The sequence below is a fragment of the Pongo pygmaeus genome, chromosome 16, assembly GCF_028885625.2.
Source record: "Pongo pygmaeus isolate AG05252 chromosome 16, NHGRI_mPonPyg2-v2.0_pri, whole genome shotgun sequence".
In the NCBI taxonomy this organism is placed as follows: domain Eukaryota; kingdom Metazoa; phylum Chordata; class Mammalia; order Primates; family Hominidae; genus Pongo; species Pongo pygmaeus.
The window spans coordinates 36,337,977-36,407,908 of record NC_072389.2 but is presented as its reverse complement, the minus strand read 5'-3'; the positions used below and the strand labels follow the sequence as shown (position 1 = coordinate 36,407,908).

Here is a 69,932-nt window from a genome sequence, read left to right as displayed (position 1 = left end):
AAGCCTTTCCTTAAATATCTATTCTATGTTGCTTATCATTTGTAGTCTTTTTTTTTTTTTTTTGAGACCCAGTTTTGTTCTTGTTGCCTAGGCTGGAGTACAATGATGTGATCTCGGCTCACCACAACCTCTGCCTCCCAGGTTCAAGCAGTTCTCCTGCCTCAGCCTCCCAAGTAGCTGAGATTACAGGCATGTGCTACCATGCCCAGCTAATTTGTGTATTTTTAGTAGAGATGGGATTTCTCCATGTTGGTCAGTCTGGTCTGGAACTCCCAACCTCAGGTGATCCACCCACCTCAGCCTCCCAAAGTGCTGGGATTACAGACATGAGCCACCGTGCCTGACCTGTAGTCTTTTTTTCATTCTTTATTTGTTCATTCATATTTGAGAGAGGTACTAAAAGACTGGGAGGTGGGGTGTGGTGACTCACACCTATAATCTCAGTGCTTTGGGAGACCGAAGTGGGAGGATCTCTTGAGCCCAGGAGCTCAATACTAGTTTGGGCAACATAGTGAGACCCCATCTTTACCAAAAAAAAAATAGCTAAGTGTGGTGACACCCATCTGCAGTCTCAGCTACTTGGGAGGCTGAGGCAGGAGGATTGCTTGAGCCCAGGAGATTGAGGCTGCAGTGAGCTGTGATCATGCCACTGCATTCCTGCATTCCAGCCTGGGTGAAAGAGCAAGACCCTGTCTCAAAAAAATAAATAAATAAAAATAAAAGTAAAAATAAATAAAAATTGATTGGGAGTTCTTTGTGGCAAAGACTTGTCAACTGATAGCTTTTAGGAGGAATGTATGCTGATTCCTAATTGTTATCCTCCATCCCTCTATCTTATCTCCTGGTGCAATCATAAATGATGGCTGGAACTACTCCATTCCTCTGGATGTAAAATCTACATTCTCTTGCCTGAGGTAGATATGTTTGCTTGGGGTCTGTTTAAGGAGATGGGGCCAGCAGTGTGTTTCAGGGCCTGGAAAACGTGTTCTCTGTCTGGGCTTTTGGTTAATCTCTGTTTTCAGTCTTGCCTATCAGTCCCACTCTCGGGGGTACCTCGTGTCTGAGTCTAGATCATTTCCAGGTTGCTGTGGGACAAATTAGCCTCGTTGTTCTCAGTATCCTCCTGACCTCCACCTTTGTTTGCTTTGCTCCATTAATTAACCATTTTCCATTTACTGTCATTGTCTAATGAAGATGAATTCTCTTCTGTTGGTAACCCCATTCCTTTTTTGTAATTGTGTGCTCATACAATGTTTATTCTTCACTGTATTTCTATTGGAGCCTCAGGACAAAGAGTAAATGGTGAAAATATGTGTTCAGTGTTAAGTTTTCCTTCTGTAAGACATCTGCAACTTGTGTTTTTCACTGAATAGATCATGGACCTAATGCATATAGAGCTACTTTGTTTGTCATGATTGTGCCTTCAATTATATGTAGAAATATAATTTGTGAATTGCCTGATGAAGTTTTCCTAATTTTGAATTATCTTTGCATTCCTATAGTAAACACTGTTAGAATGGCTATGGTAATATTTTATTTTTGCATTTTTACTTCTGTATTAAATAAGATTATAGTTTTGTTTGCTTCCTTTAAGGCTGTTATTTCATTTCAGTATCAAGGGTATGCAGGGCTGAGTTGGGAAGCTTTACATCTTTTTTCTAAGATCTAGGATGTAGATCTGGTTTACACAGTAATTTTCAATGGCAGGAGTATTTTGCCTCCTATGGGACGTTTGGAAATATCTGGAGACGTTTTTGTGGTCACAACTGGTCATGGTCGGGAGGTCTTATTGGCATTCTGTGGGTAGAGGGAATGTTACTAAATGTCCGACAACACACCAGGAGAACCCTCCAAAAAGAATTATCTGGCCCAATATATCAATATTGCTGAGGCTGACAAATTCTGGTTTAAATAAGTATCCAATATGGAGGATGAGTCTTTGTCTTTTTCCTTCTTCTGCGTATTGGTCCCCAGATTTTCCACTACTTCAGTTAGTTTTCATAACTGTAGATTCTTAAAAAAAAAAAAAATGAACACTTTGGCCGGGTGCGATGGCTCATGCCTGTAATCCCAGCACTTTGGGAGGCCGAGGCTGGTGGATCACGAGGGCAGGAGATCGAGACCATCCTGGCTAACATGGTGATGCCCCATCTCTACTAAGCCAAAATACAAAAAATTAGCCAGGCATGGTGGCGGGCACCTGTAGCCCCAGCTACTCGGGAGGTTGAGGCAGGAGAATGGCGTGAACCCGGGAGGTGGAGCTTGTCGTGCCACTGCACTCCAGCGTGGGTGACAGAGCGAGACTCTGTCTGAGAAAAAAAAAAAATGAACATGTCATCCATACTTCTAAGGTGTTGTAAAGATGTGCAATGTTTTCACTTTTTGCATCATATTCACATGTGGCTATATGCCTTTTTCTCTTCAAAGTTTTCTTTATCTTGATTACTTATCAGAGGCTTGCCTGTTTTAATCTCAGTCTTTTGAAAGAATTCTCCTTTAGTTTTATTTTTTAAATCTAGTGGTTTTTCTTTTTTACTTTTTCCTTATGTCTTAATTATTTCCCCCTTTTTGTTTGTTTTGCTTTTCCTAGTTTAGTGGATCAATGTAATTTAAATTGCTTTTTAAACAAACATGTAAGGGTATACGTTTTCGTTGGGTGCTGTTTGACTTCATTGCACAAGTTTTAAAATCTACTTTTTAATAGTTTGTACTTTCTAAATTATTTCATTGCATCTTTTGCTCACATTGCTCTTACTATTAATTTTTTATTTTAATTAATTAATGAATTTATTTATTTATTTATTGAGATAGAGTCTTGCTCTGTAGCCCAGGCTGGAGTGCAGTGGCATGATCTTGGCTCACTGCAAGCTCCACCTCGGGGGTTCATGTCATTCTCCTGCCTTAGCCTCCCAAGTAGCTGAGACTACAGGTGTCTGCCACCATGTCCGGACATTTTTGTATTTTTAGTACAGATGGGGTTTCACTGCGTTAGCCAGGATGGTCTCGATCTCCTGACCTCATGATCCACCCACCTTGGGCTCTCAAAGTCCCAGAATTACAGGCATGAGCCACTGCGCCCAGCCCAAAAGCTTTGTGTTTTTACAGATATTAGACATGTTTAAGAAAAAAAATCTTAACAAAAACGTAGGAGAATAAGAGAAACATTTTTCCAAAAAAGAGAAATCATTGTGATTATTTTATCTTATTAGAATGTTGGATAATATAGTCTGCCTCATTAATCATCAAGCATGCTATGGGTTTTCCATTTTTATAGGATCTGTATCTCAGTTAAGGTAATACTGGTAATTTTTGTACTGTAATCAAAGATGAAAACTGTAGGCCAAAATCATAGACCTTGCATAGAAGCTGGATAATGAAGACAGCTATGGAGAAAAACATAGATACACACACACGGACACACATATATATAAAGTATACACACATATATTTTTTAAAGTTTGAAAGCTTTTAAAGCAAAAGCCGGCCCCTCTTCTCTTCCAGAGTGGGAGGCTTCTCCCCTCTCTTAGAGTGGGTGGGGACAGCGGTTGCATGGGCAGCTTTCCTTGTGAGCCACAGTTCCCTCTGGACACACTGCTGTCTGGCCACACCCCCTTTCCCTTTCATCTTTCTCATTGACCAATGGGCTTGGAGCATTAAGGCCACACCCCTATTCCACATTCTACTGGGGCCCTGGTTACGCCTCCTCTGGCTCAGTCACACAGCTGCCTGGTAGGTGACTGGAGGTGTTGATTAGTGCTCACTGGGATTTCGCTGACGTGGCCCCAACCCTGCCTCCCTACCCACCCTGCGATGGCAGAAGAAACTCAACAGAACAAATTGGCGGCAGCCAAGAAAAAGGTAAAAACGCACTAGGTCATAGCCCCTCAAACCAGCCACAGATCCCCTCTGATGACAAGACCCCTGCCAGAGTCCATACAACTCCTGAAGCACACTGGACTGGGCCCCCCAACCCCGGTGCCTCTGGGCTACCCCCACCAAAGTTTTGTCAGTCAGCCCCACCCCTTCAGCAAACAGCCCAGTCCTTGCCCTCACCAATCACCCCAGGGTGAATTGGGTGGGTGACTCTTGGGGCTTCCCACTCCATTACTGGGCCTTCATCTCCTGCTGCCCCAAGCTTGATCTCCCTGGGCTCTTTGGACTCTCATCTCCAAGGATCCAGGCCCCACCCCCTTTGGTCTGGTGACTGCTGGGACTCCCTGCTGCAGACTCTGCCCTCCCCTCCTGTTGCCTCAAGGTCGACCTCCCTGGGTTCTTTGTGCTGGCATCTCCAAGGAGCTGGGTCCCAACCCTGTACTTCCCTCCCCCATCATGGAGCGGCGACTTGGACATGGTGCTGACATGGTCCCTCCCCCCACCAGGAGGAGTGGAATGTAGTGATGTCACAGTCCACCTGTAACTGTCATTACTGCAAGACTGGCCTTTGATCTTATGACCCAGTCCCCTAAGCATTCTCACCCCATTTCTGGTTCCTCTGGTCACAGCACAAATTTCCAGCTGGAAGGGGAATGGAGACTGGGACCTAGGAGCAAGCGGTTTCAGGCTGCCTCACTCCCTTACAGATGTTGATGGTGGGAAAATCCTACACTTCCCCCGTGAACTCAAAACGTTGACAGTATCTCTGGGTGGCAATGAGAGAATGAGTTTGGTTTGGTTTTCTCCCAGGCTTCTACTTTCTAGAGAGATTTTAACATTTTTTTCTGAGTTCTCCACCTCATATTCTCATTCTCCATGGTTCTGGGACCAGACTGCCCTTCAGTCAGTGGTCTCTGAAGTGAGATTCGCTCATCTTCTGTGGAATAGATCTTGGGAAACTGAACTTGACACCTTGAATCTTCCTCATATTATCTCAACCTTGGGTACTTTGAGTGCCACAGGATAAATGTGGGACATCTTTCTGAAGCATCAGTTTCCCTTGATTCTCTTGAGATCAAGAGAAAAAACATGAATGTACTTAGGGATGACAGTCACTTAGGTTTCTAAGAGCATACCAGACTTCTCTCTGAAATGAGGCTTGGGTTGTCCTCTTTCTGATAAATTCTGATTTAAGAGAAAGGCTGCCTTCTGCCATGAGGACACATTGATATAAAAGTTTGAGGGGTACTGGTGCACTTCTTCACACTAACAGATGTGTGAGGATGTATGACTCTAAACCACATGGCATACAGTTCCTGCCTACTTAACGTTTACTTTTCTACCTCCGCCTCTGGGTTTGGTCCCTGGCAGCTGCTGATTCTTGGCAAAACCTCAGAGCTTGGAGTCAGAAGACTGAGTTTCAAAGTTCCAGTATTGCCTTTTTCTTTTTTTTTTCTAGCCATGATATCAATCCCTCTCAGTCACTAAGTGAGTGTGACAACACCTTGTACTGTTGTTGGCGTCATTAAATCAGATGGTGTGTAAGTGTATTTTGTAAAAACTGTAAAGGAGGATGTGGCTGTAGGGGCTGACAGTTCTCATGAGTATTACTGCTCTTCTTTCCAACAGTTAAAAGAATATTGGCAGAAAAACAGCCCTAGAGTTCCAGCAGGAGTGAACAGGAACAGGAAAACAAATGGCAGTATCCCTGAGACAGCCACTTCTGGTGGTTGCCAGTCACCTGGGGATGTGAGTCTTGGCTGGCCAGGCTTCTGGGGACAGGGGGGCCAAGGGGCAATAGAGGGTAATTGTTAAGATTGTAGATGGACTGCTGGGTACTGGTTAAGAATTCTGGCTTTAGCTGGGTGTGGTGGCCCATGCCTGTAATCCTAGAAATTTGGGAGGCCAAGGCAGGCAGATCATGAGGTCAGGAGATCCAGACCATCCTGGTTAACACGGTGAAACCCTGTCTCTACTAAAAATACAAAAAAATTAGCCAAGCATGGTGGCATGTGCCTGTAGTCCCAGCTACTCAGAAGGCTGAGGCAAGAGAATGGTGTGAACCTGGGAGGTGGAGCTTCCAGTAGCCAAGATTGTGCCACTGCACTCCAGCCTGGTGACAGAGCAAGACTCTGTCTCAAAAAAAAGAAAAAAAGGAATTCTGGGTTTGAATCCTGCCTCTCCATCTGCTCTGCTAGGGCTATGATTTAGGGCAAGATGCTTGACCTAATTGGGCCTCTCTTTTCACATCTGTATAACAGAGGTGATACTGTTTGACTTCCACTTGTGAAGTTTAAATGAGATTTGTTATTGTTGTTTTTATGTTAATCCCTAGTACATGGCCTGCTGTAAACACTCAGGACACCCAGGAAATGGTCATTGCTGTTTGAGTTTCCTCATCCCCAGTCTCAAGGGGAAGCCAGGACAATGAGAACAGTCACTTGCCATCAGGAATCACTGAAAGGGCCCCAGGATGGGATGGTGGGGAGATAAGAACCATGAGAGAAGTTAGCATAAAGGAGTTATGGGACAAAGGATCCAAGACAGGCAGAAAAGAAAATGTTGCCAGTTGATGGGGAAGAAAGGAAGTCAGAGGACTCAGACACTGTGGGGGACAGAACATCTCCATATGCGCTCTCATCTCTTGTAGTCAGCAAGAGATTTCCACAGGGAAGGCCCTACATCATCTGCTACCCTGAAGGATCTGGAGGTAAGAGGCTCTGGGCACAGGTGCTGTGACCCTTCAGGTCAACCCTCCAACCTCCTCCTCCAGGTGGGACTGGGTGCCCCTCTGCCAGCTGAGACAGCCCACACACACCCCAGCCCTAATGATTATTCTCTCTACCTCTCCCCCAACTCCTCCTCCACCTCTTCCTCTCTGCATGTGCCTCAGAGCCCATGCCAAGAACTAGCAGTAGTCCTGGATTCAAGGTCCGTAAAAATCAGTCAACTGAAGAACACCATCAAATCTTTGGTAAGAGTCCAGTGGGGTCCCCTGATTCCACACTGCCAATCCTGGGCTCCAGTTTCCCCTTGGGGCCCTGAAGAAAGGGGCTGGGGGCCCCTGGTGCCCAGGACAAGTAGGGAGCTGGGGCGCCCAGGCCTCACCTGGAGGGACCCCAGAGCATGCAGCATGGCTCTTCTTTTGCTGCCCTCTTTGCCAACTCTCTCCTCTCCAGACACCCATGCTCGAGTCCTTGCTACACAAGCCCTGGGGTTGTTGCCTCTCGGGGAATTGGTAGCCTGACTGGTTATCAGGGGCCCTGTATTTCTGCCATGACTCAGTCCCTAATTTGCTCTTTGATTCTCAACAAGCCACCTCTCCTTTTTAGGCTCGTGTTTCCAGAGGAGGTAGTGAGTATCAAAGGTCTCTGTTAGCTCTTGAGTCTGAGATTTAAAGGCCCACTAGAAAGGAAACCTCAGGGCCAAGGGCTCCTGTCTGTCCTTTTCCATCCTATATCTGCTGTGAAGAACCATACCTGGCCTGTACGTGCTCAGTACATGTTTATTGAATGAACCCACTTTTCTAAATCACAAGCTGCCAGAAGGAGGGGCCTTTCTGAAACTCCGTCTCTAGAGGTTTATGTTGCTGTCCTCTCAAGAGATTCCAGATTCAGACTTTGAGTTCTGTGGCTGTGGGCAAAAGCCAACAAAGACCCAAATCCTCTGTCCTTGGGAGCTTGAGGAGAGTTTACCAGTTCGTGTTCCCATTATGTCTGAGAACTTTGCCTTGAAAATCCATTCCTGGCCCCTGCCTACCGCTTCCTGGTCTGGGGAATAGAGTTGAGGGGGCCACCCTCCATCACCTTAATTTGACTTTCCCCACAGAAACAACAGAAGAAACAAGTGGAACATCAGCTGGAAGAAGTAACGTGATTTCTTTGTTTGCTCACGAGATGACTGCAGGGTTTGGGGGGCACTCAGACATAGAGGCCCCAGTCTCGTCTCACCTACTCCCAGCCTGGGGAAGAAGGCTCACTCCTCAGATTCCACCCCATCCCCACAGGGCCCCTGATAACCTGGTCCCATGGGTGGGCCTGTCCTGGGGCATTGGTGGCATTCTGGGTGCATGTCTCTTGCTGTGCCATCTCTGCCTCTCCCTGGTGAGAGCTCTGTCTTCCTCTTCCTACAGGAAAAGAAAGCAAACAACAAGAAACAGAAAGCTGAAAGGGAGCTAGAGGTGAGTGGAGGGTGTGAAGTTTCCTCCTGTCCTCCGGAGAATGTTTCTTTCCTTCTCTTTCAGCACTTGCTTGGCTTTTCTCCCAAAGGTTCAAATCCGGACATTGAACATAGAGAAAGGGAAGCTAAATACACACCTGTACCACATGAAACGTTCTCTCAGATACTTTGAAGGTGAGAATCTGGGCACCCTGTCATCCTTCAACCTGGCACTTTGACAGGTCTTCAGGGGGAGTCCTTTGGGACCCATCTCAACTCTCTCATTACAGAAGAGTCAAAGGATCTGGCTATCCACCTGCAACATTCATTGCAGCGTAAAAGAGAGTTAGAGCAGGCTCTCTCTGCTGTCACCGCCACACAGAAGAAGAAGGCAAACCAGGTGAGTCCAACCACCTGCCCCATCCCCTGGGAGCCTGGCTTCACAGATGGAGGAGTGAGCCTAAAGGTCCCTTCTGCAGGATGGAGTGTCCTGCCCAGAAGGCAGCATGGCCATTTCTTGCTGCTTTTTTAAAAGGTTTTTAGTGGCAGCTTGGGGCTGAGTCAGCTGCTGTGGGTGAGTTGAGGGGCACTGTGTGGAGTGAGCACTGGACGCAGAGCTTGGAGGCCAAGTGCCTGCCCTGCCCTTACCTGGCTGTGGTCTTGGGCAAGTCCTAGGTGGGGTATTGGGTACTTGTACTGTGAAGGTACAGAAGAGTACTTCTAGTATGTTACCATTTCTATAGAAAGAGGAAATGTGTGCATGTGTGTGTTTGTGTACATACTATGATAATATACATAAAACATGTCTGCAAGCATTCATAAAAAATTCAGGAGAGAGCAACAAGTTGGCTGGGAGATACTTCCCTTCTGTACCTTCTGAGTTTTGGACTATGCGAATGTATCATCCTTTCAAAAAGTGAACAAAAGATTAATTTTCCCCTTCCTATCTGTGCCCCCATCCCCAGCAAGAAAAATGGGCTTAGAGAATTGGATAGACCTGGGTGTTTATATCCCAGCTCTGCCTAAGTGAACTCAGGCAAGCACTTAACCTCAAATACTCCATGTTTTTTCATCTATACAAAAGAGGTAATCATAGTAACTGTCTCCTATGGTGGTTGTGAGGATTAAACGGGATTGTTAGCATTGTACCTGGTGAAGCATTCCACAAAGGTTCAAACAGTGGTAATAATAACAGTAATAACAATAGCAATATTATCTGATCTCTCTGGGCCACTGTTAGCCAGCTATAAATTCAATCTCATTCCCTGTCCCTTCCAACTTTACTGAGTTCTTTTAAAAACCAGACCACGGGCTTGGAAATGCCTTGATCTTTACTGAGCAAGTTGTATATTGGGCCTAGCCCTAGCCCTTTTAAGGGGCACTGTGTGGAATGGCCCGGGCTCACCAGATTGAAACTGGTCACTCTTCACCATCCAGTTTTCCAGCAACAGTAAAGCACGTATGGAGTGGAAGTTAGAGCACTCCATCCAGGAGCAGGCACTGCTGAAAGCGCAGGTGACACAGGTGAGGTTTTCTGAGGGATGGATGTGGAAGGAAGATGACCCCAGGTGGCCAGGAGCAGGAGAGGACCAGTGACAGCCCTTCCTAACTTCTGTGCCCATTCTTGCAGTTGAAGGAGTCATTTAAACAAGCCCAATTAGAAAGAGACGAGTGTGTGCAACATCTAAAAGGAGAGAGGGCCCGGTGGCAGCAGAGGATGAGAAAAATGTCGCAGGAGGTGAGATCTGACCCTTCAGCACCCCCACCTTAGATAGGTCACTGGATCTTTCTGGGCATCTTTAAAATGGCAATAGTACAGCCAGAGGTGGTCATGGGTCTGGGCTTTGTGGAGGTGGGGTCAGAGAGGGAGATGGCAGCCTGTCCAGCCACCAGCCCCTCTCTCCAGGGCCCTTTCCCCTTGTGCTTTTGGCAGGTTTGCACATTAAAGAATGAAAAGAAGAATGATATGCGTCGGATAGAGAAGCTGGAGAGGAGCTTGTCCAAACTGAAAAACCAGATGGGTAAGATGGGGCTGGCATGACCTGGGAGCAGGATTGGCATCAGAGGGCTGTGAGGGTGGCTTAGAATGCCCCAGGGAGGTAGGTGGATGCAAGGGCTTTGAGGCAGAGGGAAAGAGGTCTGTGCCAGGAGATGGCAAGTCTTGTCATCTCAATAAGTCTCAGTGTCTCAGTGTCCCCATCAGCAAGGAGGGCCCACTGTCAGTCACCCGCAGTGCTCTTTTTTTGAAACTGGTTTGGAAGACTGGCTACCATCCCGGTGCGTGGAATCATAAGCAGTGAGGCCAAGTTTGGGGAGTCTGAGAGGAGCTGTGCACCAAGAGGAGGGTTTTTGTTTTGTTTTGTTTTTTTGAGAATCCAGAGGCCCTTATTATCTGCTTCCTTTCTCAGCTGAACCCCTGCCCCCAGAGCCCCCAGAGCCCCCAGCAATGTCCTCCAAGGTGGAGCTGCAGCACCTGAGGAAGGAACTAGAGAGAGTGGCAGGAGAGCTCCAGGCCCAAGTCAAAAACAATCAGCGCATAAGCCTCCTGAACCGGGGACAAGAAGAGAGGATTCAGGTGCAGGAAGAGAGGCTTCGGAAGCAGGAGGAGAGGCTTGAGGAGCAGCAGGAGAGGCTTCAGCAGCTGGCCAAGCCACAGAGCATCTTTGAGGAGCTGGTGCGTTGCCCCACCGGGGGAGCCTGCCCTCCTCCCTAGCCCTCCGGGCCTTTGTTTCCCCACCTCTAAAATGGGGCAGTGTAGCCCTCATGTGAAATGTTACTTCTAAGGGCACCTGTGAGCCAGGTGGCTGTGGGAAAGAGGGGATGATTTTTCTAACCTGCCTCCACCCTTCCTGGTGCCATGGGAGGCAGACACCAAGTTCTGGGGTTTCCAGCTGCAGTGGGTGGCTGCTGATTGCTTCTCTATGTCCAGAACAATGAGCACAAGAGCGCACTGCAGTTGAAGCAGCAAGTAAAGGAGCTACAGGAGAAGCTTGGTGAGGTGAAGGAGACAGAAACCTCCACCCCATCCAAGAAGGGCTGTGAGGTGGGCAGCAGCCTCTGGGGAGGGGAGGTGCCAAGCCAGGGGCAGCTCCAGCCTGGGGGCAGGTGACCCCAGCACTCTCCAGAGCAGTACTGTGACTGTTTCTTGCTTCCTGCCCTCTGACTTTTAGAGGTGGGTAGCCCTGGGCTCGTCTCAGGTCTGGACATCATCATCCCAGCTAGAGGCATGGAGCCCCCAATCACAGGGGAAGAGACGGTGGTATAACAGGCTCCTTATGCCAGGTGCAGTGGCTCATGCCTATAATCCCAGCACTTTGGGAGACTGAGGCAGGAGAATCACTTGAGGTCGGGAGTTTGAGATCAGCCTGGCCAACATGGTAAAACCTCATGTCTACTAAAATTACAAAAAAATAAAATAAATATTAGCAGGGCATTGTGGCACATGCCTGTAATTCCACCTACTCAGGAGGCTGAGGCATGAGAATCGCTTGAGCTCAGGGGGTGGAGGTTGCAGTGAGCTGAGATTGCACCACTGCACTCCAGCCTGGGCCACAGAGTGACACTCTTGTCTCAAAACAAAACAAAAAGACTCCTTAGATTAAAACTGGATTCCAGCCTGGTTCCACTGGTCACCATTCAAGTACTTTTCATCTCAAAGTCTGTTTCTTTAACTTCAAAGGGAAGTTAGCATTTTCCTTACAGAGGTGCTGAGGATTAAATGAGAAGAGGGTATGAGATTTGAGGCTGGGGAAGGAGGCATGGGGTTCTAGGAAAGGGAGGCAGTCACTTAGGCCTGGAGCAAGGGGCCAGGGGCCTGGGCAGGTGACAGAGCCCCACAGTGCCCTCGCTACCCCACTAATGGGCCCAGAATCTGGAAACCAGCCACCACGTGCTCTCACGCCCAGGATCTTCCTGCAGGTGGAGCTGAAGAGCCAAGAGGCTCAGAGTCTGCAGCAGCAGCCAGACCATTACCTGGGTCACCTGCAGCAGTATGTGGCCACCTATCAGCAGCAGGTGGCCGCCTATCAGCAGCTGACCTCTGAGAAGGAGGCGCTGCCCAGGCAGTGACTGCAGCAGACCCAGCTCATGAACCAGCTGCAGCAGCAGGAAGCTTGGGGCAAAGCGGTGGCCGAGATGGCCTGCCAAAAGTTGCAGGAGACCCAGGGGAGGGAGCTGTGGAGGACAGGGCCGTGAAGGGGATGACCTGGCAAACTCCATCCCTTCTCACTCTTTCCTGTCCCCTTAGGAGCACCTGGAAGCTACCAGCCAGCAGAACCAGCAGCTAACAACCCAGCTGAGCCTCATGGCTCTCCCTGGGGAAGGTATGGGAGACCGCTCAGAGGAAGAGGAGAGAGCCCCAGGAGGAAGGGGGGACTGTTAGCAGCATAGGATTGAGGAGTTGGAAGAGACCTTTAGAACAGCTGGTCATTATGCCGACCGGGTGCCTGCACTAAGTTCGGCATCAGTGTGTTGACCTCCTGTGAGCAGGGGGCCACCAAGTTGCCTAAGGATGGCTGAACTGGCCCAGGTCAGAAAGAGAGCAGGTCAGAACTCCCACATCGACCAGTAGTGGGAGTGTGCCTGGGTGGAATAGCAAGATTTTGATTCTTAAAAGTACAAATAAAGAAGAGCAGCTCATTCCTCTCTGGGGAGGGGCTGGCTCAGGGTTACACAGTGAGGGTGGAGGCAGAGGTGGGCCCACAGTACCTCCCTTGTTGGGTTGTCTGAAGACCCCTCTGGCCACCCCCCACAGGAGATGGAGGAGGACATCTGGACAGTGAGGAGGAGGAGGCACCTCGGCCCATGCCAAGCATCTCAGAGGACCTGGAGGGCAGGGAGGCCATGGTGAGCCTGACTCCCCCTGCACCCATTTTGCCACCTTCCTCTGTGGTCACTCCAAGACCCCTTTATGCTCTTAGTTTCCCTGCATTCTGGTTTCTCTGGACCCTCACCCCTTCTGGGAGCCAGTGGTCAGACACCATTTCACCCGTAACAAATGTGTACTCTCTGAGGCCCCAAGGGAAGGGGCTGCACTCCACCTCTCTGCCCCATTTGCTGTGTGTATGCCCCTACAAGAATGCTCATGTCTTGCCCTCAGGTGGCGATTTTCAAGTCCGCTGGAGCCAGTGTCCAGGAGGAGCAAGCACGGTTACAAGAGCAGGTGAAAAAGCAGAGGGTGTGCTGCCAGTGCCTGGCTCACCCGGTGGCCCCTGCCCTGAAGGAGCCAGAGGCAGTGGTCCCAGCCCCAGGGACTGGGGGCAAGTCTGTGAGTGGGGAGACCCACTGGGCCCTGCAGGAAGTCATGGAGAAGCTGGCCCATGCCAGGACTCACCTCCACCTTCTCCATGACTTGAAAATGCCACCTGAGGGCAGGTCGCTGCCGAGATGTGACCGCAATATTTTGGCTCCAGAGCGGCTTTATGGACCACCTGGAGGAGAAGGCAGACCTGAGTGAGCTGGTGAACAAACAAGAACTTCGCTTCATCCACTACTGGCGAGAGAGATGCCATCAGTGAGTGGGAGGCCAGGGCACCACAGGGGGAGCTGCAGGGCCGTCAGAGGGACCCCAGCATCTGAGCCCTGTCTTCTTGCAGGAAAATCCATCACGTTTCAACAGAGCCAGGGGGCAGTGCCAAAGATGCGGCACTGGGAGGAGGACATCATCAGGCTGGCCCAGGACAGGGAGGAGATGAAGGTAGGGTGTGCAACATCTCTGTGGGGGTGGGGGCGGGGGTGGGTGTGAGGGTGGGTGCAGGCAGCGGCATGACAGCTGAGCACCCCTCCCTCCAGGTGAAGCTGCTGGAGCTGCAGCAGATGGTATTGCGGCTTATAGCAACTACAACAATGGTCACAGAAAATTCCTGGCTGCTGCCCAGAACCCTGCTGATGAGCCCAGTCCAGGAGCCCCAGCCCCCCAGGAACTTGGGGCTGCAGACAAGCAGGGTGGTGAGTAGAGCCCTCAGGCGGGGTGGGCAGGCAGGAAGAGGGGTTCTCCCACTGTGCTCAGATCCCCGCCTCCCTCTCTCCAAAGATCTTTGTGAAGTGAGCCTCACCTCCTCTGCTCAAGGAGAGGCCAGGGAGGGTCCTCTCTATGACAACCCTACCACACAGCCAATCGTGCAGGACCACCAGGAGCACCCAGGCTTGGGCAGCAACTGCTGTGTGCCATTCTTTTGCTGGGCTTGGCTGCTGAGAAGAAGGAGATAAACATCACTGTCATCAAAGAGCTGCTCAAGAAATTTTTAAATAAGAAACCGAGTTATGGGGTTAATCTCCTACACAATTCATTTACTTCATTTGAATGTTAGAGTCACTCATGATTATTTGTGTTTCTAATTTATAGTTTAAGTTTATTTGTAAAAAGTTAAAAGAGAGTGGGTCTCTGTGGCTCTCACTGATGTTCACTCTGGCATCCTTTAGCATTTTTCTTTTTTAATTTCATAATTGTAGGTCATTAGCATGCATATCGAGTTTGCCCTTATGTGGTGGGAGTTCAAACACACAAAGACCCACTCTTTGCAGAAAATTGTTCTCGTTGGTTTGGAATAGGCTGCCATGCTTCTTTAATGTTATTGCAGCATGTATATTCACTACAGAATTCAGACAAAATTTGCCTATGTTCTACTGTTGTTTGATCTAATCTTAATCACAGTGAGCTCTTCATTAGCTCAATATGTAGTTTGCCCCCAAGTGTGCACTGTTTATTACTTTGTAATATGCCACTATGAGTACTGACATTTAGAGTTGTTTAAAGGCCGAGAACTGGAAACAGCCTTTCCTCCATTTTCTGTGTGTTGGTGATGGGAGTAATAACCTTTTGGGGGAGCTTTTTAAATCTCACAGAAGAGGAAAGTGGCCTCCTCTGGCAGGTATGTGCAGGACAGAGTGTGTTTCATCTGTTCCAGTGCCAAGAATTAGCGCTGTATTATGGTGGTTCCCTTAGGATTTGTATGTGCTCTGGGCTCATGAAGATATTGCATCAGGAGCTGCAGCAGTTGTACTCTTTTTTGATGACCTAAAAAGGGCTTATTTCTGAGGAATGAAAGGTTCCCATCGTTGACTGTGGATGTGGAAAACCTTTCCTAGCTTAGAGCATTTGTGTCTACAATACATTTTAAAGTCAGAGTTCATGTTCCCTGTTTTAATCACATGACTACATGCCTCAGTTCACAAAAGGGCACTGGTGGGCGTTCTTCTTAATGTATTTAGTGACGATCATAAGAAATCCTTTATGAGTTCAAATGTCCCTGGAACAGGCATACAGGCTCTAGTCAAGAATGAATTAGAGTGAAGGAAAGCTGTGTGGTGCCTGGCATTCCTCTCTGTTCATGGAGCTTCTTTGAGGCTTGAAGATTGATTTTACCATCTAGACGTCTCTGGCTAATACCTATTCTTCAACCACCTTGGTTACTCTGACATAGGAATTTACTTCTTTTCCTTAAGTGGAAAACACTTTAAAAAATAATAGAAACATTATTATAAACTAATATATGTGACAGTACTTAGTTGAAACAAAAAGGAGTTTTAGTAGACAGTATTATACTATCTTTGAAAATCAAGGAGAAGTTTATGCAACTTAAAATGTTTCCAAACTGCAGTGCAATCTACTGTTTGTGAATGTCAATGTATTATCAGGAAATGTGTCTATACAATCACACAGTTATATTTGCTCACAGACTTCTTTACAAAGAGTGAAATATGTTTTTGTACCTCTCTGTTTCAGTCAGGGACATATTTTGTGCAATATTTATGTGATTGTGCCTATGCGTGATGAATGAATGCATTTCAGTCATATATTGCCTAAATCATAACTTGATGATGCTTGGGAAAGACTCAACAGTTAAAACTTCATGAAGTTCTAATGTCTGTGTTCCAGAACACATCACATTATTCGGATGCAGGGAGATACGTATGTGTGCTCCCTGGGGTGGGGATTTCTACTTACCAGACCATCTCCATTTTTAGCATTTGGCATCCTCATGATAATTCTATAAATATGACATTAACAGGAGAGCAACAATACAATTTTACCGATGGAATAACAGATTTGCTGGCATTCATTGAAAGAGGGCAAATATTCGATCCTTGTGACTTCAACTGACTCTTCCAAATTTTATGAATGTATCAATGTATTAGATAAACCCAGTTTCAGAATGATAAAGAAAAAATGTTAGACTAAATAATGCGGCTAATTAACAGTGGTACGATTTCTAGCCCGAGGGTTTAAAATGCACTTAAAGTCCTGTTCTTGCCTTTTGTTTTCTGAACTTGCCGCTTTTGCATTCTTTGAGTTCAGTTTAAAGACAGTTACTTTAAGAGCATTTTAAACCCTCATGCTAGAAATCAGACCACTGTTAATTAGCCACATTATTTGGTCTAACGTTTTTTGTTTTATCATTCTGAAACTGGGTTTATCTAATACATTGATAAATTATTTCAAAGATACTTTTATCATTGAAATCACTTCACTTTTACCCTAATAAATATCAGTGACTAGGAATGACCTTCAGGTAGCGTTTAGCATCTGTAACTAATCTGACAATAATGTGTTCATCAGGTGCCTATGCATTAAATCACACACTGGCATATTAAACTGAAGGTCAGTCTGGAAAATAAATTTACTATATTGACTGAAATACCACTCTTTGTGTAGGTATTTGTCATATATTTAAGAAAAAGCTAGAAAGAATGGAAATCGTATGACAATAACTTAAGTCTTTCTTCAAAGTGCATGCCGTCTTTTGCGATACCCCATTCAGCCAAGTATTTGTGCTCTTCCTCATTCAGTATAAGGCAGCTTTCAGTTTGCTTAGAAGGCAACATTGGAATGTTAGAATTCAACAGAAACACAGAATTTTAAAATGTGAGTTCCACTGAATACATCTGAATTTCTGTAGGAAGAATCAAAACACCTATTTAAAGATTGCAATATATAATAATCATTTTAAAAGTATTTGATTAAACCTGATAGATTTTCCAGAAATGAAAAAATATCAGCTCTAAAACCAAAGCTGATTTTTAGAAAATTTGAAAATGTCAATCAGCCCTATCCATAATATAGTTTCTCTAAAACTTTATCTTAGAGTCATTTTAAAATAATATAACTATTAAACAATGTAACTGCTATCTTAATGTTCTGAAAGAAGTTAAAACATTTTAAAATATGAATACTGTAGTATAAAAGAAAGAAACAGTGGGAAGGAAAAGCAGAGAAAGAAATGCCAATACCAGTCCAAAGCTTTATTTGCCAAGTTTTCTTAGAATGAATTTTACCAATTTATGAATTCTTGTGAACAGAATGTGTCATGGAAATACTGAAAGATTTTTCCCTAGAGAGGCATTATTGACTACTGGTGTGATGCTACTGTAATGTAATAAATCATTAAATTGTTTCAAAGTGTTGTTTTTGCCTTAAAATTTTATTTTGTGTTTCTTGAAAACTATAGTATTAAAGGTATTGATACTGTGCAAATGCTGGGCATGCTTGCATTGAGATAATATGTTTCATTTTTACAAAATTGTAATACAACTATGCAAGTATTTATTAAAAGAACACAAAATAAAAAAGTTATGGGATTAAAAAAAGTTATGGGGTGAAAAATTTATGGGATTAAAAAATGTAAAAAAAGTTGTGGCAAAAAAACTTGTGGGAAAAAAGTAGAAAAAGTTTTATGAAAAGTTACAAAAAAAGTTATGGAGAAGAACTTATGTAATTTTTTTTCAAAGTCATGGAATAAAAATAAAAATTAAAAGCAGGCCCCTGTCAGCAAAGCCTGGAGAAGTGGGGCTGGAGTCTCCACTGCCACCATGTCCCTACCACCCCTTCCCAGGCACCCCTTTACAATTAGGGTAGCAGGACAAGACCTCTGTCTAATGGGGAAAGACAAACAGACCCTTTGCCACCTTGACCAGGGCTGAGTTCCTAAATTTCTGGATGGTGATGATTGCTATTTAAGAGCCAGAGGCTGGTGGAGGTGGTTTGTTTGGAGGAGGCCTGATGGCCCCATTACTCTCACAATAGCAACTTTTCCCTCAGTGGGGCTTCCTTCTTATTCAGAGAGGCAGGACAGTGGGGCTAACTGTGGACCAGGCGAGGGCACAGGCTGCTGGGGTGGCCACCCTTCCCCAGTGTACATATTGTGTCTGTGTAAGGTTTTGTATATTCCAGAGGGTAGGGCCGCCCCTGTATCATACCTAGCTGAGGTTGGAGCTGGCACATGGGGAGGAGGTTCTAATAATTATTTGTGGCTGGGAAACTTATTTATTGCTAGCATAGGACAGAGGAAGGAGGCGGGGATGGGGTCGTGGCTCCCTGGTGATGCAACTCCTGTTTATTTTGCTTTTTATTTTGGAATAAAACGGATTTAGCCAAACTGCTCAGCCTGGTGTGTTCCCATTTCCCTCACTGGGTCCTGGAGTTTGTGCCACCAAACAAGGAGTCCCAGAGTGTCTTGAGCATGTCCAGCTAGGCTGTTGGGGACCTTCCAGGCGTGTTACCTGTATGCTGCCTGGTGGCACCTGGGGGATTCCACGGTGACTGCCATGTAGCCTATGGGGTGCAGTCCGGCACTGACAGCCAAAGGCCTAGAAGCCTGATGCAGCGGTGGCAGGGAAGACAGGTACCAGCACCTAAGGGCACTGACTTCCACCCACCCCAGGCATCTTCCCTTCTATCCCATTGCCTACCTCTCCAGTCTGCACCTGATGGCCTGTTCTGTCTGTCCCTCCAGAGTGCTGGCTGCCCTGCAGGCTCCCTCCAGGCTGAGTTCATGGCCCTGCCCCCTGGTGGCCAGAGCTGGCTTCACAGGATAAGAGCCAGCTAAGCTGCAGGGGCTTTCCAGGAAAAGTGTCCCTTGGAAAGGATATGGCATCTTCACCACTCCCAACAGCACCCAACACCACTCCCAACAGCACCCTCCCAACAGCACCCTAGCACCACTCCCAACAGCACCTTTTCACCACTCCCAACAGCACCCTACAAATGGCTTGGCCTTTCCCTTCCCCTGAGCTCCACAGAAAACACAGCCAGCAGAGTCCACACTTCCCTGTCATCCAGAAATAGGTTTGATTCTCAGCCAAGGGACAGCAGGACTGGTAGAGACTGTCAGGCCACACAGCTGCCTGCACAGCACTCCCATGCTTTGTGGGGGGGTGGGAGGGATGGCGGGGGGCTGGCTCTCCATAGGCAGAGCGTGACAGGGAAGCTCACTGGAGGTGGCGCACTTTGGAGGGGCAATGTCGGAGGACAGCTTTCTCTTATTTGGCCACAAGACTCCAAAAGGACAGCTTGGTGACTGATTCCCAGCGCTAGAGGCAAGGCGGTCGGCCACATGTAGGGGTGTGTGTGTATGTGTGTGTGTGTATACATATATATATATGTATATATATGGGTATTTATAGATATTTCTAGAACAGGGCAGGGGCATACCACAGAGGGGGGCACAAGTTTTCAGCAATGGTCACACCTGGATGTCTCAGCCCACCACTACAACAGACTAAGTCACAGATGAAGGAGGCTGGCTTTGGGGCTGGGGGAGCCACTGCCAAGTCACAGAACAGCTACCCAGGCAGGCATGGAAAGGGAGGTCTCCGAGAAGAGGAGGGATCTGTTTAGAGGTCAAAGGGGGGCCTAGGGCTCTCAGGACGGGATGGACTTGCCTGACCCGATCGGCTGGCAGTTGGAGAGAAAGCAGAGAGAAAACAGGAGAGAGAAAAGCGAGCAGAGAGCTGGTGAGGCAAGTGCAGAGCACAGGTGTGCCACAGCAGCTGTGGGAGGGCCAGGGAGGGAAGGGCGCACGTGCGGGTGTGGCAAGGTTCCTGGAAAAGAGGGGTTGGAAGGGAAAGGGGAGGAAGACAGAGGGAGGAGCCGGAGTTTCACAGGTAGTGCCTGGGGGCTGTGGCAGCCCTCCCCACCCCACACATGCTGGCCTCTTCCACGGCACCAAGTGCACCCACTGTTAAGACTGATGCTCAGCCCCTTTGGGCTTCCCTCTTCTCTGGTCACCCTGTCTTCCAACCCACTTGTCCAGGGCCATCTCTTGACTTGGGGAGCCCAACGCAACAGCCACCAGGCCTGATAGAGAAGGAACGCTGCTTGAACCAGGATGATGAAGCTAAAAGGGATGGATGGCTGGAGTGATCGCCGGAGCCCCCTCTGGGTGGTCAGAAAGCCCAGGAACGCTTGAAGGGTCCCTGGGGGAGGAAAAGGGCAGGCAGCTGGATGTCACTGGCTATAGACTTATAAGTCTAAGAGGGGAGCCTCAGCTTGGGGGTTGCAGGTCACATAGGTGAGGCTGGGCCCTTCCTGCTGGGAAAAGCAGAAGAGGGAGAGTCCATGGCAGGGGAGGTGGGTGGGCTTGCTGGTTGGAGGTCAGCTGGGCCAGCAGGCACTGTGGTCCCCTTGGCTGAATAGCAGAGGTGACCTCTAGGAGCAACACGCCAAGGTCAGTGAGCCTGCTGGCTGGCAATAGTGCTTCAGCGGGGGCCAGGGACCCTGCCTTCAGTCACACCCTAGCAGCTATGATGGTACCTGGGAGTGAGGGAAGGGGCCTGTGTTTCCTGCCTGGCCTGTGAGGTGTGTTGTGGGTTGACCATGTGTATGGATCTCTCAAGGTTTTGTACTAGATCACCACTGGATTGCCGACAGATAGATGAGGTAGGACCCTGACTATCACCCCTGCTCTGCAGTGGATTTGGCTCTCAGCACTCCCAGGCTGGGAGCTGAATGCCCTGCCCTGGCAGTATGACTCAGTCTGCCCAACAGGTACGGTGTGCCCAGGAGGACTATCCTAGGCTTCTGGCCGCCTCAAAGTACAGCCCCACACACAACCCCCTCCAAGCTCTCAGCCCTTACACCATAAACCATGAGCTCTGTGATGGCTCCAGGGAGCACCCAAGTCTACCAGCTTGGGCACGGAGCCTGTTTCAAGAGTCCCCAGGCTCAGCCTTGGGGGCTGGGGGGCTTTGGGGCCGTGGGAGCCAGCCTTGGTACCTGCATCTGGCAAGGACGCTCTGCACCTGCAGCCAGGAGTTGTCCATGGGCCCCCATGTGTGTGCTGATGGTGGTTGTGTTGATGATGATGCTGAGTGCCTCCTTCAGCACGTGGTACATGCACAGTATCTCATCGTGCCACTGTGCTTGCTCTGCCGACTCTTCCATCAGCGTGTTCTGGTCCCCACGTGAGTACAGGTTGGACAGCAGCTCTGAGAAGATGAACTCCTTGGTCTGAGAGTGGGCAAAGAGGGAAGGAGGTTGGGACCTGATGCCTGTGCTGCCCTGGCCTCCTGCCGGGCCCTGCTGGGACTGTGTGCTGGACTTGGAGCCCTGAGTATGGCTTTTCAGATGTGGCTTCTACACTGCTGAGACTCAAAGATCTGCCTCCCCACTGTCCTTTTCTCACTCAGATAGGGACACAGATCCAAAGGAAAAGTCACCTGTCCAAGGTCACAGATCTGGGAGGGGACCCAGGACCTGTCATGCCACCAGGACACCAGTCTACTCAATTTCTTAAAAATGTTTTTTTGGAGATAGGATCTCACTGTGTCACTGGGCTAGAGTACAGTGGGCAAGATCACCACTCACTGTAGCCTCAATCTCTTGGGCTCAAAGTGATCCTCCAAAGTCAGTTTGTCGAGTAGCTAAGACTATAGGCAATTGCCACCACCAAGCCCAGCTATTTTTAAAAATTTTTGTTTAGAGACCAGGTCTCACTATGTTGCCCAAGCTGGTCTCGAACTCCTGGGTTCAAGCTATCCTCTTGCCTTGGCCTCCCAAAATGCTGGGATTACAGGCATGGGCCACTGTCCCCCGTCCCACGTTGTATTTCTATGAGACAGCTCTGGTCTGGACCATGCCTCCCTCCCTGGACCTGGTCCCATAGGGCTGGTCAGCATCTCCCCCAGGCCAACATGGCCACCTGCATCCCCAGTGCCACAGGAGCCGCCTGCCCCTATGAGGCGGTGCATGCACATTGTTGATCATGATGTGCATGATGGTCTTGGGTGTGACACCAACCATGAGATCCCACACGGTCTTGTGGACAATGGCCATGTAGGAGTCCACCAGGTTCTGGGTGGTTTTCATTTGCCGCTCCAGCTGTGGGTCCATGGAGTGGACTTAAGATTGAGTCTAGACCTAGACTGCTGCTGGGCTTTGCAAAACCCAACTGGGGATGGGTCCTGGGCTGCTCTCTGTGGTTCTGAAGCACCATCTCCCACTAGTGTGGCTGCTCCCCCTTAAACTGCATGTCTAGGGTCTCCTATACAGCCTCTGCCAGAAATTCAAAAGCAGAGAGGGCTTTTATTTTCTATCTTGCAAAATAAATTTCAAAGTATTATTGGCAAACTTGAATAGTAACTTATATTTCATAATTTTTCATCGCCTTTTGGTTTCATCTTTGGACAGTTTTTTAAGTTATAAGAACTTTTCTTCCCCTGAGAAGTTGATGCACATAAACCCCCTTGCTTGCCACATTAGTGGCAAACCCTTCTTTCCCCTCCCCAATTCCTGCAGGGGCTCTCCAAAAACCCAGCCTGAAATCTAAGCATTAGGAAAGAGCCCAGCCAATCACATCCCAGTGGTATCCCCACCCTTCTTCACCTCTCCCAGACTCTAGACTTGCCCTAACCTCTCAGCCACCAGGGGCACTCACAGGGAATCTTGTTTATCTCATTGAAGAACTTCTCCTTCAGTTTGGCAAACATGTCCTCCTGGCTCTCCCCAGCACCCCCACTCTCGGTGGAGTTGTCCATGGGTCTAACGGGTATCATGACGGTAGTGGTGGCAGGAGCCACAATAGGCTCCTGGTTCCTTTTGAAAATGTTCCTCATGGTGGCAGAGGGGACAGCTGGGGATGAGAGGGGAAGAGGGCAGGATGAGCATCCCAGAGGTCGTCTTCCCCTCAGAAAGCCCTGCCCAAAGGACCAGGAGGAGCTCTTTATAGATCAAAGATATTTTGCATAATATTAACAACTGTAGTAAACCAATAATAATAGACATCATCCAGTTAGTACACAGTCAGCCTGGGCAGCATAGCAAGACCCTATCTTTAGAAAAAAATTTTTTTTTAATTAGGCATGGTGGAGGCTGAAGTGACAGAGGATCATTTGAGTCTAGAAGTTTGAGGTCACATGAGCTATGGGTGACTAAGTAAGATTCTGTCTCTTAAAAAAATAGTAGTACATATATGTGCCAAGCATTATGCAAAGCACTTTCCATGCATTATTCATCTAATCCAAAAAATAACCTAATGGTTTCTATTGTTTCCATTTAACAGATGGGGAAACAGTTTCAGAGAGCTAAGAAAGTATTTCCAAGGTCACTTATCTGTAAGTTCTGAAACTGAGGTTTGAACTGGTCTGCCCAACTCCAGAGCCTGCATAGCTAATCACTCTCCTATATCTCATTTAAATCTAACCTCACCACTGTAGGAAGGAGACAAGGTTTTACACTGAGGGCTCCTCCTTCAACCTCTCTCCTTGACTTCCAAGGATTTCTAGATATTACTCTGCCTAGAATCCCTGCCCAGCTCCATGACACTTGAACTCTCCTCATCCCTGACTCCAATTCCTCCTCCTGCCCTCCGAGACTCCTCAGACCTCTGCGGTTTCTTCACGGGCTCCCTCAGTGACCACTCAGGGTTTGTTTTGACCTCTCCTGTAGGAAGATGGCACCCGCATCTCCATCTCTAGCCCTTCCTCCCCGGTCTACTCTGTAGCCCCTACTCCAAGTTCATCTCTAGCCCTGCCCCCACATGCAGCTGCACATTAGCCTTCCTGCATCAAAGATGTGATGTTTATTAATAACATAACCCAGACTTACTGCAGAAAATTTGGGGAGAGAGAGAGAAATCCCCCCATAATTCTACCCTCCAACGTCAACTAGCATTTGGGGCATTCTATGCTGGTATTTTTTCTGAGTATGTTTTACATGTTGAGACCATGCTATATATAGTTTTTTTGAAGATTATTTACATAAAATTTCATCATAAGCCTTTTCCTTTATTGTCTTGTATTATTAAATAGCTACAGAATATCCTACTACATGGTAACACCATAATTTGTTTAGCCATTCCACTATTAGACATTTAGGCAGTTTTCAACTTTTTGCTAGTAAAACACTGAGCATAAATGTTGGTCTTCATTTAAGGCAATGTTCTTATGAGCTTCCAAACTCTGCCCCCTATAATTCTGTCCTCTCCACCAAGCTCTTTCTGCTCCTAGGGGCTATGCACTCATTTCTCAACTGAAAGTCCCATGAGGGCAGATCCTGCATTGGCAACAGCACCCCTCGCGCCAAGCACACAGTGGGCACTCAGGGTATTTGTTGACTGAGCTCCTGTGAGGCAACATAGCAGTATACACCCACAGGTATTCCAGGATGCAAGAATAAACAGCACAACTCCCTGAAGCATCCGTTTTACTGAATGGCAATTTACAGTATTTTTAAATTAAAACAAGCTGGAAATATTGAGTAGGATGCATACAGCACAAGAATTTAAAGAAAACATGAGACTTTTCTCACTGTATGTTAGGGATGAGTTAACTCTCCTCTGGACTCAGGGTTTTTCTGAAGGAACATTTTAGGAGCTCTTAAGTTCTGTCCCTTCCTTTAAAAACCTGCTGAGATCCCCTCCCCAGCCCTGGAGACTGCTCCAGCCTTAAGTACTTCTGGTGACCTGTACATGGATGCAATGTAGGTTCATTCACCAAGCATTTATTAAACTCTTACTACCTGCCATGTTGAAATAGCCTTGACCCCAAAACTGGTCTTAAAGTGAAAAACCAAGGTCCACTGGACTTCACCTCTGGGGACAAAGAGATGGGTCTGGTTTGGTGGGAACTGCAAGTAGCCACACAAGGGGATAAAGATGTGTGTCCAGGGCCTTCCGCCATGTCCATCTCCTCTCACTTCTACAAAACTGTTTAGGGCTCTGTGACCTTTTTTTAAAAAACAGCTTTATTGAGATGTAATTCATATATAAGTCACCCATTAAAGTATACAGTTCAGTGCATTTTATTGTATTCACAGAATCGTGGAACAATTAGCATAACCTAAGTAGAACATTTTTGCCACCTCAAAAAGAAACTCAGTCCCATTAGCAGTCACTCTTCATTCCCATCCTCTTCCCAGCTCCAGCAACCACTAATCTACTTTCTGACTCTATAGATTTGTCTATCCTAAACATTTCCTATCAATGGAATTATAAAATATGTGGTCTTTGTGACTGGCTTCTTTCATTTAGTATGATGTTTTCAAGGTTTATCCATGTTGTAGCATGTATCAGTAACTCATTCCCTTTTTAATGCCACATAATATTCCATTGTGTAGGTAGAACACTTCTTTTTTTTTTTGAGACAGGGTCTCACTCTGTCACCCAGCTGGAGTGAAGTAGTGCAACCATGGCTTACTACAGCCTCCACCTCCAGGGCTCAAGTGATCTTCCCACCGCAGCTTCCTGAGTAGCTGGCACTACAGGTGCATGCCATCACACCAGGCTAATTTCTTAATTTTGTGTAGATATGGGGTCTCCCTATATTGCCCAGGCTGGTCTCAAGCTCCTGGCCTCAAGCAATCTCCCACTTCAGCCTCCGAAACGTTGGCATTACAGGCATGAGCCACCGCACCTTACCTAGAACATATTTTATATTTATCCATTCATCAATTTATAAACATTTAGGTTATTTCCACTTTGGGCTATTTTATAACTAAATATAGCTAATAATATCCCACTTGTGGGATATTATGAATAATGCTGCTATGAACATCCATGTATAAGTTTTTGCATGGACATATGTTTTCATTTCTCTTGGGTATATACGTAGGTATGGAATTGCTGGGTCATAACTATGTTTGACATTTTAAGGCACCAGCACCAATTTATGTTCCCACCAGCAATGTATGAGGGTTCCAAGTTTTCCACATCCCAAACAACACTAATTTTTTTAAATTATACTTTAAGTTTTAGGGTACATATGCACAACGTGCAGGTTAGTTACATATGTATACATGTGCCATGTTGGTGTGCTGCATCCATTAACTCATCATTTAACATTAAGTATATCTCCTAATGCTATCCCTCCCCCCTCCCCCCACCCCACAACTGGCCCCGGTGTGTGATGTTCCCCTTCCTGTGTCCATGTGTTCTCATTGTTCAATTCCCACCTATGAATGAGAACATGCGGTGTTTGGTTTTTTGTCCTTGAGATGTTTGCTGAGAATGATGGTTTCCAGCTTCATCCATGTCCCAACAAAGGACATGAACTCATCATTTTTTATGGCTACATAGTATTCCATGGTGTATATGTGCCACATTTTCTTAATCCAGTCTATCATTGCTGGACATTTGGCTTGGTTCCAAGTGTTTGATATTGTGAATAGTGCTGCAATAAATATATGTGTGCATGTGTCTTTATAGCAGCATGATTTATAATCCTTTTGGTATATACCCAGTAATGGGATGGCTGGGTCAAATGGAATTTCTAGTTCTAGATCCCTGAGGAATCGCCACACTGACTTCCACAATGGTTGAACTGGTTTACAGTCCCACCAACAGTGTAAAAGTGTTCCTGTTTCTCCACGTCCTCTCCAGCACCTGTTGTTTCCTGACTTTTTAATGATCGCCATTCTAACTGGTGTGAGATGGTATCTCGTTGTGGTTTTGATTTGCATTTCTCTGATGGCCAGTGATGATGAGCATTTTTTCATATGTCTTTTGGCTGCATAAATGTCTTCTTTCAAGAAGTGTCTGTTCATATCCTTTGCCCACTTTTTGATGGGGTTGTTTGTTTTTTTCTTGTAAATTTGTTTGAGTTCATTGTAGATTCTGGATATTAGCCCTTTGTCAGATGAGTAGATTGCAAAAATTTTCTCCCATCCTGTAGGTTGCCTGTTCACTCTGATGGTAGTTTCTTTTGCTGTGCAGAAGCTGTTTAGTTTAATTAGATCCCATTTGTCAATTTTGGCTTTTGTTGCCATTTCTTTTGGTGTTTTAGATATGAAGTCCTTGTCCATGCCTATGTCCTGAATGGTATTGCCTAGGCTTTCTTCTAGGGTTTTTATGGTTTTAGGTCTAATATTTAAGTCTTTAATCCATCTTGAATTAATTTTTGTATAGGTGTAAGGAAGGGATCCAGTTTCAGTTTTCTACGTATGGCTAGCCAGTCTTCCCAGCACCATTTATTAAATAGGGAATCCTTTCCCCATTTCTTGTTTTTGTCAGGTTTGTCAAAGATCAGATGGTTGTAGATATGTGGCATTATTTCTGAGGGCTCTGTTCTGTTCCGTCGGTCTATATCTCTGTTTTGGTACCAGTATCATGCTGTTTTGGATACTGTAGCCTTGTAGTATGGTTTGAAGTCAGGTAGCGTGATGCCTTCAGCTGTGCTATCTATGACAAAGCCACAGCCAATATCATACTGAATGGGCAAAAACTGGAAGCATTCCTTTTGAAAACTGGCACAAGACAGGGATGCCCTCTCTCACCACTCCTATTCAACATAGTGTTGGAAGTTCTGGCCAGGGCAATCAGGCAGGAGAAGGAAAAAAAAGGTATTCAATTCAGAAAAGAGGAGGTCAAATTGTCCCTGTTTGCAGATGACATGGTTGTATACCTAGAAAACGCCATCATCTCAGCCCAAAATCTCCTTAAGCTGATAAGCAACTTCAGCAAAGTCTTAGGATACAAAATCAATGTACAAAAATCACAAGGATTCTTATACATCAATAGCAGACAGACAGAGAGCCAAATCATGGGTGAACTCCCATTCACAATTGCTTCAAAGAGAATAAAATACCTAGGAATCCAACTTACAAGGGACATGAAGGACCTCTTCAAGGAGAACTACAAACCACTGCTCAATGAAATAAAAGAGGATACAAACAAATGGAAGAACACTCCATGCTCATGGGTAGGAAGAATCAATATCATGAAAATGGCCATACTGCCCAAGGTAATTTACAGATTCAATGCCATCCCCATCAAGCTACCAATGACTTTTTTCACAGAACTGGAAAAAACTACTTTAAAGTTCATATGGAACCAAAAAAGAGCCCGCATTGCCAAGTCAATCCTAAGCCAAAAGGACAACACTTGTTATTATGTCTTTTTGTTTATAGTAATCCTAGTGGAGGTGAAGTGGCATTTCATTGTAGTTTTGATTTGCATTTCCCCGATGTCTAATGATGCTGCGTATCTTTTCATATGCTTATGGGCCATTTGCATGTCTTCCATAGAGAAATGCCTATTCAAATTCTTTGGTCGTCTTAAAATATTTCATCTTTTTATTACTGAGTTGTAAGAATTTTTATATATTCTGCATACCAGTTCCTTGTTGAACATATAATTTGCAAATATTTTCTCCCATTCTAGGGTTATATTTTCATTTCGTGTGTGTGGTGTTTTTTTGTTGTTTGTTTTTGAGATGGAGTTTCACTCTTGTTGCCCAGGCTGGAGTGCAATGGCACAATCTCAGCTCACTGCAACCTCCGCCTCCCAGGTTCAAGTGATTCTCCTGCCTCAGCCTCCCAAGTAGCTGGGATTATTATAGGCGCTCACCACCATGCCTGGCTAATTTTTGTATTTTTAGTAGAGATGGGGTTTCACCATGTTGGCCAGGCTGGTCCCAAACTCCTGACCTCAGTTGATCCGGCCTCCTCGGCCTCCCAGAGTGCTGGGATTACAGGCATGAGCCACTGTGCCCGGTCATATTTTCAGTTTTTAATGGTGTCCTTTGAAGCAAAAAAGTTTTCAATTTTGATGATGTCCAATTTAGCTATTTCTTTTGTTGCCATATTTTTGGTGCTATATCCAAGAAACCATCACTAAGCCTAAGGGCACTAAGATTTACTCCTTTGTTTTCTTATGGGAGTTGTATAGTTTTAGCTCTCACATTCAAGTCTACAATCCACTTATTTTTTAAGACAGGGTCTCACTCTGTCACCCAGACTGAAGTGCAGTGGCATGATCATGGCTCACTGCAGCCATGGCCTCCTGAGCTCAAGTGATCCTCCAGCCTCAGCCTCCGAGTAGCTAGGACTACAGTCATGTGCCATTACACCTGGCTAATTTTTAATTTTCTTCTAGAAATTAGGTTCCACTATGTTTCTACAATCCACTTTGAGTATGGCGTAAGGAAGGGGTTCACATTCATTCATTTGTATGTGGATATCCATTTGGTATACAACATTCGTTGAAAAGACTATTCTGTCTTTTCAGAATCCTCCAGACTCTCAATTCTATCTGTATGTCTAACCTCATGGCAATGCCACACTGGTTTTATTTTTTATTATTTTTTTAATAGCACCTGCCTACTATTGACCATACTGTCTTGTTTACTGTAGCTTTGTAGTAAGTTTTGAAATCAGGCAGAATGGGTCTTCCATCTTTGTTTTTTGTTTGTTTGTTTATTGAGCCAAGGTCTCACTCTGTCACCCAGGCTGGAGTAACAGTCATGTGAACATGGCTCACTGCAGCCTTGACCTCCCGGTCTCAATTGATCCTCCCACCTCAGCCTTCTGAGTAGCTATGACTACAGCCCCATGCTACCACAACTGGCTAGTTTTTGTATTTTTGTAGACAACGGGTTTCACCATACTGCCCAGGCTGGTCTCCAACTCCTGGGCTCATGCAATCCACCTGCCTTGGCCTCCCAAAGTGCTGGTACTACAGGCATGAACCACTGCACCAGGCCTGTTCTTCTTTAATCAGGATATTTTGGCTATTCTGTGTTCCTTGCATTTCCATATGAATTTTAGGACTAGCTTGTTAATTTCTACAAAATACCTGGAATTTTGATAGGCATTGTGTTGAATCTGTAGATCTGCTCAGGGTTCATATCAACAATATTGAGTTTTCCACTATTTTCCCACTTATTTAGACCTTTAATTTCCTTCAAGATTGTTTTGTAGTTTTCCACTACAAATCTTGCACTTCTTTTGTTCCTCGGTATCTTATTCTTTTTGATGTCATTATAAATGGAATTGTTTTCTTAATTTCACTTTCAGATTGTTCATTGCTAGTGTATAGAAATATAATAGATTTTTGTATCTCAGTCTTGTACCCTGCCACATTGCCGAACTCATTGGTTCTTTTTTTTTTTTTTTCACACAGAGTCTCCCTCTATCGCCCAGGCTGGAGAGCAGTGGTGCAATCTCGGCTCACTACAACCTCCGCCTCCTGGGCTCAAGCAATTCTCATGCCTCAGCCTCTCTAGTAGCTGGGATTATAGGCATGTGCCACCATGCCCGGCTAATTTTTGTATTTTTAGTAGAGATGGGGTTCCACCATGTTGGCCAGGCTGGTCTTGAACTCCTGACCTCAGGTGATCCGCCTGCCTCCACCTCCCGAAGTGCTGGGATTATAGGCATGAGCCACTGCGTTCAGCCTGAAATCATTTGTTCTAATAATTTGTGTGTGTGTGTGCGTGTGTGTGTGTTGGTGGATTCCTTAGGATTTTCTATATATAGAATCATGCAAATGAAGACAGTTTCCCATTTTCTTTTTCTTCCCTAATTGCCATGGCTAGAACTTCCAGTCTACTGTTGAACAGAAGTGGTGACAGTGGGAATTCTTGTCTTTTTCCTGATCTTTGGGGGAAAATCTTTCAATCTTTCTTCATTTAATATAATGTTAGCTGTGGGTTTTTTGTAGATGCCATTTATCAGGTTGAGCCTAGCTCCTCCATTCTACTCTTGCCCCTGGATTGGCAGTCCTCCCCTTTCTGCAGACAGCTCCCCACAGCCAGTCCACGGTCCCTACAGCACCCCACCCTCTCACTCTCCACTGCAGGGCGGGCAGGAGGCAGCACGAGCTGGGGGAAGAGGCTGAATGTAGTCCCAAGAATGCCAACCACTTGTCATTTGACTCCAAACAAATCCCTTTGTGAAACTTGATTTCTTCAATATAAAATTGTGGAAAATAATACCTACTTTTCAGAACTGCTGTGAAAAATTTAAAAATAAATTTGGTTGTGTCTGGCACATAGAGGGCATTCAATAAATGTGGGTTGGATGTGAATCCCAAAAGTGTTCATTGAACCTTATCTGAGGCACCTGGAAGTGGCCCTGGCACCATAGAGGGACCCAAGGTTCATGGTGGATGCGGGCTTTCTCTCCAAGACTGACCATCCAGAAATAGTCCTGTAGCAAAGTAAAGCTGCTTGGAGTGAAATAAACCAGCCAGGAATGAAGATGTTTAATGCTCCAGAGGTTCAGGGAACCTGCAGGCCAGGAATGAGGGGGGAGAACTGCATCTCAGGAGTGTTGGAGTCCAAGAAAAGGAGATTAGACTTCCCTCTATACCCAGCAGGAACCACTGAAGGATGCTGAGCAGTTATAAGTGGGGTTTGTGAAGATAGCTCCATGGGGAGTGGAGCAGGGAAGTTGGTTCCACAGACCAGGAATGGTAAAGACCTGTACTAGGGTGGGAAGGTAAGGAATGGAGTAAAGAGAACAGATGTGAGAGACACATTCATTCATTCATTCATTCATTCATTCAGTCACTCACTCAAGTATTTATTGAGCGCATATCATGCTTCCCTCATGGAATTTATCATGCACTTCACATAAGTGCATATAAAATTGTAATTATGAGAAGTGCAAGAAAGGAGAGCCATCTGGTGGTGGTGAGCATCTATAACGGGGCATACCTGAACTAATCTGGGAAAGCAAGAGTGCTTTCTTGAAAAATTGATGATTGAACTGAGACCTGAAGGGTGAGTATTTATCCAGGTAAAGAGGAGATGAAAGGGCAGCCTAGGCAGAGAGCACAGCCTATGCAAAGGCCCAGAGGTGGGATGCAGTGTGGTGAGTCCAAAGCCTGAGGGAAGGCCAGGGCAGCTGGAGTGGATGGAGCATGGTTCAGGGTGAGGCTGGCAGGCCGGGCAGGGCAGGATCAGGGGCACCATAGGCTGCATCAAGGAGTTTTGTCTTTCCCAAAGAGGAATGAGAAGCTGTGTGAGGCCTTTTAGGGTGGGGCCGGGGGTAACATGTACAAATGTATATTTTGAAAGTTTCACTTTGGCTGTCGTAAGTAAAAAGACTAGGATGGAGCATAACTCCAGAGGAAAGGGGGGAAAGAGTTGAAAACAGCCAATAAATGTCATCCCTGAGCTCTTATGAAAGACAGACAGTGTTCCCGGGGAATCCGCCAGAGGAAGATGACTTAGAGCTGCAGAGAGGGAATGTGGGGAGTCCATGAAGCAGCAGCAGCAGATTGGAGGCTTTTCCAGACTCCAACAAAACCAGGAGGCTATAGCTGCCCAGACAGCAAGGGAATAGAAGATGCCTGAGAAGGAGGCTCTTGGTCAAAGGCAGGCATGGGCAGTGAGTGGGCCCAGAGAGTGGATGGGGTGGATTCAGGGCCCACCTCTCAGTTATGCACCCAGTACATGGCACCAGGTGCTGAGACCAGAAGCCTTGGGGTCATCCTTCCCATCCATGTGGGGTCACCCCCCACATCCCAGGTGTCTGCAAACTCATCAACAACCCACAGTGCCTTCCAAATCTGGCCACTTTCCACCCTCCACCTGGAGTACCACAGTAGCCTCCTATCTGGAAGCTTCCACTCCTCTCCATTCAGCCTATCTCCACACTGCAGCCAGACTGATCTATTTAAAACCCTCCTGTGGCTTCTTGTCACATTTAGAATAAGATCCCTGCTTGGCCTGGCCCCTGGCTGGCTCCCATAGGCATTTCCTGTCCCTGGTCTCAGTCACTCAGTTCCTGCCATGCTGGCTTCTTGCTACCAGCCACAAACCCACCAAACAGACCCCCATCCACAGCCTGGGCACTTATTCTCCCTCAGCCTAGAATGCTGTTCCTGGAGAAATCTCCCTGACCTCTCCGGGCCACCATCAGCCCCTCTAGTCTTCTTTTCCCACCATAGTCCATGGTGCCTACAACTTGTTCGCAATTCCCTACACTCCCCTGGCATTTTTGTGGTATTCACCTGGCAAAGTGCCAGCCCTGGAGAAATCCCACTGACAGCTTTCTCCTTCTCCATGGCTACCCCCGACTGCTGAGCCCCCTGGTGAGAGTCCCTCCACAGTACGAGGGCAGCCCATGCCCCATCAGTCCCCAGGATCACCCAGGCCCTCTGCACTGCACAGAAACTGCAGGAAACACCTCCCCACTAGCTTTGCCTCCTCCTCCACTTTCCACAGACCTGTGGCTCCCTCACACCCCTCCTCTCTCTTTGCTGTTATTTTAAAGAAAAATAGAAGTGAGAAATCTCTCAAAATGTCCGAACCTCGGGTCAAACCACAGACCTTTCCTCCTGACCCCTTCTCAGTTGAGGGCTTTTCCTCTGGTTAAACCAGTTCCCGCTCCTGCACAGGATCCCTTCTGACTTCTCAGGAAGTCTTTGCCATCCCTGCCCTTTCTTGTGCCTAACATTTCCCCCTTCCCTTGGCTGAGACTGGACCAGTCCAGTTTATCACATCACCCACCAAAAATGAGCCCCACCTGCTGCCTTGTTCTCCCCTTCCCTTTGTGACCACACACACACACACACTTGCACACACATACACATATGCACACACATACACACACGTGCACACACATGCACACACATACACGCACACATGTTCCCCATTTCGTCACATGCGCCTCACTCATCAGCCCCTCCGTTGTGGCTTCTGCCCCATCCCTCTGCTGAAGTAGCTCTTTGTAAAGTCATGGATGATGAACACAAGGTCACTAAACCCAGGGCACATTTTCATTTTCCTTGAGCTGGACCCCTGAGCTGTGGTCACCAGCTGGCCACTGCCTGCTTTCATCATAACTGTGACTGCTCCTCCTTCGGTTGCCTCAGGCTTGCCCTTGAGGTCCTTCCCTTCTCAGCCATGGTGTCTCCTGGGTGTTTCCTTCTGCACCCTGGCATCAGTGCCATCCTCTTCTGTCAGAGTCAAGCCACTTCTGAGCTCCAGGCCCACAGGTCAACTGGCCCCTGACATAGCTGCCTGATCTGGGTCTCCTCTTGCTCCTCACCTCCAGTCAGCTCCGTATTTGCCACCAAGGCAATCTTCATAAAATGCAAAGCAGGTCATGTCGCCATAATGAAAAGCCATCCCAGGGAGACAGGCCAAAAGCCCCAGCATGGCCTACAGCCCCTCACGCTCTCCATCCAGCAGCACCTTGGCTTTCCCTCCCTAGGTTGCTAACACCAGCCCATACTCCTTCTTTTGTTTCCCCTAATACACTGTATTACCCTCCTCGGGGCCTTTGCACATGCTGTGCTCCCTTCATGGAGCCAAAGCCTATGATATAGTTTGGATCTGTGTCCCTGCCCAAATCTCATGTCAAATTGTAATCCCTGATGTTGGAGGTGAGGCCTGGTGAGAGGTGATTGGATCACAGGGTCAGATCTAGTGATAGTGAGTTCTCATGAGACTGGTCATTTAAAAGTGTGTAGCACCCCCCAACCCCCACTCCCCTGCCTCTTCCTCCTGCTCTGGCCATGTGAAGTGCTGGCTCCCTCTTCACCTTCCCCCATGATTGTAAGTTTCCTGAGGCCTCTCCAGAAGCTGAGCAGATGCCAGCACCATGCTTCCTGTACAGCCTGTGGAACTTCGAGCCAATTAAACCTCTTTTCTTCATAAATTATCCAGTCTTAGGTGTTTCTTTATAGCAGTGCAAGATCAGCCTAATACAGTCTACACATCTTTCTCAGCTCAAACAGCACTTCCAAGAACACCTTCCTCCCCACACCCATGGCTCCCTCCTCCCCTACCCGGCATCAAGGCCCCAACCACCTGCTGTACCGGCTCTCCATTCTCATCCACATGGTACTCATGCAGCTTGTGACTGTATAAGCAGCCACCTCATTTGTCTTGCTCACTGCTGCTGCTCTAGTGCAGGCATTGGCCAATGGCAGTCCAGGGGCTAAATCCAGTCCCCCACCTAATTTTTGTAAATAAAATTTTGTTGGGACGCTCACTTGTTTATGCATTTGTTGTTGTTGTTGTTGTTGTTGTTGTTGTTGAGATGGAGTCTCGCTGTCTGCCAGGCTGGAGTACAGTGGCACAATCTTGGCTCACTGCAACCTCTGTCTCCTGGGTTCAAGCAATTCTCCTGCCTCGGTCTCCCAAGTAGCTGGGATTACAGGTGCCCACCACCACGCCTGGCTAATTTGTTGTAGTTTGGTAGAGATAGGGTTTCACCATGTTGGCCAGGCTGGTCTCAAACTCCTGACCTCAAGTAATCTGCCCACATTCAATAAATATGCGGGTCTGTAAATGATCAAGCAGGACAGACTTGAGATTGGGTTACATTATGTCATTTCACAGAAGACACTGAATTCTGTGGGGAAGTGGCCTTCCCAGGGTCCCCCCATGCAGTACAGGCTGGCTTTGGGCCCAGGGCTCTTTCCACAAACCATGTTAAGACTCAGTCGTCATCAGGCTATATCCAGGGGCACCCACCCAAGCATAGATTGGGAAGGAACCAAGGCCTGGTGTGAGTGTGTGTGTGTGTGTACAGTGAGACCCCAAAGCTGGCATGGGAAGTGGGGGCATTGCGCACAGCTTTGGGAACTGCCCACCCTTCCTCTGCTCTTGCAGCAGGCCTAGGACCATAGAGAGTCAGACGTACCCCCTCATGAGCCATCTCACCTCACGTGGTTTCTTTCACCTCTCTGAGAGTCAGACTTCTAAACTATTGGAATGCAGCTTTTATTCCTAAACCCTCGAGTTGAGGCTGGGATTAAATGAGATGTTGCATGGGTGGAGACCGCATGTCCTTCCCACAGCCCACATCCACCCAGCATGTAGAGAACCACTGCTTATTTTTCCAAGGCTGCCCTTGGGTTGCATTTCCATCTTCCCTGGGAGACACGCCAGTAGCTGAGAGACCAAGATTCCCTCGGCTGACTCTCCTTCTGATGTGACCCCCTATCACCTGGCTCTGCTGTCCCTTCTAGAGTCAGAGAAAAAGAAATGTAAAAAGAAGGAAAACAGCAGGAGCCCTTTCATAGCCCGCATGCCACCCAAGACTCCTGGAGGCCTGGAGAAGTGAAGCCAGTTGTCCAAGGTGGCACAGGCATTTGTTGGAGGAAGAATCTAAATCCCTGGACCCCTAGTCCAGTGCTTCCTTCCACAGCCCAGCAGCCTCCTCCACCTCCAAGACTATTTCTCCCACTCTAGGAGGCAGGGCTCCCATGGCTGGGGAGGAATGGTGGCGGGAACGGTGTGAGGGAGAGCCAAATTATTGGGAACTCACAGCTGCCTCGCCTCCCGCATAGCTGGGAGCTGCAGTCCCAGGGAGAGCAGCCAGCTGGAAGACTCGAGGATGATAAATGGATCAGGGTGTCAGGGCTCCCAGGACACAGTGAACTCCTCTGTCTGGTCAGAATCACCCAAGCAGGAAAGCATGAAATGGCACCATTAGGTGAAGCTGCAGCTGTCCTAATGGGAGGGAGACTGGGGGTGGGGAGAGATGCCTGCTCCCAGCCTGCTGGGCCACAGGCCAAGGTCTGAAGAGGTAGGGGCCTGGGAGGCCCCAATAAGGGAGAAGACATACAAGGGAAGGGACTGAGGAAGGGTCTCTCAGGCTTGGCCTTCATCAAGACCCCCTGGGGAGTTTGTTAAAATGTAGACCCTCTGCCATTGTACCCTGTCTCCCAGAGCCTAGCTCAGAAAACTCAGTGGACTGGAATGTGCCCAGGGATCTGCATGGTAACAAGCACCCCCATTTCCTCTCATGCAGGTGATCTGGGCACCACACTTTGAAAAAATGAGGTTCTAAGTAATTCAGAAAGACTTGCCAGAGAGGTCAAAGTCCAAGCCCAGTTGCTGGAAGTAAAATAAGCCTCAAAGGCACTGCGGACCTGGAGGGCATCAGGGCAGAGCAGGCAGGAGGACATTGGTGGCAACAACAGGTTCAATTACCATAGCTCTGTTTGGTGAGCACACAGATGTTCTCATCTAACCCACGTGGGAGGAGGGCACAATTACCAGCATCATTTCAAAGACAAGGCAAATTCTGCTCAGACAGGTAGTAAGTGACCTGCCCAAGGTGACACAGTTGATCAGAGTAAAGATCCGGGTCTAAATTTGACTGAGGCCAGGTCTCCTGCTCAGGAACAAGGTAGGGGGCCCAGTCCTCAGGGAAAGCTCAGGAAAGGGGAGTCTCCAATAGTGGGAAATGAAGCTGGAGAAGCAGGCGTAGACCAGAAGCAAGGTCACTAAACAGAATCCACGCAGGAATTCCCTTCTCTCCCTGGTCTACTGGCCACTGTCCTTCTGTCTGCCCAGGATGGCCACTTGGCCCCCGTGACAGTGTCAGTCCCAAGCACTCAGGCCTCTGCAAGTGGCCCCAGGGCTGGGAGCAATGAGTCCAGGAGGAACCATGCTTGGCATGCATGTCCCTGCACAGACCCTAGAACATACCGGGGTCTCGGAGTACTAGTTAACTGCATCCAGCTCCCTTTGGTAGGGAGAACAGCCACATTTGGCCTGGGGTGGGTGAGGAGTTGGGGAGCAGGTGACAACCTGGTTGGCTTATCCTTTATCTTATCCTTTTCTTTCTATCATGTAGAGAGCTGTCAGGGCAGAAAGCAGGACTTCAGGTGAGTATCAAAAAGAATGCTCTCAACAGAGAGCCTAGGGATACACCAGCATGGGGAGTGCAGGGGGAAGGGGCCACCACCTCTCTGCCTATTATGAGCCCTCTTATAACAAGCAGAAACAGCATGTCTAGAGGCTCTCTCTTTCCTTAACTCCAAATGCCCAGATGTGCTCAGAGCTCAGCCACAGTTCTTGTACCTAAACTAAAGGGAGACTTGATTGACAATCAAGTTGAGTAGGAGGGAAGGGGAGCTAGGCTGGAGGAGGAAGGTGGGGTGAGACGACCTCGCACACTCACCCTCACACTCTCAGTAGTTCTGGGATGTTCTGTTTTGAGGGTCTTCACTCTGCCCATGGTCAGCCCACGTGGGAGACTCACAGAAGGCGCAGATGCCCTGGAGCTTTGCTGTGTGTGGGTGAACAGGGAATGATCTCCAAGGGAGATAGTGGAAGAATCGGTGTGCAGGGGAGTGAGCATGATACCTGCGTAAAAGGGTGGGGGAGAAGTATATGTATGCTTGTATGCTTCTATATTCACAGCACGGCTCTAGAAATGTGCATAAGGAATTGATGACATTAGTTGTAGTTGCTTCTGGGGAGCGGAGTTGGGAAAGGAGGAGCTGGAAAATATTTCACTGGGTATCTTTCTGTATCTTTAAAATTTTGAACCCCACGAAAATCTGCCTGTCTCTTCCACCCTCTGGTACTTCAGAACCCTGGAGCTGGATACTTAGCCTTGTGAAGGAGAAAACAAATGAGGAGGGTTTGTATGTTTTTAAATTTATTTTATTTTATTTTATTTTTTACAGACAGTGTCTCACTCCATTGCTCAGGCTGGAATACAGGGGCGTGACCATAGCTCACTGCAGCCTTCAAACTCCTGGGCCCAAGCAATCCTCCCACCTCAGCCTCCCAAGGAGCTAGGACCACACACATGCGACACCGTGCCTGGCTAGTTTTAAAATTTTTTGTAGAGTCAGGGTACCACTATGCTGCTCAGGCTGGTGTTGAACCCCTGGCCTCATGCGATCTTGCCGCCTTGACCTCCCAAAGTGCTGGGATTATAGGCATGATCCACTGTGCCCGGCCAAAAGAGAGAACAAATGAGTGGGTTTGTGTAGCTCACCCAGAAATCGCCTGACCTGCTGCAGGTGGGAGGCATGCTGCAGAGAGAATGCCACCAGGACCTGCCCCCCACCCCCCACCCTCAGAGGACACCTGGGCTCTCACCTTGCCTCTCTTCTTCCCTACAAAAAGTCGGGAGACTGGAAGCCCTGCTGTCTCCTCTAGCAGGCTTCTGGGATTCCCTTGGTGTGCCGCCAAATGAGACTGCCTCCAAAATGGGATCCTGATGCCACATGAAAGATGAGTAAGTTCGATCCTCACCCTCACCAAAAGCATATGTGTGTGTGTGTGCACGTGTGTACACACACTCACTCACCATCAACTGCCACCCCAAACCAATTAAATATGATCTGGGGACTAGGCACTTCTGTGGATTATCCCACTCAGTACTGGCCTTGATTAATGCAGATAATGGAGAGCTGACTGGATATAGCTTACAGTATTTAATCTTTCCCGGCATTGTATTTGCAGAAGCCAAAGTAATGAGATGGAAATAGGTTAACCAGCAAGACACCTGTCACCGAAGCTCGCAGGCTAAAAAGATCAATACTTAAGGAGAAATGTATGTCTTTATGTTTTGCACCAATGCTTCAGTCCAACATTTGGTCCTGGGAGGCTGAGGATAAAGTTTTAATGAATTAATTTTCTAGCTCATTCCGAAAATAAATTACCCATTTCTTTGAGTTCCTTGTGTACCGAGGCCTGATGAGCCTTCTTGGTCTGTCCACGCACACCTCCACTTTGGAGCGAGGTTGTCATTCCGCACACATAGAAGCAGAGTCTGTTCTTGACTGGCTCTGGGGAAGCTAACAACTCTCAGGTTCCTGAGAGTTGGAATGTCCTTCTAGTGTCTAACTTCAATCTCTCCTGCTGCAGCAACACTCATTTTCCTTCTGTTGCATCTATGCTGAGATCAGCAATCCCAGGCCACCTGATGGGCACCTCAGAATCCAATGGCTGAGGATTGAGCCCTTCCTGCATCAATCTTGGGCTGGCCTGTTAGCCTCCCTGTGCTTGTGCAGCTGTGTGTGAGGGTTAAGCATCCCTGCCCTCCCTGCCTTAAGGACAGCTTCCATGATCAAAGGTTAAGGTTCCTGAGTAAGGCTCTGTAAATCTGCAGCACCTCACACCTGCCTTGGATTATTTCTCTCTGAACCTAGACCCCAGGCATGGATACCCTTAAATCACAGACAAATATTAATAAGACCCAGCCTGTGGGAGCTGAGGGACTCTTATAGACAATGCAGTCCACAGCCTCTTTTCAAAAACAAAGATATCGAGGCCCCAAAGGGAGGTGGCTTACCTCCATCACACAAACAACACCACTAAATGGTGGCAGCACTGCCTGAGTTGTCAATTCCTGGATTCCAGGCCTTTGTCGCCCCTCAGGCCACCCCACCAAGCCCTAGCTCCATTTGATCCTTGGCTAACTCTTGTAGGGTGCAGGGGTAGCAGTGGTGAGGGGGCAGAGGGATGCCCTGGCCAGGCAAGCACCTCAGCACACCCTCCGCTCTGCCACCCCAGCCAGGATCACAACTTGAAACAGGACAGAGGAGCACACCATCCCCGTGGGAGAGGAGCTGGAGTCCAGGCTCCCTGGAGAGGGAGTTAATACTGCAGCACGGCACATTCTAGCCAAGGCGGAGAAGCTGCTGAGTCACGGTCCAGCCGCCTGGCCAGCCCTGAGCTGCCTGCTGGGGCCCCCAGGTGCTCCCAGCCCAGGGTGCTGCCTCTGGCCCCCAGACAGGCTGCCTTCCCACCTCCTTCTCCAGAGACTCAGAATCTTGGGCCTCCAGGGTTCCCCACTCCCCAGCACCCCACAACATCTCCCAAACCCACAGGCAGCTGTCCTGGGGTGGAGGAGAGGGTCTTCCATTGGTTGGGTGTCAAGATGCTTGGGAGCATGCCAGGAAGGGTGGGGGACCCCAAATGAGTGATTAAGTGGGGACAGATGGAGGCTTGGGGACCAGCGGGCCCTGGGCTGCCTAGTGTAGGATACGGAAAGTGTGTGTGGGGGGGTGCACCCGTGGGCCCCAGGAGGTCTGTTGTGCGCATGCTCTGAGTGTGAGGGAGGACGGGTAGGACCGTGGGGGTCTGCCCTGGTCGTGCTCCCAAGAGAGGCACTGCTTTCTGCAGAGCGCATGGGCAACTGCCAGCTGGGGGAGCGCTCACCAGGGGAAAGGGGCGCTCTCTGTGGCTCAGCAGTGATTAACCCACACAGTCAATGGATCCTCCAGCCACAGTGTGAGCAGCTCTGCCTCATGTGAGGCACACAGCACCTTCCAGCACAGTCCCGGTATCTTTCATGCCAGACGCACATCTTCAATTTCAGCTACAAACCTTTACAAATTGATGCATTTTCTTTCTGACTAAATGTTGCAAGGTTTGAACACACTAGCTCGGCTGATCACCGCCCCTCTAAGGGATGGGTTTAGAAGTTTGGCACGAAAGCAAAAGCCTTTTAATAGGAGTGCGTGAGTGTGGTGGTGTGTGTGTGATGTGAGTGTGCATATGTGGTGTGTGCTTGTGTGTGGTGGGTAGGGGTATATGCAGTGGTATGTGTGTGTAGGATGTGTGTGCTGTATGTGTAGTGTGTAATGTGGGCGCTAGGGTGTGGGGGACAGTGAGGTGTGTGTATATGGTGTGTGTGTGATGTAGGGGGTGGTGTGGGTTGGGGTGGAGGCTCTAGTGGGGTGTCAGGGGGTAAGTGGGTAGTGGTGGGTAGTGGCATATGTGTGGTGTGTACATATGTGAGTTTGTGTGGGATGTGTGTGTCACTGTATCTGTGGTGTGTGTAATATGTGTATGTGTTGTGTGTTGTGTGTAGTGAGGTATGTGTGTGGTATGTAGTAGGGTGTGTGTGGTTTGTGTCTGTGTGGTGTGTTGTGTGTGTAGTGTGTAGTAGGGTGTGTATGTGTGGTGTGTGCATGTGGTGTGTGTGGTGTGTAGTAGGGTGTGTATGGTGTGTCTGCGTGGTGTGTAGTAGGGTGTCTGTGTGGTGGGTGTGTGGTGTGTGTCTGTGTGGTGTGTGTGGTGTGTAGTAGGGTATGTGTGGTGTGTATCTGTGTGGTGTGTAGTAGAGTGTGTATGTGGTATGTGTGTCTGGTGTGTGTGGTGTTTAGTAGTGTGTGTGTGATGTGTGGGGTGTGTGTGTGTGGTGTGTATGATGTGTGTGTGGTGTCTGTGTGGTGTGTGTGGTGTCACAGGGTGTGTGTGTGGTGTGTCATAGGGTGTGTGTGGTGTGTGTGCTGTGTGGGTGTGGTGAGTAGTGTGGGGAGTGTGGGTTGTGTGTCTGTGGTGTGTAGTAGTGTGTTTTGTGTGTGGTGTGTGTGTATGGTATGTGATGTGTAGTAGGGTGTGTGTGTGTGCTGTGTAGTGGGGCATGCATGTGGTGTGCATGTGTGTGGTGTGTGGTGCATAGTGTGTGTGGTGTGTGTGGCGTGTAGTAGGCTGTGTGTGGTGTGTGTGGCATGTAGTAGGCTGTGTGTGGTGTGTGTGGCGTGTAGTAGGCTGTGTGTGGTGTGTGTGGCGTGTAGTAGGCTGTGTGTGGTGTGTGTGGCGTGTAGTAGGCTGTGTGTGGTGTGCGTGGTGTGTAGTAGGGTGTGTGGTTTGTGTGTGGTGTGTAGTGGGGTGTGTGTGGTGTGTAGTAGGGTGTGTGTGTGGTTTGTGTGTGGTACGTGTGTGATGTATGTGGCGTGTAGTAGGGTGTGTGGTTTGTCTGTGTGGTGTGTGTGGTGTGTGTGTGGTGTGTATGGCATGTAGCATGGTGTGTGTGTGTGGTGTCTGGTGTGTAGTAGGGTGTGTGGTGTGTAGTAGGGTGTGTGGTGTGTGTGTGATGTGTGCCTGTGTGGTATGTGGTGTGTAGCAGAGTGTGTGGTGTGTGTCTGTGTGGTGTGTGTCTGTGTAGTGTGTGTGGTGTCTGTGTGGCATGTGTGGTGTGTGCAGTGTGGTGTGTGTCTTTGTGGTGTGGCATGTAGTAGGTTGTGTGTGTGGTGTGTGTGGTGTCTAGTAGGGTGTGTGGTGTGTAGTAGGGTGTGCGTGTGGTTTGTGTGTGGTATGTGTGTGTGGCGTGTAATAGGGTGTGTGGTGTGTGTCTGTGGGGTGTGTGTGTGGTGTGTGTGGCATGTAGTAGGGTGCGTGTGTGATGTTTGTGGTGTGTGGTGTGTGTGTGATGTGTGTGGCGTGTAGTAGGGTGTGTGTGTGGTGTGTGTCTGTGTGGTGTGTGTGGCATGTAGTAGGGTGTGTGATGTTTGTGGTGTGTGGTGTGTGTGTGGTGTGTGTCTGTGTGGTGTGTGTGGTGTGTAGTAGGGTGTGTGTGTGGCGTGGACTGGGAGTGTAAGGGGAGGGGGTATTGCCAATGTGCGGGGAGGGGGAAGGGGCAGCGGCAGGAGCCCGGGCTAGGTGGCAGGTGCCCCCGCTCAAGCTGCTGGAGAGTAGCTGGAGAGACCGCAGCCTCCTCCCCAGCCTGGCGGCCCGGCTCCTCCCTCGCTGCGGCCCGGCGAGGAGACCTAGTGGTGCCCCCTGCTGTCCTTCCAGGAGCCTGCCGCCTGCCTCCAGCCCCATCTCCACCCAAGCCAGGCCCACGCCCTCCGCACACAGCTGCATCCCCGCCAGGCTCACTGCCTCCCAGGCCCCCAGTCTACGCTCACACCCTGGAAAGGAGGAGGTGGGCAACCGGTGGGAGGCCGGAGGCAGAAGGAGGCTCCATTAACCCAGTAATGGAGCAGAACATCAGCACCGTGGCATCTGCTAGCCCGCAGCACCGGGGAGGGGGTCCTGTCTCCACCTCTCAGGCCCAGCTGAAATGGGTGACACAGCCAGTGCAGGGAAATGGCAGAGAATGTCAGAAAGGCTGCGTATGTGTATGTGGGTGCACGTGAGCACCATGTGTATGAACACCATGTATGAATGTATAAACATGCATGAACCGGCTCTGTGAACATGTATGCAAACATTGTGTGCAGGTGCATTACACTGCCATATGTAGAAATGTGAGAATCCCCAGGGAAGGAAGGGCTGGAGGTCTCGGGCCACACCACTTGTCCAGGAAGCTGGGGTGATAGCTACAGGCCCTGTACTTGGGTAATGGGAGGGGGTGGACTACGGTGCGGGCCACCTTACAGCCTCGGGGTTGGAAGAGACCACAGGGTCACCAGCCCCCACCCTCCCTCTGCAGCTGCATCTGTTGCCAGACCCTCTGTCTCCAAAGGTGGCAAGAGGTCTGGGACCTGAAAGAGGCATCAGGAGACCTGGTTTCTCTCCACTTCTTTCCATCCTTTGGAAAGTGGCTTTGCATCTCCCAAGATAGTCTCTCAGCTTTCTTTCTTTTTTTTTTTTTTTTTTTTTGAGACAGGGTCTCACTCTGTCGCCCAGGCTGGAGAGCAGTGGCGCAATCACAGCTCGCTGCAGCCTCGACCCCCACGAGTAGCTGGAACTACAGGCGCACCACCATGCCCGGCTCTTTTTTGTAGAGAAGGGGTCTCACTATGTTGCCCAGGGTGGTCTCAAACTCCTGGGCTCAAGCAATTCACCTGCCTCAGCCTCCCAAAGGGCTGAGATTACAGGCCTGAGCCATTGCATGCGGCCTAGATAGCCTCTCAGCTTTTAGAACCCAGCCTTCCAAAATGTTTGCAGAGTTCTACCTCTGAAGGCGAGCGGGCACAAAGGGTAGTGGGGTCATGAGAGAACTTGGGCTTTAGAACAGCCAGGGCTGCTTTCCAACCTGACACTTGGCAGCTTTGCAGCCCTGGGAGATGAGTTCATTTCCCTGGGATCATTTCTTAGCTACAAACCAAGGATCGGGTGCCTGTCTCACAGGGATGTTATGAGGATTGAAGAGGCCACGTGCTGGCACAAAGTGGACCCTAAATAAATACTCATTTCCTTTCCTCAGTTCTCCTCCCAGCGGGGCTAGGCCGAGTCCATGCTGACCATGGACTCAAGGACGGACCTTGTGTTACCCGCAACGAGGGGTGCAGTGCTCGCCAAGCCAGGGTCTCTGAGCCGGCCCAGGCTCTGTCCGGGAGGGCAAGGGTTGCCGCAGAGGTTGTGCGGCTGGGGAGCCTGAGGCCCAGAATTCTTTTCCCTGGCTCTGTGTGTTCCTCCTGCAGAGACTGCGTCACTTCTTCCTGGTGTCAAAGGTACTTGTATAAGCAGCTCAGCTCCCAGAGGACCGCTAGGGCTGTGAGGTAGGAACATGTCTTGTTTACGACTGCATTTCCTGCCAGCTCCCAGAGGAGCAGCCTGATTGCTGAGCCTGGTAGCAGGTAATGGAGGAGGTGGGGGATCTCAGCAGGCACTGCCACCCAACTCTGGCAACCTCCATCCCATCAAGCTCCCTGCTAAAGGAGAGAAGAGAAACCCCAAAGCCGAAAGAGGCACCCTGTCTAGGTCAGACCCTGACACCCAGGAGGCCCTGAGTGGTCATGGGTGGGGTGTGGACGGGCAGGTGCACTGCCTTGCGGTGCTCCACTATAGGTAGGCAGGCCCGTGGCTCCCCATGGGGAAAGGAGGTCCAGTGCAGCTCAGGTTCTCTGGAGAGTAATGCGCGAAGGAAGGGCATGAAGACCACTTCCCTGGTTAATGAGGGTTTGGCCAGGAGTTGTCTGCCTTACCCAACCTTGAAAATAACCCCTAGCATGTTTAATTGCTCAAAAATCCACTCTTTCATCTGATCTTCACTTTCGTTTCCTCCAAATCCTATGTCAGGCTCCATGCTAAGTGCTGGGAATACAAGATGAATAAAACCCAACCCCATCCTGAAGCAGCTCACGGGGAGACAACAGAGCTTTGGGAGGTGCAGCAGATGCGGTTCTGCCCCTTGACAGAGGAGACAGCGAAGGCTCAGAGATCAGCTTGCCCAAGGCCTCACAGTGCACTTGAACCCTGACTTCCTAGCACCCAGCCCAGGGCTCTTTCCTTCCCAACAAACAGCCCCAGGGAGCTCCTCAAGCACACTGGGAAGGTGAGTCTAAAGGGAAGACCACAAAGGCATGGGGCTCAGAGGTGGGTGCGGGGGCAGGGAAGGAGACCTCCACTGTGCCCACTCCGTGCTAGCGGCGTATTTCATTTCATTCGGGCCCTGTGAGATGGGGACCGTGATTCCCATTTTGTAATTGAGGAAACTGGGCCTCAGGGGGAGTGAAACAGGTCGCTCGCTCACGGCACCCTTCCCCAGAGGATAGAAAGAGCTGCACTCCCAGGCAGCAGAGTAGCTCGCTTTGGGCCACACCCGGACCTGGGAGAGGTCATGAGATGTCTGGGGAGCCCAGCCTGCTCTCAGTGGGAGCTGGGAGCCAGCACCCCAGGCAGGGAGCCAGCCAAGGAAGGTGCAGTCTGGTCCTCGCGTTTCCAAGAGCGCCTCCGTCCTTCCAGATGCTGACCAGGCCCCAGGGACAGAGATGTGCCCATCACTCTTCAGAGAGAGATGCCCATTATCACCAACACCTATGACAGCTCGTGGTCTCCAGAAACTAAAGTGGAGCATGCAAGTCCCGGGGGCACAATTAGGTGCTCCAAAGAAGCCAGCTCTCTCCTGCCTGACCGGGGCCCAGGACGGCCCGGGACAGACACGGGAGATAGGGGCCAGGAGGGATGAACCATTGTCTCAAAACACCCAAGGGCTGGAGGAGGGGAGCAACGAGGGGGAGAATTCCAAATTGGAAAGCCTCAACTTGGAATTCTGTGTGGATCCAAACCTAGAAGACAGCTCCGCTGAGGAAGAGGAGCCAAGCGAAACACCAGGTGCAGCCAACTGGGGTGAATTAGCACCCGGGCTCTGGACAGACTGACCTGGACTGGAGTCTCGGCTCTGTCACTTTTAGCCATGGGAACTTGAGCAGGTTGCTTAACCTCTCTTGGCCTCAGCACTCCATCTGCATAATGGGAATGATAATGGAAGCTGCTGAGCAGGGCTGCGAGGCTTAGGAGCACTGTATGTAAAGCACGGCATTATGTCCATGGCCGGTTCCTGAGCCAGGCTGGGCACAGGCCTGTCAGAAGCACATGGGGATGGCTCCAGTGGAGAGGTGGGGCAGCCTCTCTGCTAACCCCCCATTAAGGACCAGGTTAAGCCACGCTTTTTTTTTCATTTCCTGGGATAATTCAGGCCTCTCTTAATAAATGGTCCTCCTTCTACCCATGCCTTTAGCTCCAGCCCAGACGGCCTTCTTGATGCCCACTTCTGGGCCAAGTCCTCTCTTCTGAGCTATTGCACTATCCCTGGCTTCTTTCCTGCCCCTGTGTGCAGATACTGCCAAGCCTTTCCCCATCCTCCAGCCCACCTTCCCCAATACTCAGGCCTCTCAGCAGCCATGGCTTCTCCAACCGTGGCTGCTGAGTCTCTATTTTGGCTGCTCTAATTTTCAAGTTCTCATTTGTGGGTATCTGACCACATCCTCCTCTCAGAAGTCAGCAGAATCTAGTTGTTCTTCCTCTAGCTGCCACTCTCAACCTATAGATGGCAACACTGGGATGTGAAGAGGTGAGGTTGCCCAGACTCCCCAAGGATGTCCCAGCCAAAACCCATCCCTAGCGTGGTAGCTCACGCCTGTAATCCCAGCACTTTGGGAGGTTGAGGCCAGCCTGGGCAGCACAGTGAAACCCCATCTCTACAAAAAATTTTAAAATTAGCCAGGCATGGTAGTGCATGCCTGTTGTCCCGGCTACTCAGGAGGCTGAGGTGGGAGAATCACTGGAGCCCAGGAGTTTGACACTAGGTGAGACCTAGCCATGCCAGCAGACCAGCCAAGCGGCCATACCCAGCAGGCAGCTGGGGGCGGGGGTGGGGGGAGGTGTGTTGCTCAGAAGTGACTCTGGAAGTCACTAGCACAAAAGAATAATCCATTGGGGAGAGTGTGGGCATAAGAAGAAATCCAGAGATGGGCTTCTAGAAATATCAGCATTTGGAGGATTTGTAGAGAAAGAGGAAAGCCAGGGAGATTGAGGAATGACCAGCAATGGGAGGAAAGCTCTGAAGAACAGAAAATGACTCCATGGCGATAGAGCGGTTACACTGGAGGGGCAGGCAGGGGCTGGGAGGGGACAGGGATCCTTCTGGGGAATTTTTTTGGTGATTATACTGGTGCATATATCCATAAGTTGTGCACTTTGCTGAATCTAAGTTATAACTCCATCAAAAAGAAAAACGAATGCGCAGAGCAGAAAGAGCTAGGGGTGGATCCCTGTCTCCCACACACTCTGGCTTGACCAGGTGCTGGAGGACACCATGGGGAGAGGGAACATAGACCCTAATAGAGCGCCGTGCATCCCATCACCAACCGGCTTTCCCATGATGCACAGGCGCTTCTGCTGAGAACCACAGGGCAAAGGCACCTAGAACCAGGTAGCCACTGAGGAAAGGCTTCCTGGAAGAGCAGCAGGGAGCCAAGGTTTAGGAGGAGATGGGGTGGGCTTAGAAGAGGCTGGCCAGTTTCCAGGCAAGAGACGTCCACCTGGGTGGGTGTCTGGCAACCACAGACCATGATGGGACCCCTCACAGCCACCACCCTGGAAAGCGCAGTGATGACAGCTGACTTGGGAAGGTGATGACATGGCTGAACACACCCTTGGCTCCAGAGACACCATCATCTGGGACCTTCTCCACAGAGCCTGACCTAGGGCAGGAGAGCCTCCCTGGTCCAGGACACCAGAGGCCTCAAGGTTTTCCCTCACAGGAGCGGAAGCATCGTTCCACACCCTGGGCCCCAGCAAACATTTGAGAATGGGCCGTTGTCCTGCCTAGCAGTACACAGGGCTCTGGCCTCCCTACTCTGGGCCAGAGGAGAGGGGGAATGGAAGTGGGCAGAGGACTGTCCCCTTCATGTGACCACTGGTGACAAACACTGTGTCCTGCAGAGCATGGCCCAGGATGAAGCACCTCCACCCACACACACGGCATTCAGCAGCTGCAGGGCCCAGCCCTGCACCATTTCTGAAGGTCCACACATAGCACATATCACAGCTGAGGAAATTGAAAGCCAGAGAGAGGAAGGGACTTGTCCAAAGTGACAGAGTAAGGAGCCTGCCTCCCAATCCAGTGCTCTTCCAAGCTGGCAAAATCCTGAGCCTCGGTTAGGCTTAATGAGCTGCCTGCCTACCAAAGCCAGCATGGGTGAGCATCTGTGGCTCTCTGGAACCACAGGGAGTTCCAGTCATCCTGCAGATGACCCCTGCTTGGAGCTGTAACTACAAGTGGAATACCTGGGGTGGCTCCTATCAGACCCTGACTCCCTGGAGCTGGCAACAGAGAACCAGCAAGTAACAGTCCCCGTAAATGGAGCTAGTCTGCATCAGGGTTTCTAATGTTCTGCTGCAGCTTCACTTTGCACTTGAGAAGCAGGAACGACTTCGGTTTTTTTCTAGCAGCTTCTCGGCTCTTCCCAGCAGCCCCTCCCCCAAGCAAGGTCCCCTGAGAGGAAAAAATCACACCACATCTTTGTGGATCAGGGGTGCCTCTGCCCCCACCCAAGACACCAGGCATGGTTCCTCATGAAGAGTGACTTGTGGCTCCTTCGCAGCACTGAGGGCTGGAGCCAGAAGAAGGATGAACCCACTGCGGAGGCCTCCTCTCTTCATGTGGGAAAATAGATTTAGGCTCAAAATGAAGGAGGGTTTTTGCACAGTCAGCACCACCCATTGATGAGTTCGTGGTCCCAGGAGGTAATGAGTGCTGCATCATTGGGAGCATTCAAACTGAGGTTAGCCCACTATTGGGAGGGATGTTATAGACAGGATTCAGGTAAGGGGACACAGCGTTGACCTAGATGAAATTTGAGGTCCCTCTTCCAACCCTGAGAGCCTCTAAATCTCTGACATCTCCATCCCAGCCCTTGCTGCCAACTGGCCTCATTCGCCAGGCCCTGCTGGTTCACCAGGCAGTTTGTCCTCAAGGAGAAGTAGCTGCCAATTATGTGACCACAAGAGTTTCCTTTATGACATCACCACTCTGCAGGAAGGGGCTGGGGTGGGGTGAGAGGGGAGAAACAAGACAGAAGGTGGCACCAGAGAAGGAGCCAGCTCCCTAGGGCCTGGAATCTGCAGTGCTGCCACCACTAGGTAATTTGTGGGGCACACTGCTGTGGGGGTCTCAGGAAGCCAAGTCTGGGCCCAGAAGGGAAATAGCCCAGTTCTGGCCTCCTGACTAGGGTGGGGGACTGTCAAGGGAAAAATAAGCCGAACATAGCTCTCTGAGGCTCGTTAGAGAAAAAGGTAAATGTCGAAGACGTGTCATAGCAGGCAGCTCATTAAGCCCATGGAGCTTAAAAATAGTGAGACATGCAGATACTGGGGTATGGGGAGCTGGGGATGAGACTCCGGCTCATCACACTACAGGCAAGAAGAGCAAACCTGGGAGAAACTGACTCTATAACCAGTGGAAGAAAGGCTGCGTAGCCATCATCGGATCTCTGGGTAAGCTTGGCGCACGGGCCTGCTGGAAATGTCAGACCCTGTTGTGTCGATGAGAAGACTAAGCCCAGAGGAGGGTGTTCCCAGGCATTACCCAACAGGCTCGACTGTTCTTCATGCAGGGGAAGAGAGAAGACACAGAGACACAGACCTGCCCCGGAGGAATCCAGAGCCCACCTGTCCAGAGAGGCTCCACCTAATTTCCCTGGCTGTGGGCACCCCCTTAAAAGCCCTTTATGCCATCACCCAGTGGGTGCCCAGCACTTTTCCATAAGTGATCCCAAATCAGGAGCTAGGCCAAGCCTCCAAAGGCGGCTGCGTAGTTCATTGGAATGAGGGCTGCAGTGACTCCAGAGGGCTGCAGTGACTCCAGAGGAGCAGGGCTCAAGAGAAGGGGAGCCAGGGAAGACTGAGGGGATGTGTAGGTGAGGTGGCTCTTTTCTGGCTGAGAGAATAGAAGGTCCCCAGCCCACACCAAGAGCTCCATAATGGAAGGGAGGCCTAGGGTGGGTCCTCCCCTCTCCCCATCTTCTTCCCACTCAGCCCCTACCTGGCCTTTAACACACTGGGTGGGAGAAGTGTTGCTGAGCACAGAAGTGACCTGAGGCCCTGGGCACCCATCCCAGCTTAGCTCCACAGGGGGCTCCAGTTGCTGAGGAAGAACATAGAACTTATATAGGATGGGAGAGCTGGAAGGAAACTTAGGATCAATTGCTCCAGCCTCTAACTGAATGGCGGGGAAACTCAGAGACAGAGAAAGGAAATTACTACCCCTTCCAAACCAGTGAGAGAGCCAGAGCTAGAATCCAGGGCTCTTTCCATTATATTGCACCTCCCATCTCAGCCCTGTCTTTATGAAATGCCATATTGAAGCTTTATGTATTGGGGAAATTTAACTGAGGCTCAAAGGGACACAAATTCCCTAAAGCCACATGGTGAGTCAGACAGTGAAATGCAAGGTGTCTGGTCCTTTCCCAGCATCCAACAAACGTTTCTTGGGCACCTACGACAGTCAGGCTGGGAGCACTTTCAGACATTCTCTCCCTTAAATGTCACATGTGAGAGCAAGGTGGTGGAAGAGCGAAGGGCCAGAGACCAGGGTCCAAATCCTGGCTCTCTTATCTGAGTGTCCTTGGACAAATCCCTTGATGTCCCTCAAATGATGCCTCCATTTCTTCACTTTATAAGAAGGGGATTCATAATAGTACCTACCTTGTAGAGTATTGTGATAATTAAAGGAGACTATCCATATGAAATACTTAGAACAGAGCCTAGTGATATAAATATACCATTTTAAAATAAGTATACCGGCCGAGTGTGGTGGGTCACACCTGTAATTCCAGGACTTTGGGAGGCCGAGGTGGGTGGATCACCTGATGTCGGGAGTTCGAGACCAGCCTGACCAACATAGAGAAACCCTGTCTCTACTAAAAATACAAAATTAGCTGGGAATGGTGGCGCATGCCTGTAATCCCAGCTACTTGGGAGGCTGAGGCAGGAGAATCACTTGAACCCAGGAGGCGGAGGTTGTGGTGAGCTGAGATTGCACCATTGCACTCCAGCCTGGGCAACAAGAGCGAAACTCCATCTCAAAAAAAAAAAAAAAGTATACCATTTGACAATCCTAGGCATATACCCAACAGAAATGAAAACATATATCCTTATGAAAACCCTTCCACAAATGTTGATAGCAGCATTATTCAGAGTAGCTGAAAAGTGGAATCGACCAAATGTCCATCAACTGATGAATGGAGAAATAAAATACAGTATAGCCACACAATGGAAGGTTATTTGGCAATAAAAAGAAAGAAAGTACCAATACATGCTTCAAGGTGGCTAAACCTTGAAAGCATTATGTGAGTGAAGGAGGCCAGTCACCAAAGACCATGTATTATATAATTCCATCTAAATAAAATATCCAGAAGGTGCAATTTTATAGAGACAGAAAGTAGATGATTAGTTGGCTAAGGCTGGGAGGAATGGAAGAATCGAGGGTGACTGTTAATACGTATGGAGTTCCTTTTTAGAGGTGAAAAAATGTTCTGAAATTAGATCATGGTGATGGTTGTGCAATTCTGTGGATATATTAAAAACTATTGAATCGTGTCCTTAAATGGGTGAATTGTATAGTATGTGAAATATAGCTCAATAAAGCTGTTTTCAAAAAGTAAATATATATTTATAAACTTCTATAAATAAGATAGTAAATCATATCCATTCCAATTTAATGATAAGGCTCAGAGCCATTCAGCAACTTGCCCAGAGTCCCATGTCTAGGAGGCCGCAGGACCTGATTTTGGACTTTGTGTTGTCGAACTCCTGAAGCTCCTAAGACCTGATCCAGCCCAGACTCATGGAGAGCAGGTCTGCCCTTATGTATCTTGGGGAAAGCCTCCATTCCCTGTCCCAATGAGACCACTCAGGAAGTTCTCCCTGCTCTCTAATCCAAACCCATACAACTTACAAGGGATGATGTTCAGGGGGATTTGAGGTCAGGAGCAGGGTCACAGGAGACAGGCATCAGAAGAGAAACCTACATTTCTAGCCAATGCTGGATATCTTCTTTAGGGAAGCCTGGGGAATGGGGCAGATGAAATATAGTGGATTTCAAGTCATGAGCTCACGGTTGATTTTGGGGGTGACCTTGGCCAAGAAACCTCATCTCTGGGGGTCTTAGTAAACTGATATTCAGGAAGAAGCTCTGAGGACAGCTCCAGAAGCAGACATTTCTAAGCCCATTTCTAAAGTGGCCTTCTCTCTTCTTACGCACAACTCACCCCAGATGACCAGGTGGGAAGTCTGCAGGGAAGTGGGCATCACTTGGTTGCTTGCTTGGGTATACACAGCCTGGTGACCCCCATGGTTCTTGGCAGAAGATATTGGGGCCAAACCATGAGGCCCTAACCTAACCATCACTCCAATACTGTGAGCAGGTCAGGTTGGCTCTCCCTCCCAGCCAGGAAAGAGGCAAGAGGTGGAAGCGACAAGGGCACTAACAACCAGGGTCCTTGTCTTACCTGGCAGGAAAGATGATGACTGTGATATTGACTCAATGTGCTGCTTCTGATCAGCCCCCTGCCTGCCTCCCTGCACTGTGGATAGTCTGGCTGTAAGTGGTAGGGGGAAGGAACTCCCACTTTTGACAACCCAGGGAAGGCATCACCTCAGTTTGTCTGGGGCTCATGGCCAGGGTGTCCCAGCTTGAAGGAGAGGTTCTCCTGCCCCCTTCTCTGCTTGTACAACTATCGACTGCATTCAGAAACACTCCTTCTCCCTTGCTAAGGAGCATTAGGAGATACAAAACCACCATTCTTTTTCCAGGTGAAATAAGGAAGAACAGAAAATGCGGAGGGCCAGATTCAGCCCAGAGCCACCCAGAGTCCAAGTGACCTCACTGGGAGAGCAGTCCACCGGGTTTGGTGCCCTTGGTAGAAAGCCCAACATGCCAGGACCTCAGCCAGAAAGCCAGCATGTGCTCCAGAGCAGGGACAGGGAGAGGCCAACCTGTGCATCCTTTAGGCTTACTGGCTATTTCAGACCATCATCTGCCTCATTTGATCCCAGGACATCTTGGGAGAAGTGAGGAAGACAGGCATCCCTCTCCACATTTTTTAATGGGGACCACTGAGGTCCAAGAGATAGGGAAAAACCGCTTGCCTGGGGCCATGTGCAGTAACTTAATGTGGGTTCACTGGATTCTAGATTCTTCTCATCAAAGCCAATCATATCCCTGCCTCGCCCCACTCCCAGCTCTGCTGCTATGTTTCTTTATCTACAAAACATTCATCAGTTTTCAGAAACACCATAATAACACTCTTTATAGCACTTTATAGTGAAATCTTTATAGCACCGTGTGTCAGGCACCGCCTATTCTTACAGCTGTATGGAAATAGTCATACATCAAATCCTCATGCCAACCTGATGGTAAGCTATTTCATTTCCATTTTACAGATGGGGAAACTGAGGTAACAAGTGTTCAAGTAACTTAGCCAAAGTCCCACAGATAAAAAAACTGGAGGAGCTGGCATTTGAATACAGGCACCCTAGCCCTAGCATCTGAGGTGTAACCACTGCACAACAGTGCCAAGCACATACAAGTACAAGGCTTCGCATATTCCAAGTCTCACTAAAACATGGACTAGGTGCTGGGCATGGTGGTTCACGCCTGTAATCCCTGCACTTTTTGGAGGCTGAGGTAGGAGGATTGCTTGAGCCCAGGAGTTCGAGCCCAGCCTGGGCAACGTGGTGAAACCCTGTCTCTACCAAAACAACAACAACAACAACAAAACAAAAACAAAGAAAAACCTCGCAAAACAAAAATTATCCAGGCACGGTGGTGCATACCTGTAGTCCCAGCTATGTGGGATGCTGAGGTGGGAGGATCACCTGATCCTCGGGAGGTCGAGGCTCCAGTGAGCCGTGATCACACCACTGCACTCCAGCCTGGGCGACAGAGTGAGACCCTGTCTCAAAAAACCTGAAAACCAAAACCAAAAACCATGGACTAGGGGCGCACGAGTCAGCTCAGGACTAAGTACGCATGCAGGAAGTCCACATAAGTCCAGAAGCTGGGCTGTGCTCTCACCCAGGCACCATGTGCTGGGGGCGGGGACGGGGGACAGGCTGCAATCTGTCTCTGAGCAGCCGGCTGCCTTCAAATCCCAGCCCAACTGAGCAGTGGGGAGCAGGTTAAAGGCAGGCTTGGAGCTGGCAGGCTCCGTCTGCCCCACTGTGAGCAGCAGCTTTGAGAGACTCTCCTGCCGGCTGCTCATAGGTGCTGCAGTATCTCTCCTGGCTGCAGGGCTGGCTGGGCTGAGGCCAGGCCAAGGGCCTTCCTTCCCCCTTTCACCCTCTGCCCCTCCCTCAGTGCCCGGGGCCAAACTAAGGCCTTAGGAAGCTACCCTGGCTTTCTGGTCTCCAAGGACTGTCAGCCCTGATGATCAATTTGGTGGCTGTGGGACCAGGCTTAGTCTTGGGTGGCAGCACTGACCTCCAGGAAAGTCACTGTGGCCCCTTCAGGGGCAGGTAACAAACCTGGCTCATTCCCAAGAGAGTAAGGGAGTCTGGTGGATCAACTCCCACGGTTTTCCACCTAGCATATTTGCCAACAGCGGGCAATTCCCTGGTAGGAAGTCCTTCCTTGTACCTCACATGAGCCCTTCCTGCTGCAGCATAGCCACATTACCTTCTGCTAGAAACCCTTCTGCTTCCAAATGCACCCTTTGTTAAATTACTAAGATGTGATTCCATGAGCAACACAGCAATCACAAAAGCCATTGAAGCAGACGGCAGCTGCTACAGGGTTCAAGAATTCCATTCTAGCTGGGGAAAGGCTGTGGGCTTTGCCCCTCCTTCCCCCCCAGCCCCTCCCCGATCTCAGGACACAGAGAAAAGAGGAGCAACATGCGGAGAAGAAAAATGGAAAGATAACAAAGCAAAGGCAGAAAAAAAATTCACAGCCTCTCTTGACCTGCCAAGGACATTTTCCACATCTTTCCCTAGGCTTGGGGCCCAGATAAGGAACCGAGCCTTTTTTTTAAAAATTTTATTATTATTATACTTTAAGTTTTACGGTACATGTGCACAACATGCAGGTTTGTTACATATGTATACATATGCCATGTGGTGTGCTGCACCCATTAACTCGTCATTTAACATTAGGTATATCTCCTAATGCTATCCCTCCCTCCTCCCCCACCCCACAACAGTCACCGGAGTGTGATGTTCCCCTTCCTGTGTCCATGTGTTCTCATTGTTCATTTCCCACCTATGAGTGAGAACATGTGGTGTTTGGTTTTTTGTCCTTGTGTTAGTTTGCTGAGAATGACGGTTTCCAGTTTCATCCATGTCCCTACAAAGGACATGAACTCATCATTTTTTATGGCTGCATAGTATTCCATGGTGTATATGTGCCACATTTTCTTCATCCAGTCTATCGTTGTTGGACATTTGGGTTGGTTCCAAGTCTTTGCTATTGTGAATAGTGCTGCTATAAACATATGTGTGCATGCGTCTTTATAGCAGCATGATTTATAGTCCTTTGGGTATATACCCAGCCTTTCTTGCAGCTTCTGCAGCCTCTGCCTGACAGACCGGCTCAATGGGCCATCTGCTTGGAAGCCTTTCTGCAAAAGCTTCAAAAGTTCCATTTCTCCAGGGAGCTGGAAGCTGGGGAGGTGTCAGCTCCAAACAATAAGGGAAATTTATTAGGGATCAGGGCTTCCAGGAGGATGGTGCCTGCTAATGGGGCCGGATGCACTCCGAGATACAAAGGGTTATTTAATGCGGAAAATCCAAAGGCTCCTTTAGAAGTCAAGTGCTCACACCCAAGGCCCTACACTCTGCAGCCTTCCTTTTCACTCAAAAAACCTGAAAACCAAAACCAAAAACCATGGACTAGGGGCACACAAGTTGGCTCAGGACTGCCAACAGCGGGCAATTCCCCTGTAGGAAGTCCTTCCTTTTACCTCACATGAGCCCTTCCTGCTGCAGCATAGCCACATTACCTTCTACTAGAAACCCTTCTGCTTCCAAATGCACCCTTTGTTAAATTGCTAAGATGTGATTCCATGAGCAACACAGCAATCACAAAAGCCCCATCGCCCTACCCTGTTAGCCCCTACTCCACCCCATCCCAAGTCAGACTTATTCCCCGTCCTTTGCCACTGAGCAAATATTGACTTTCTTTCACTCAGCCTTGTCAATGGAAGTGAGACCAAAGGGACTGGCTATTGTCTCCCTCCTCTCTCCTCTTAGAGGGCAAAGCAAGCTGTCAGCCTCAACAGCTCTGAGCAGGGGCCAACTGAGACAAGCTGAGAAAGAAAAGCATGGTCTTGGAAGTAATATTTCTGTCTTTTGGTCTTTTGTCTTTCTGTCCTCCCTTCCTTCCCCAAGCCCATCTGGGTTTTTTTCACATTTGGCTATCCTGCTGCCCTGTCTGGCTCAAGAGCAGCAGTGTGGCATAGCTGGCATAACTGAGAGAGCTCAGGCCTGGGAATTCAAGTGTCTGATACCAGGTCACCTTATGCTAGTTCTTTAATTTTCTTGGGCTTCCGTGTTCTATTCTGCAAAATGGGAAGGTTGGACCCCATGATCTCAGTATCTAGATCAGGAAGTTCTTTCCTATCAGGACCCATGTCATTTCTGCTGCAGTCAAGGCATTTTACCTTGTGCTCTGATTTTAGAAAAAATGGAAAATAACTGCTTGGTGCTTAACAGGGAGGAAGGAAAGAGCATTGGATTGAGGGTCTACAAGGGCTGGCAAGCTCCATCGCTGGTACTAACATGCTGTGTGATCCTGGGCAAGGAGCTCCCCCTCTCTAAGCCTCAGTTTCCCCATAATCAAAACAGAGGGCTGGATGAGATGATCCCACAGCCCCTTTCAGTGCCTCGTCCTGCCGTGCGACTCATCTAACACATCTCTGTGGAAGGCGATGTTCCCTACTCCTTCAGCTTTTCTCCAAGGCAGCATCTCACAGCCTTTCCTCGTGACTAACCTTGAATGGAGAGATGCCATGCCACTGGCTCGTGTTCCTTAATCATCAGGAGTCTTTTGTCAGCCACACTTCTCTCAGACTCATACTTGCTTGGCCTTTGGCCTTTGTGGCTGAGCTCTTCCTTTCTCCAGGCCCCATGACGAAGAACAGAGCATGCAAACTCCTGGAACCTGCGGCCAGTACACAGCAGGAGGAGGACACAGGACATTGGGGCATTTTGGGGGATTGTGTGCATGGTGACAACTGCAGGACTGTAAACTGTATCCCGCTCCTCCTCTAACTTGAGCCCTCTCTGTGATAACATAGAACCTCAAAAACCCATTCCTTGTGCATTAGTCAATATCACACTACGGACTTCCTATTCCAGGTTGGTAATATTCCCTTTTCACAGATGAGATAATTGAGGCTCAGAGAGGTTGGTAATTTGCCTGAATTCACACAGATATTAAGGAGCGAGCCAAGATGGGAACCTAGATATATCTATCTGCAAAGCCTTAGCTCTTAACCATCAGCGCTCTTACTGAGAAGGGGAGGCCATCGCCTCTCCCCAAGCTGACTTACAGGACTGGAATCATGGGGCAGTGAACATCCAAAGCCTGAACGACTCCAACAAACCTCCCACCCCACCCCGCCCCACCCAGCCTCGGCAAAGGCAGAGCCAGCAGGGTCGTGGATCAACAAAGCCAGAAGGACTTTGCGTCATCTAAACCAAGCTTTCACTTCACATACAAGAAAACTGAGGTCCACAGTGGCGTGTGACTTGCCTAAGGTCACACAGCAAGTCTAGGGTAAACCTCAGTTCTGGCCATGGGGTCCTGGGAGTCCCCCTCCAGGTTGAGCCAGTCCCTTTGCCACTCCTTCCACCTGGGTGTAGACATGCCTTCAGCCACTCACTCCAGGGACATCCGGCCTCATCCCTCTCTGCTTCTCAGTTGGTCCATTCCTAGAAGGTTCAGGGAATGGAGTAAAAGGCCCATTTTGTCATAACCACAGAGGTGTGGCAGAGAGTGGGGAAGGGAGAACCAAAGGAAAACCGGTGTGAGATTATTGGAAAGTCAAGCAGTCTCTCCGTTTCCCATGAAGTTTCTGCTGCAGAATGGTCCTAATGGTCAGAGAGAGAGAGACAGAGAGACAGTGCTGATGCTCCCATTTTGTAGGGAAGCTTTGAAGATGGTAGGGGAAGATCACACTGCAAGTCTACAATCTTTCCCTGCTCCCCATGGCAACTGCTCACAGCTGCCCTGCCACCTGCTTGCTACACAGCTTGTATTATTATTATTAACAATAGCTACCACTCATTGAGGACTTAGCTCACTACTGGACCAAGTATTTACATAAGCTTCTTGTTTAATCCTCTTAACAACCCTAAAATACCACCACTATTCTCATTTTGTTTTGACCACTTAGTAACTGAAGCTCTAAGATATAAAGTAATTTGCTCAAGGTCACACAGCTAATAACCAGTAGAGCCAAGGTCTCCTGGGGACTCCCTCCAGGGGTGTGCCGGGCTTTGAAATTCATATACAGTATTTGTCTCAAGTTGTCTCGACTCTGGTGACAGAAGTGGGAGGGCAATGCATTGGGAATTCCTGGAGACCACCTGCTCCCATCACCCAGCCAAGCCCACTTCCTGCTCCTCAGACACCAGCCCAGAACTGCAGCCACGGAATTGTGGGGTTGCAAGGGCCTGAGAAGTTATCTAGTTCTACCTTCTCAATGTACAGGGGAGGAAAGCAAGAAAGGGCCTTGCCCAAGGTCACACAAGGTCACAAAATTGGAGGCAGAGCCCGTAAATTAAACTCAGCTCTCGTCTCAAACTGGGACTCGCCCGCAAAACCCTAATGCCCAGTATGAAGTTATTGTCTCATATCAACTGAAGACAGAACAAGAGTTCATCCCAAAAAGGAATTAGATTAGACTTTCCTATGGCAAGGACTGTCACATTGCACAGTGGGGTGCTCCAGGCTATTGTAGTGGAGATCTTTCTAAAATGAGACGATTCCTTCAGATCTTCCTTATCTGAGATGAATGCAGCCCTGTCTGGAGGTAGAGAGCAGACAGCATGACCTTGTGAGGTCCTTGACATCACCCTTTAACCTATGGTCATCTGTCTGTCACAGCAAACCTTTCCCTAGGAAAGAATCTGCCCTCTGCAAAGAATCTGCCCTCTGTAATGCTGGAAAGCAGGCCTTTCTCCCCATCAGCTGGATTCTGAGAGTGGGGAGAGATGACCAATCAACAGGCTGAGGGTGTCACAGCCCTGCTACTTTGGGATGGGGGGTGCAGTAGGGGAGCTACAGTCTTCCCAGAGGCTAGGTCATTCTACCCAGCTGCACCCCACCCCATCCTTTCAGTGGGCGACACCTGCAGGGTATTGGGACTGGGAGAAACCTCAGATACCTTAAATTCCAAACCCCATTTTCCAGACGAAGATACTGACGCCCAGAGTGGGTCAGTGAGTTGCCCAAGGTCATAGGACAGGTCAGAATGGAAGCTTTCGGACTCTCCCTGGGGCGCTGGGTTCACAGCTCCACGTTGCCACCCCCTGCCCCGGAAGTGAGCACTGAACTCACTTAAGAGAGGCCAGTGACCAAAGGCAGCGATTCCCAGGTGCAGAGGCTCGGGCAGGCGTGCCCATGAGCTTGTTCCCCCGCGCACCCTCCCCCACCTCGTCCCTATCCCTGTCTTGGGCACCATGCGCCTCCATCATGCTGAGATTCAGAGCGGTGCAGTGGCTTGTCCAAGGTCACACAGCAAACTGAGTAGGGCCCTCGTTTCCACTGCCCAGCTGCCCCCTCCCATCGCCCACCCGGGTCTCTGCAAGCTTACCAGGATCCCCAGGAGCCTGCTTCCTCCAATGCACAGAGCCGTGGCGCGTGTCAAAGTGTGGGAAAGTTCCTGGGAGAGGAAGGGGTGGAAAATGCAGCCGCTCATCTCAACCCTGGACTGCTGCGGCAAGGCGGGGGCGCTCAGAAAGGCAGCCAGTCCTGCGCACCGCCGGTGCCTCCGGCACACCCCACTCTGCGCCAGGGGCTCCCCAGTGTCGCGCGAGCATGGTCTTCCAGCTCCTCCTCAGCGAAGCAGGCGCGGCGGGGTCCCACGCGCCCTGCACCCACTTCTCTCCGCACGCCCACTTCATGCACCTCCCCGCGCCCTTCCCACTGCTTCTCTGCGGCGAGTCGTCTTCGCTTCCCCGCAGGTCCCCGGTCCCAGCGCTAAGGCACCACGGCATCTCTCGCCTTCTCTCCGCGTTGGACCCGGGCTCTCCGCGGGGAGAAGTAGGTTGGGGGCGAGGGGTTCCCGAGATAATTCAGGACACCTCCCCCGGGTCTAGCCAGGTAATTCCGACGCCCATGGATTTCCGGATTACAGTTCCCACCGCGGGCTCAGTCCTATTCTTAGTTTATCCCGCGGTGAGCGCCAAGCTCCAAAAGTCGGAGTGTCACCGTTTGGCGACCCCGCGTCCGCCCGCGCCTCAGGCCCTAGAGGTGGCCACTGTCGGTCGAGGCACGGCTTCGCTCGGGACTACTGGCTGTCTCCCGTGGGGTGCCCCGCCTGGGGTTCCCTCTTACCCTGGGACGTTCCGGGGCGCGTTCACCCTGAGCTGGTGGAGAGGGCGGGGACGGGGACGGCTGGGGTCCCGAAGTCCAGGTCCCTCTTCCCACTTCCCCGCCGGCCCTGCTGCTGCGGCCCTCGCTCCCACGCTCGCTCGCTCTCGATTCTCTCCCTCTCTCTCTTCTCTTCCTCTCTCTCTCTCTGCAGTACTAACAACCTGATCCCGCTTCCCCCGCCCGCCTCTTGAGATGCTCCTCACATCCGCCTGCACACAGCGCGTGCGGCCCCTCCGAGGGCGATCCCCGCAAACCGCGACGCAGGGCCCCAGCCCCAGGCAATCCCCGCTGCGAGAGAGGCCGCCTCCTTGCGCCCGCGCCCCCGTTCTCCAGTCAGTACTGCCGGCGGAGGGGGAAATGGGCGACAGGGGCAGGGGAGGTGTGTGCGGGAGGGACTAGGCTGGGGGAGAGGGGTTTAAACTGGCGCGGTCCTACAGAAGTTTGAGGAGGGCGGGGCCGGCTCCGAGCCCCCGGAGCCCTACGGGACTCCCCCGATTCTGCAGAGGAGTCCCCGCCAGCTCAGTGCACTCCTGCAACACTCCCCACCCCACCCGCCAGCTCCGAGTTTACAGCCTCTCGGGTCTGGGGATTGGCTGGGGGAGGGGACGGCGGGGAGGGGACACCCTGGCTGTAGGGAACTGCGTGCGGGCGGGGGTGGGAGGGAAACGATTTGCTTCAGGAGAGACCGATGAAGGTTTTCCTGAGTCAAGGGAGAGAAGGGAGGGAGAAGAGAGATGGAACAAAAGGCAGATGCTGGAGGGGAAGGGGAGCTGGGGAGTTCGCCCCGAGGGCTCCGGCAGCCCGCGATCCCCTGCCTGTCTGTCCCGGAGGGTGAGGTCAAGGCTGGGGCCAGGGCTCTTCACGGGCCACCTGGAGAGGGGAGAAAGGGGGATGGAGGGGTACGGGGTTGGGGAAGAGGAGGAAGAGCGTCTGCTGGCACAGGACCCTCTGCCTGCTCCCAGATAGGAACCTAGCAGAAGGGCTCTGCCATGGACCCAACACCTCCTACCTCCGCAGATCTGCTTTCTCCCACTTGGGAAAAGCGAGGCTGACACCCACTGTGAGCACCAGGAGAGGCAGGAAGTACCGGGAGCCTGGGCAGCACTCCTGTGCCTCAGTCTCATCCTTGGGCCTCACCCTCAACCTCCAACCTCACCCGATAAGACCCCGGGGCCCCAACTCGCCAGGTGGAATTTCTGCTGCTGTCTGGCCATGAACTGCCCCTGACCTTCCCAGCTCCACCCCATCCTCGCCCTCTCCCCTCAGCCTTTTCTTCACCCTCCATGCAGCTGCTTTCTGTTTGCCTTCTGCTCTGCACACTCAGGACCAGGACTCGAGTTTGGTGTTTGACCCAGGAAGTGACATTCCTCACCCCCCCAACCCACACACACAAAAATCCTGTGTGCATGTGTGTTGGGCAGGGGCAGTCATTCAGGGCTTTCCAGGGCTTCTCATCCCCACAGAGTCTGGGGAACTGGGAAATTCCCAATACCCGCAGTGAATCACCCTTCCTCCCTTCCTCCAGGCATCCCCCGCCCCAGGACATAGACCTCACTCCGGAAGCCGGAAGCCGGGGACTGCAGTGCTGCAGCACCCGCGGCTCCTGGCCGGCCTGGAGCCTCTCTTCAGAAGGGCAGCAGCTCGCTTGTCACAGACCCTGGACGGCAGAAAAGCTGATTCAGGGATTTCCGGACTGCTCGTCCAGTGGGGGAGTGTGCATCTGTATACCTGGGTGTTGGGAAGGGTGTGTGCGTGTGTTCATGTGTGGGCTGGGGGAGAGGACCCACGCCTGAGACCCTCTAGTCAGGTCTGCTGATCCCTCACTGTTCTTCAGATGGAAAGGGGGACCTGGGGTAAAGAGCTCAAGGTCAGATGCTCAGCAGGAGGGCACCAGGGGTTTCCCCCCACTCTGCTACACTCCCGTAACCTACACCCACCACGTCACCCCACACTGAGGAGGGGACCTGTCACCTGAGATGGGTGTGTGGGCTGAAGAGCAGTACCTGCTGCTCCTCTTCGGTTTCTCCCTGGGGAGAGAAGTGCTTCTGTTTTGAAATCTCCCCCAAATCTTCTTTTGCTAGCAGGAGGGAGGATGGGACTGAAATTTCATTCAGCAGGCTGGATTCAGGTTCGACTTTGGGATTTCCTGATGCTAAGGGTCTGGGGCAGCATCTTGCTTGACAGGGAAAGCTTATGCCTTCATGATTGGAATGTAGTGCTGCTTAGACGAAAAGGGACGGATGAAATGACCCCCATGGTTCTTTCTGATAAAATGGACCAAGAGACGCCTGAGCCTTACACAAAGCTGCCTCCAGTAAAATAAAGTCTAGTTACAGAAAATAAAGCACTTCTGTAAGGTTATGTCTGCTCCTTCTGAAAATACCGTGTTTAATGTGTATGCTGCCTCCAATGTGTCCTTTCCCCTCTTGGGCAGAAGTGGAATTCTGATGGCCTGTGGAAGGATTGGGTGACATTTGCATAGGCAGTGGCTGGGCCAAAATGGGGGAGGATGGGAACACGGTGGGTCCCTGGAGAAAACACAGCTGTGCTTCATTCAGAGCCCCCTCAGGCCCCAGAGGACCCTTCCCCTGATAGGGCTGACAATGACAGCCTGACAGTCTTAATTTCACTTGATTCTTATCGACTTTCCCAGGAGGCAGCAAGGCGAGGAAGGGATAATTCTTCACTCCATTGAGGCACAGGGAGCCCTCAAAGGGTGGATGACTCACCCAAGGTCCTGAGGTAGGTTCCTATCTTACCCTGGGGTTTTATGTTTCTATTCTCAACACTAACATTTCTCATTCCTCCACAAGTTGAATTGCTCACTCCAGCCAACTGAAGCATGCTTTTCTTGACACAGTTAGCTCAAGGCACACGGTTGGTATTAAAAAAAAAAAAAAAAAAGCATTATGTCAACTTCGTTGATCAACAAAAGTGATGGCTCCACTGCAAAGTCAAGTTGATAGTGCCTGGGCCTCTGAGTTCAAGAGCCTTCTAGACAAAGGGCTCTGAGCTGAAACATGAGCATGCACACATATGCCTGTGGCTGGGTCTAATGAGATAATTTGGATACTTGGTTGTTATCCTTGAGCATTTTCCTGCCTCATTAATGCACGTGTAGCCAACACAGTAATAATCATAGCTGATAATGGCTAAAGCTGAGGACTTTCCTGAGCCAGGCAGTGGCTTTAAAAACTTTAAAGTTTTCAGATAGACTCTCATTAAATAATTTCTGTTTTTCTGATCAACAAACTGAGACTCACTATCACATTTGGGATTAAGTTAAAAAAAGAAACGGAGGCTTAAATACTTGCTTAAAGCAAGTATTTCACAGCCAGCAAGTGGCTAAGTTGGAACTTGAACCCAGGCAGTCTAGCCCCGGGATCCTGTGCCCTTACCCATCATCCAATGTTGGCTACACAAAACTAAAGTGTACACATTTTCAACTGTAGTTTAAATGACACACACACACACACACACACACACAGTTGGTGGTTGTGCCGCCCTGAGCCTCCAGTAGGCGAGGCTGACCAGATGGGTCCGGCAGAAAGGTGCTGGGTCAAGGGAGGAGGGGGCAGTCGGGAGCGCGCGCACGCTCTGGACTTGTGCACCCTCGGAAAAGGGTGCGCGGAGGGGGTAGGGGCGACGGGGACGGGGGCGGGGTAGGGGCAGCCCTTTCCCAGGCGGTAGCGGGGGCGGTGGTGCTGTTGCCCTTTTAAGCTGCAGCTTAACAGGGGCCACGCCTCCTGTCGGTGGAGTCGGTTACAAAAGGAGCAGCCCCCCAGGCCGCCACACAGCTCCCGCCAAGGCCTCGAGCCCCTTGCCATTTTCTAGCCGCGCTCCCAGGAGGGTCGAGGCGGCAGGGAGAAGAGAGTCTTGCGGCTCACAAGAGCTCGGCCAGGCGGCCCCGCGGGGTGGTCGCGGCCATGACAGCGGCTCCAGACGGCTCCCCTTCCACGCCCTTCCCGCCGGAGATGAGGGGAAGATGTCTGTGTCAAGATTCAAGGCCAAACTGAAGTTGCTGGCGTCTGTCTTCCACAGGAGGCTCAGCTGCGGCTCACGCTCCACTGCAACATGAGGTGAGGCGCCCGGCGGCCTCGAGGGGCAGGACGAGGGCGGAGAGGGGGCGCCCGGAGTCCCGGGACAAAGGGGAACCTGCCCCGGAGAGGCTCCCCGCCCCTTTCTCCCGCAACTTGCCCTGCCCCGCCCCGGGACTGCGCGAGGCTTGGGTGGGAGGAGGCGGACGGCGCCTCTGTCTCTCCGGCTCCTCGTAGGAGGCTGTCTTGGGGGCTACTGGCCCCTCTCAGCCCCCGTCGCTGCGCCCCGAGGTGGGGGCCCGCGGTGGCGGGAGCTCTCTTGCGACCCATGGTCGCTCTCAGTCAGCCGGCCTGCTCCGGGGACCGCGACAGGGCGGGGCATGGCGGCTTTTGAGCCCAGGCGGGGAAGGGCAAAGGCCTTTAAGATTTTCAGTGTTCGAAACCAGCCTGGCTAACATGGTGAAACCCCATCTCTACTAAAAAATACAAAAATTAGCCCGGCGTGGTGGCAGGCGACTTAATCCCAGCTACTTGGGAGGCAGAGGCAGGAGAATCGTTTGAACCCGGGAGGCGGAGGTTGCAGTGAGCCGAGATCGAGCCATTGCACTCAAAAAAAAAAATACAAAAAAACAAAAACAAAAAAAACAACAACAAAAAAAACAACTTTTTTTTTTTTTTTTTTTTTTTTTTTAGATAAAGTCTCACTCTGTCGCCCAGGCTGGAGTGCAGCGGCACAATCTCGGCTCACTGCAGCCTACGTCTCTTGACAGTCCACGGGTTGAAGCTATTCTCCTGCCTCGGCCTCCGTCCGGAGTAGCTGGGATTACAGGCGCCCGCCACCACGCCTGGCTAACTTTTGTGTCTTTAGTAAAGACGGGGTTTCACCATGTTGGCCAGGCTGGTCTCAAACTCCTGACCTCAAATGACCCACCTCTGCCTCCCGAAGTGTTGGGATTCCTTCAATCCAATCAAGTTGACACCGTGTATTAACCATCACAAGTGTCTTCAGAATTGTCACTCTTTTCTGCCGTGACCTCCCTCTCCTGGTTTGCAGACCCGTGCTCCTCCTGTGGCACGAGGATGGGGAGGTGCTGGCAGGAGAGCTTTCTAGCTCCTGAGTTAAAAGGCAGAGATGGAGTCTGTTTTAAGATTTTGCTGCTGTGTTGAGTTATATTAAAAAACATTTTGTCTTTTCTCTCTGGTTTTCACACTCATAGTAAGAGGCCATCAAGATAGGCTTCCTATATGGGAGGGTGATTCTTACCAACTGTAGTTGGGACAAGTACGGTAAAGAAAGATTCTTCTGGAAAAAAGTGGTCCCTCCATTATATGGATTGGGTTTGTGGCCTTCTCAAGCCCAGCAGTCTGATTCCATCTGCTTTGTGTCTTCCGGCATGTCCTTGTAGTTTTGGTTCACTAAGGATATTCTCCTTGTATCTGTTATTTTTCTGCTGCTGCGGCAGACTTACTCTTTTTAGTAAAATATTGTCATTTTGGTGGGGTTTTGGAAAGAGGACCAGGCCACATCTTGAAATGAAATTCATTTTTGGATTTTACCACCCTCACTTTTTGTTTTGATTAAATTACCGTTTCTGAAGGGTGGGGGCTCAGCTTTATCATTTGCAAAATGAAGGATAGTAACTGGGCTGATGGTTACAGACGTGGATGCATGTCAGAATCACCTCAGAGAGCTTTTTAAAAACAGATTCTCCCCAGCACTTTGGGAGGCCGAGGTGGGCGGATCATGATGTCAAGAGATCGAGACCATCCTGGCCAACATGGTGAAACCCCGTCTCTACTAAAACTATAAAAATTAGCTGGGCGTGGTGGCACGTGCCTGTAGTCCCAGCTACTTGGGAGGCTGAGGCAGGAGAATGACTTGAACCCAGGAGGCGGAGGAGGCGGTGAGCCGAGATCATGCCACTGCACTCCAGCCTGGCAACAGAGCAAGACTCCGTCTCAAGAAAACAAAAACAAAAACAGATTCTCTGGGTATGCTTTGAAATGAGCATTTCAAAAATGCTCTTTCAATCACTGATGCAACCAGTCTTTGGGACTTTTAGGCTAAGTATATATTCTTTAGATACCCAGAATAGTTTAATTTGAAATATAACAATTTAGGGAAATGAAGAAGGGGTGAATTACATTTTGGAAGCTGCTGCTTGCTTCCTTTTTCCATTTAGTTTTTAGAAGACAAAGAATGTCTAAAGAGATGCAGATTTAAAGGAAATATAAGTTAATTCTGCATGGGTATGTTTATCTACATGGCTTTCTCCTGCTCACTAATCCAGAAGAGTTCTAACACCTTCTGCGATCATGGGTTTTTTTTCTTAAGAATTACTCCATCAGAGTATCTAAGAACAGGTGCTTAGATACTGCTGAGACCTTTGTTGGTCTTACTTGATCTCTGGATCCTAGTTTCTTAATCTTCTACATATTCTGGGTTTTAACCTGTACTGGCCTTCATGGTTAAAGATGCATTTATATACTGTGCCCTGGCCAGGAAGCTTATCTTTTGAACTTTGCCCAAACTGGGTATGAAGGCCCTTCCTAAAACCCCATTAAATTCATTTCTAAACTTGATCATTGTAAATTGTGTCAGTTGGTAAATTCTGTCTTGTAGGGAGGTATTTTGTAGTAAATAACATGTTTTTAAAACTAAAATTTGCCTTTTAGTAAGGTGGTAAGCATTTCATAATTCTTAGTTTTGTCAAGTGGCTATAAATGACACATCTGATCTTTTAAAATGTAAGGCAATTGAATTTATGTAATGATTCAGGCTTTTCAAAGTTAAAAAGGTAGTTATTTTAAGGAATGGATAGTTTGTGATATTTATTTTAAACAAAATAAGCCATTGATCTTATACACATAGCCATGTATGTAAAATGTTTTCTTATTTTAAATTAGATTATGTTTTAACATTTTTTTCGGTTTTGCTTTGTATTTGACTGATTGCTTTTCTTTATTCCTAACTCTTTTATTCTTTGTTCCGTTTTTAAAAGCTGATAACTGTTGTTTTTCAAATCAAAGTTGGATTTAAAAATAAACATTTAATTTTAATAAGCTCTCTGATAGTGGCACTGCAGTGACAGATGGTTGAGAGTTTATCCCTAAAGTTGTGGCACTGGTCTTCTAATGGACTCACCCTTTATTCAGCCTGTGTAGCCCTGGCAGATTCTTTCTCTATTTCAGAATGGGACAACAGAAGAAGTGACTTCAGAGGAAGAGGAAGAAGAGGAGACGGCTGAAGTAGGTATTTTATATAAGAATGACATTTCATAAATGTCATCATTTTTGATTTGAGGAATTCTCTAAATCTCCTTTGTAAACTACTATTAATGTGGAATAATTGAAAGCACGTTGTATTGGGAATGGAATATAATTTCTCACCTCTGGCTTTACCTCTAACGGATGATACGCCTTTGAGAAAATTGCTTTATCTGAATTCTTTGGATTTGATTTTCTGGAAAACAAAAGCTCTTAACTTTTAGCACCAAAGTTGTACTTATATTTAATACTAATCAGTCCTTAACCTGTATTTGGTTATTTTTAGGAAAAGGAACTACTAAGTTTAAAAAATGTTATGTTTGCATAAAAGGAGAATTTGAGAACATGTTATGGACTATTCACCAGAAGTAGTGACACTGTCTCTTGTTGAAAAATCATCAAGGAATTTTCTCTTAGTCTGTTTTATGCTGCTATAACAGAATACCAGAGACTGGGTAATTTATAAAGAACAGACATTTATTTTCTAACAGTTCTGGAGACTGGGAAGTCCAAGATGAAAATACCAACATTTGGCATCTGAGGGCCTTCTTGTTGCATCCTCACATGGTAGAAGGCAGAAGGGCAGGAGAGCAAGCTAGTCCAATGTGTGAAGCTTCATTCATCAGGGCCTTAATCCCATTAAGGAGGAAGGAGCCCTCTTGGCCTAATCACCTCTTAAAGGTCCTATTTCTTAATATCATCACATTGGCAACACCTGAATTTTGGAGGGAACACATTCAAATGGTAGCAAATTTAGTAGAGCACATTCCAAAGACATTGAGCCTAGGCCAGTTGTCAGTCATGGGTATAATTTTAGATATTTTCAGGCTCTGAAGCTTTGCATTTAAATTCAAACTTTGAAACAAAGATCTGTGTCTCTGCATTGAGCAAATAGAAGGTATGTGAATTTTATGGTCTTGATTGTTTTACAAGATTTTTTCTGTTTGGGGTCTTATAATTAATTTAGGCTTTCATTTTCTTTGTTTGGAAATTATTGATCTAAAATATACTTTCGAGTGCTTCAGAACTAAAGAAGTAGTGTTGTAGGCTTGTTTTTGTTTGTTTGTTTTGAGACAGGGTCTCACTGTCACCCAGGCTGGAGTGCAGTAGCGTGGTCACAGCTCATTGAACCTTGAACTCCCGGGTTCAAGCAATCCTCCTAAGTAGCTGGGACTACAGGTGGGTGCCCCATGTCCAGCTAATTTTTTAAATTTTCTGTAGAATTTGAGCTTCGCTTTGTTGCCCAGACTGTTCTTGAACTCCTGGCCTCAAGTGATCCACCACCTCGGCCTCCCAAAGTGCTGGGATTACAGGTGTGCACCACTGTGCCTGGCTGTAGGCTTGTTTTATGAGTCTGGGAGTAAAATACTTCATAAAATTGTCCAATTAGAATGAGA

At 49.2% G+C, this 69,932-nt stretch overlaps 2 protein-coding genes and 1 long non-coding RNA gene across 7 annotated transcripts; 2 read left to right on the top strand and 1 right to left on the bottom strand.

Annotated features, from left to right (window-relative positions):
- The first annotated feature begins 3,604 nt into the window (after nt 1–3,604).
- Nucleotides 3,605–17,433, top strand: LOC129014721 (golgin subfamily A member 8M-like). 5 transcript variants are annotated; one of them, XM_054452395.2, is made up of 20 exons: nt 3,605–3,858; nt 5,503–5,622; nt 6,524–6,583; nt 6,767–6,847; nt 7,702–7,740; nt 8,006–8,053; nt 8,142–8,226; nt 8,322–8,431; nt 9,469–9,555; nt 9,662–9,769; nt 9,965–10,052; nt 10,440–10,705; nt 10,961–11,029; nt 12,278–12,353; nt 12,785–12,876; nt 13,130–13,192; nt 13,443–13,543; nt 13,626–13,726; nt 13,822–13,977; nt 14,063–17,433. In XM_054452395.2, exons 1-20 carry the CDS (start codon nt 3,811–3,813, stop codon nt 14,236–14,238), a joined length of 1,974 nt encoding a protein of 657 aa, XP_054308370.2. In that variant the 5' UTR covers nt 3,605–3,810; the 3' UTR covers nt 14,239–17,433. The 5 variants fall into 5 exon arrangements, with proteins under 5 accessions (XP_054308370.2, XP_054308368.2, XP_063508601.1 ...); XM_054452393.2 differs by having other exon boundaries at nt 10,961–11,074; XM_063652531.1 differs by lacking the exon at nt 10,961–11,029 and adding an exon at nt 4,256–4,589.
- A 3,538-nt stretch (nt 17,434–20,971) lies between these two features.
- On the bottom strand, nt 20,972–60,602 carry LOC134738216 (dynamin-1-like). Its single transcript, XM_063652345.1, has 2 exons — nt 60,450–60,602; nt 20,972–21,256 (listed from the first exon to the last, which is right to left on the bottom strand). Exons 1-2 carry the CDS (start codon nt 60,552–60,554, stop codon nt 20,972–20,974), a joined length of 390 nt encoding a protein of 129 aa, XP_063508415.1. The 5' UTR covers nt 60,555–60,602.
- On the top strand, nt 49,666–52,290 carry LOC129014725 (uncharacterized). The gene is made up of 3 exons (XR_008494286.2): nt 49,666–49,773; nt 50,050–50,127; nt 50,247–52,290. It is a non-coding gene; the product is annotated as an uncharacterized LOC129014725 (long non-coding RNA).
- Nucleotides 60,603–69,932: the final 9,330 nt, after the last annotated feature.

Coding starts and splice junctions, on each gene's coding strand:
- LOC129014721 (XM_054452393.2), top strand. CDS start 3,811: ATGGCAGAAGAAACTCAACAGAACAAATTGGCGGCAGCCAAGAAAAAG. Junction 5,623..6,523: donor GTTGCCAGTCACCTGGGGAT/GTGAGTCTTGGC, acceptor CATCTCTTGTAG/TCAGCAAGAGATTTCCACAG. Junction 8,432..9,468: donor AGAAGAAGAAGGCAAACCAG/GTGAGTCCAACC, acceptor TTCACCATCCAG/TTTTCCAGCAACAGTAAAGC.
- LOC134738216 (XM_063652345.1), bottom strand. CDS start 60,554: ATGAGCGGCTGCATTTTCCACCCCTTCCTCTCCCAGGAACTTTCCCAC. Junction 21,257..60,449: donor GCAGGCTCCTGGGGATCCTG/GTAAGCTTGCAG, acceptor GCCCACTCTCAG/ACCAAGGAGTTCATCTTCTC.